The following is a 72089-nucleotide window of genomic DNA, read 5'->3' as shown; positions in this document are numbered from 1 at the left end:
TATAATATATAAAGAAAAGTGCAGGAGACATAACTCTTCAAAATATGCTAGCTGAAGCAAGCAAACAGTGTGCTTTGAGATATAGCAAAATTTTTGTCAATCTCTGTAAAGTAAAAACATAACAAAAATTGTAGAGTAAAATGTAAATGTAAATAAGTGCATTTAACTTGGAAATATTTAAAAAATAATTTTATTCTTAATATTAATCTTTGAATGGATAATTTTTCAAATAATATTTCTTGTAATGAAACATCTATATGACTCTCATCTATTCCTTCAATTACAGTATTTTTCTAATATGATATATAGGTAGAATTAAAGATTTTAAATCAGATATCTTATATTTTGTAATATTATTTACATGTAACTATATATACCACCTCTGTTTTTTCTTTAGATATGCAGAGGCAATAATACTTAAGGTGGTAAATAATACTTAAGATGGATTATTTTTCCTTTTACTCAAAATAATTATAGCTCTTGAAATTTTATTTTTACTTACAACTTTTATTTCAGGATTGAGAGGAGGTACATGTGCAGGTTTGTTACATGAGTAAGTTGCATGTTACTGGGGTTTGGTATACAAATTTCATCCCCCAGCTAGTGAGCAGAGTACCCAATAGGTAGTTTTTCAATCCTCACCCCCTCCCAAGCTCCACTGTCAAGTAGGCCCCAGTGTCTATTGTTTCCTTCTTTATGTTCATGTGTACTCATTGTTTAGCTCCCATTTATGAGTGATAACACGTGGTATTTGTTTTTCTATTTCTTCATTAATTATTTAGGATAATGACCTCTAGCACTGTCTGCATTCCGGTAAAGAACATGATCTCGTTCTTCTTTACAGCTGCATACTATTCCATCATTTACATGTACCACATTTTCATTATCCATTATCCAGTCCACTGTTTATGGGCTTCTAGGTGGATTCCATGTTTCTGCTACTGTGAATATTGTTGCAATGAACATATGAGAGTATGTCAATTTATATTTAATTTGGTGTTTACCCAGTAAAGAGATTGTTAGTCAACTGATAGTTCTAAGTTCTTTGGGAGTCTCCAAACTGCTTTTCACAGAGGCTGAACTACTTAGATTCCCACCAGCATTGTATAAGCATTCTCTTTTCTCTACAGCCTTGCTAACATCTGTTATTTTCTGACTTTAATAATACCTATTCTGACTGATATAAGATGGTATCTCATTGTGGTTTTCACTGGAATCTCTCTAATGATTAGCGTTGTGGTGCATCTTATCATAAGCTTGTTGATCATGTGTATGTCTTTGCAGAAGTGTCTATTCATGTACTTTGCCCATTTAATGGGGTTGTTTCTTTTTGCTGTTTAATTTGTTTAAATTCTGTATAGATTCCAGATTAGTTTTGTCAGATGCATAGTTTCCAAATATTTTCTCCCATTCTGTATGTTGTCTGTTTGCTCTGTTGATAGTTTACTTTGTTGTGCAGAAGTTTTTCAGTTTAACTAGGTCCTATTTGTCAATTTTGCTTTTGTTGCAATTGCTTTTGGAGTTTTCATCATGAAATGTTGGCCTAGGTCTGTGTCAAGAATGGTATTTCCAAGGTTTTCTTCTAGAGTTTTTGTAGTTTCAGGTTTTGCATTTAAGTCTTTAATCCATCTTGAGTTGACTTTTGTGTATGATGAAAGAAAGGGGTTCAATCTTCTGCATATGGTTTCAATCTTCTGCATATGGTTAGCCAGTTATCTCAGCACTACTTATTAAACATGAAGTCCTTTCTTCATTATTTGTTTTTTCAGTTTTTTGAAGATCAGATGGTTGTAGGTGTGCACCTTTATTTCTCGTTTCTCTAACCTGTTCCATTGGTCTATGTGTCTGTTTTTGTACCAGTTTCATGCTGTTTTGATTACTGTAACCTTTTATTATAGTTTGAAGTTGGGTAGTGTGCTATGCCCAGCTTTGTTATTTTTGCTTAGAATTGCTTTATATATTCAGGCACTTTCTTGGTTCCATATGTATTTTAGAATAGTTTTTTTTCTAATTTTGTGAAAAAATATTGTTGGTAGTTTGTGGGAATATAATTAAGTACGTAAATTCCTCTGGGCGATATAGCCATTTAACAATATTGATTCATCCTATCCATGAGCATGGAATGTTTTTCCATTTGTTAATGTTATCTCTGATTTCTTTCAGCAGTGTCTTGTAATTCTCATAGTAGATATATTCTATATCACACATAAAACAATTAGAAAGAATTCAAATGATCAACCTAATATCACACCTAGAGGAACTAGAAAATCAAGAGAAAACCGACACCAAAACTAGCAGGAAAAAAAATAGAGCTGCACTGAATGAAATGGAGATGTGAAAACCCATACAAAAGATCAACAAAACTCAAAGTTGGATATTTGAAATAATAAATATGATGGATAGACTGCTAGCTAGACTAATAAAAAAGGGAGAAGATTCAAACAACACAATCAAAAATGGCAGAGGGTACATTATCACTGATCAAATAGAAATACAAAAAACAAAAAAAAAAAACAAAACACTCAGAGACAATTATAATCACCACTACGCACACAAACTAGAAAATTCAGAATAAATGGATAAATTCCTGGAAACAAAGAACTTCCCCGGATGGAACCAAGAAGAAATTAAAACTCTGCGCAGCCCAACAACAAATTCTGAAATTGAAGCAGTAATTAAAAAAAAAAAAAACAAAAAAGTCCTCGACAAGATGGATTCACTGCCAAATTCCACAAGATTTATAAAGAAGAGCTGGTATAAATCCTACTGAAACTATTCCAAAAAACCAAGGAGGATGAACTCCTTCCTAACTCATTCTATGAGGTGAGCATCATTCTGATGACAAAACTTGCAGAGACACAACAACGACAAAAGAAAACTTCAGGCCAATATTGATGACCAACATAGATGCAAAAATCCTCAGCAACCTACTAGCAAACTGAATGTAGCAGCTAAAGTCTAATCCATCACAATCAAGAAGGCCTTATCCATGGGATGCAAGGTTGTTTCAACATATGTAAGTCAATAAATGTGATTCATCACATAAAACTAAAAAACAAAAACCACATGATCATTCCAATAGATGCAGAAAAGGCTTTTAATAAAATTCAACATCTCTTCATGTTAAAAATGCTTAACAAACTAGGCATTAAAGGAACATATCTCAAAGTAATAAGAGCCATCTATGAAAAAACCCACAGCCAGCATCACACTGAACAGGCAAAAGCTGGATACATTCCCCTTAAGAACTGGAACTACACAAGAATGCCCACTTTCCCCAGTCCATTCAACATAGTTCTGGAAGTCCTAACCAGAGCAATCAGACAGGAGAAAGAAATACAAGGAAAGGCATCCAAATAGAAAGAGAGGACATTAAACTCTCTTTTCAGGTGATATAGTTCTATACCTAGAAAACCGCATAGTCTCTGCACTCTTCCCAAAGGCTCCTAGATCGGATAAAAAGCTTCAGCAAAGTTTCAGGATATAAAATCAATACATAAAAATCAGTGGCACTTCTATACACCAACAACATCCAAGCTGAGCGCCAAATCAAAAATGGAATCCTCTTCAAAATAGCCATAAAGAGAATAACATATCTAGTTATTATTCTTTTTATAATGATAAAAGATGTGATGCATACCAAAACGATAAGCTTTTTTTAAAAAATGCAATATAAAAAAGGCAAGTAAAAGAGAAGAATCTGAAGTCCAAATTATAATGATAAAACGAGTATTCATAGTGGTTGACTGTAACTATGATTTTAATTATTACTGATATAGTATGTGTATTGTGAAAAGTGATATGATATAGTGTACCACAAGCTATTCATGAAGCAGAGATTTAATAATATTACTATAACATATTGTTTATCAATTGAACTATGAGTATCTTGCATTCAATTCATTTGGAATGCAGATAAGACTGAGAAATGCAGCACAAGAGGCTTTTGCTTAGCCAAAACAGGTGTCAGAAAGGCCATGTGCTTAGGTTCAAAGACTACTGCTACTCATGATCCATTTGCTATTCTTTTACTAGTCCCTGCTGAGAACCACTCCACCCTTTTTTTAGTTCTCTGAAAACTATGGGATGAAAGCATTTGTCCTAAGGTCTAAGTCAGTTCATGTATTTACTTGACAAATACTTGCTGAATGCCTGCTATGTATTATAGGCTGGGAATACAGCAGTAGACAAAACTGATAAACTGTTTTTTCATGGAGATAACATTATGGTGGAGGATATAAATAAACTAATAATTTATGTAATAATGTCATGTAGTTTTAAGTGTTATAATGAAGTTGGATCTATTTGAAATGAAGTGGTGAGGGAAGAAGCAACTAAAGAAGTAACATCTGACATTTGAGTAAAGCTTTGAATGACATTAGGATTCAGCAAATTAGGACTCTTAATTCCCCCAACTCCCCCCCGCTTTTTTTTTTTTTTTTTTTTTTAGTGATGAGTATGTAGTTTGATCAGAATCGAGTACACAAAGAAAACATTTTAGAGGGCTTTCTAGAATAAATAATTTCTCAATTCTGAATTTCAACCTGAAAAAATTGTAAGATACAGAGCAGCTGTAGCCATATCTTCCATTTGGAAACTCATCTGAGAATGGTGCTTCCCAAAGGAAGCTCTCTGGAAAAAGAGAAACTTGTACTTTTCTGTTACTTGGGCAAATCAATTATCTTTTCCTAAGCCAGTTTGATTTTTGGTTTTCTTAACTTTTAGCCAGAAAGAGTCTTAAGTGGTACAGAAACTCTTCCAGATTCTCATCAAAAGTCCATGCCATGTATCTTTATAGGTGACATAAGAAAGTCTTAGCAGCAAATAAAAGTAAAACCTCACTTCAAGAGGCCCATGGATAGCAGCTTGAAAAGTGTCACTGAACAGTTTGGTAGTTTGCCTAGAAAGAACAGAAAAAAAGTAATTAAAAAAAAAAAAAAACAGGAAAAGGAATTAATTTAACATGTTGGCCAAGAACCTGTTATCATTATCATAAATACAAGCAACCTCCTATATATTAGAATAGCTCAAGCAAGTCATAATGGCTATTCATTGATTATTTATTAATTCACAATTTCATTAATTGATTAATTCATTCAAAAATACCGAGCATAAACTTTGAGCCAAGGACTATTTTAGACACTGAGAATACAACTGTAAATCTGACCAGTAAAGTATGTTTATTCATAGAGTTTTTATTCACCTTGGACAGACATATATAAGAATAGAAAAACGTAACAGAATATGGCAAGGGTTATGAAGAAACAAATGTGGAGGGCAGGTAGACTGTAATGGGAAGGAAGAGGGTCTACCCTGATGTGGAGGGGGTCAGAGAAAGCCTCTTTTGAGGGGATATTTATTCAGAAGTTTAAAAAGTGAGGCAGCCATTCTAAAGTGTGGAAACAAATATTAAATGCAGTATTTTGAGGATGCACTGATTTGGCTTCATTCCAGAATAGAAAGGTCATCCATATAACTGAAGTAGAGTGACTGAAGAACAGGTGCTTGACCTAAGCTTGGAAAAGTAGGGAGGATCTAGCTGACAGGGAGCTTTGCAGGCCATGGCTTAAGAGTTTTGATTTTACTCAAAGAGAAATGTGAAGCTATTCAAGTTTGCAAAGAAAAAAAAAATGTGGGCGAAGGATATGAACGACACTTCTCAAAAGAAGACATCTATGCCGCCAATAAACCTGTGAAAAAAAGCTCATCATCACTGGTCATTAGAGAAATGCAAATAGAAACCACAATGTGATACCATCTCACGCCAGTTAGAATTGCGATCATTGAAAAGTCAGGAAACAACAGATGCTGGAGAGGATGTGAAGAAATAAGAATGCTTTCACACTGTTGGTGGGAGTGTAAATTAGTTCAACCACTGTGGAAGACAGTGTGGAGATTCCTCAAGGATCTAGAACCAGAAATACCATTCAACCCAGCAATCCCATTACTGGGTATAAACCCAAAGAATTATAAATTATACTATTATAAAGACACATGCACATGTATGTTTATTGCAGCACTGTTTACGATAACAAAGACTTGGAACCCACCCAAATGCCTATCAATGATAGACTGGATAAAGAAAATGTGTCACATATACACTATGGAATATTATGCAGCCATAAAATATTCATGTCCTTTGTAGAGACATGAATGAGGCTGGAAACCATCATTCTCAGCAAACTAACACAGGAACAGAAGACCAAACACCGCATGTTCTCACTCATAAGTGGGAATTGAACAATAAGAACACATGGACACAGGGAGAGGAACATCATAGACCAGGGCCTGTCAGTGGGTTGGGGGCTAGGGGAGGGATAGCATTAGGAGAAATACCTAATGTAGATGGCAGGCTGATGGATGCAGCAAACCACCATGGCACGTGAGTGAATACCTATGTAACAAACCTGCACATTCTGCACATGTAACCCAGAATTTAAAGTATAATGAAAAAAAAATCAAACAATATAATTTAAAAATAAAATAAAGTAGATAAAACACATAGACAAAAATGTGGAGTTTCATGTATTTTTTTCATTATCTCGCTGTCTCGTGTTTGATGAGTGAATGATAGAAACAGAAAAAAAAGGAAGCAGGAAGACTTGGTAATATGCTTTTCTGGTAGTACAGGAGAGAGATGATTGTGAAATGAGATACTTCTGTAGTAGAATTAATTTCTTTTGGTAGATTGGATGGAGGGGAAACATTAGGAAATATAAGAAATCAATAGCAATTTTACGGCTTTGGGCTGGAGCCAACTAGGGTGATGTGACACCACCTGATCACTGTGAAGAGGAGACGATCAAAGCTTAGAGTGGGTCTAAAAGCCTTCATATCAGGCATATTGTGATCTTCTAATTAGACATCCAAGTGAAGATGTCAAGTTCTAAGTAGTCAATGGCATATATGAATCTTTGGCTCAGAATAAAACATGGAGGCTGAGGATGTAAACCTGGACGATTTGCACATAAAATGTTAGTTCAGTATTGTGGTTAAGAACTTGGGCTTTGCTGCCAGAGTGCTTCAGCTTTGATTTTGGCTCTGCTTCTTATTTGTTGAAGTCACTTAACCTCCCTGGACCTTAGTTTCCTCTTCCATAAATGAGGATAATAAGCAATGTCAGGCTCATAGTATGTATTCAAAACTAGTTACTGTTAACATATTATTGTTTTTGTTGTAATTATAGCATGGAAGCAGATGAGGTAACCCACAGAGAGAAGATCACTAGAGGAAAGATGAATCATATGACTAAAACCTGAGGCACTCTGAAAGTTAGAGGCTGGGTTGAGAAAAAGAAGGCAAACAAAGAAACTGAAAAAGCATAGCTAATGTGGTTAGAGAAAAACCACATCAAGGCCAAGGTAGGCTGCTGGGACACTAACTAAGACAAAGCCAGAAAACTATTCATACAGAACCCACCTGCAGTGGAACGAGGAGTGAATGGGAACAGAGCAAGCAGACACAGTCAATGCATACTGTTTATTTGAGAATTTACTTTTCTGAAAAGGGGCACATAAAAAAGGACTGTAGCAGACGAAAATGTAGACTTCAAGGGCCATTATTTTGTTTAAAAAAAAGGCATAATTGCAGAAACCAAATTTGAAGGATTTATAGACTGAATTAAATCTGCAGACACATTTTTGGATTCTATAGTAATTTTAAATCATTTGATTTTGAATTCCTTTAGACTTAGCATGTTCTCTCTAATTTTCTGTTGTATGTACCACTTTTGATTGACTTTAATTCAGTTCATTTGGTTTATATCAAATACCTGCCTGACCCTGTGCTCAGAGAATTTGTGCATCTACATAGAATGGATCAGCAGAAGTGTGGGATACTTTACTCAGAAGGAGGAGACAACTGAATAAACACAAACCTTGAGAAGAGAAAATGGAATAGGAGCCTAGGCATGGGAATGCATTTTGAACTTCTTGCACTGTTGTAACAGGGAAGTCAAAGAAGATACGTGGACGTGCAGGTGAATTTGATAGTGGAAAGTTAACTATTTCTCTGATGACCTATCTTTTCAGTGCAGAGAAATGGAATATAGGATCTTTGAGGACAGAAGTTATGTTATAAAATATTCATCCTAATGTTGGAAAGGGAATCAATATCAGAAACACACTAGATCTACCAACCAAGGTTGAAGCTTATCTTAAAGAACTTGAAGTGAAACCAATTATCATTGTGTGTGATCTTCACTAGTAATATACAGCTTCTCAGATGCAGAATGGGAGACACTTGGAAGTTGTCCAAACCAAACCAAAGACACTTGGAAGTTGTCCAAACCAAAGTTGAGGTTTTCCCAGGTGAGTATAATAGAAGGGAAAAGAGAAACAGCAAAAGTGTTTGAAAGGGAGTAATTATGATAATGGCCTACGGAATCCAAGGGTAAGGAGAAAGTGAAGATAGAAGTTTTAGTAGATAGTAAAAAAGTGATGAGGTCTATGGAATGAAAGTCTTCTGAGGCAAAAAGACAAATGATGACAATACTCTACTGGTAGGTTATATAATGCCTGGTGATAACAAACTGATGGGTTCAGCAATGATGGTGAGAGGCTAGGTAGGAATGCGGTAATTTCTATACGTGAGAAGACAAAGCAACCACCAGACCCCCATGATAGATGGATCACACACGGAAGTTCATGGAATTGTGAATGATGATGATCATGTGTGGAGGGAATGAATGAACCAGTCGCAAAAGTCATCAACCATAAAAGAGCTTGACAAGGATGTCTAGCAGCTGATGACAGGGAGGATGCTGTGGGTAACTAAGCCACATGTTATGAATTTCAGAATGAATAATGTTTTTGAAAAGTAAAGAGATCATTTAGGAGAGAAAATGTGGAGCAAAAAAAAAAAAAAAAAAAAATTCTCCATTCTTGAATTATGCGAGGGAGGAAGAACAGCCAACCAACTACCACTTTGAAAAGACTGCAGAGGAAAAGCTTTGTCAGGAGACAGTCAGATTCTTTTAAGATAATGGAAATAAAGGAATTTTTTCTGAAAGAAACTGAGACAAAGGTTGCAGAGAAGGCTTGAAAGATACTGGGAGGAGAAGATTGGATAAAATGAGCATGGTACATATGGGTTTATGGTGATACGAAGGCCTGGGGCTTTGGATTTCTGCTGAGTAGGAGGCCTCTGAGACAACATGAGGCTTATCTTAATAGTTCTTTTTTGGAAGACAGGTAATCATTGCAGTGAATTTTTGCGGTTGTTGTTTTTGTTTTCCCTTATAATCGGTGAGATGGAATGTCTACACCCTCCCATAGCTCTTAATAATGTCACCTTTTGAAGCCAGGGGCAAGAGCAGGCAGCAGGCGGCTGTCCTCACAGCATCTGCTCACCTTTGCTGTAGAACAAAGAGAAAGTAACCACTGGGAAAAGACTGTGTTTGGTTTAAAATTAATTCTGTTTAAGCAAGTAGGATGGTGTTAATTAATTTTGTAAAGAGTTACAGTGGGCCGGGCGCGGTGGCTTAAGCCTGTAATCCCAGCACTTTGGGAAGCCGAAACGGGTGGATCACGACGTCAGGAGATCGAGACCATCCTGGCTAACACGGTGAAATCCCGTCTCTACTAAAAAATACAAAAAACTAGCCGGGTGAGGTGGCGGGCGCCTGTAGTCCCAGCTACTCGGGAGGCTGAGGCAGGAGAATGGTCTGAACCCGGGAGGCGGAGCTTGCAGTGAGCTGAGATCTGGCCACTACACTCCAGCCTGGGCGACAGAGCGAGACTCCGTCTCAAAAAAAAAAAAAAAAAAAAAAGAGTTAAAGTGAAAAGGTTTTGTAAAGTGTTTTAGGGCTTAAAGGGATAAAGCCGCAAAGCCTCAGTTTCTAGATAACTCCAGGAGTCATAACTGATCACCTGAGGGTTTCTAATAACCAAGTTTGGACACTATTAAGAAAATTGTCATGAGACCAGAAGATATTCACCAAGGATAAGAAAAGCCGGAGCAGGTAACTTATCCTTCCTCACTGCTCAGTGTTGATTAGGTCCTTGAGTAATTGTAACCATTTGAGTGCTCACCCTTCAAAACAGATTTTGAAATATTGGAGAGGGTCCCAATAAGATGAAGAGAAATGATTTAAGAAATTAATTATTATAAGAAAATGTAAAAATCATATTTATTTGGAGGAAGAAAAGGTTCAAGAATGATCATTTCGGCTTTCAATGCTATCAAAGACATGTAGTTTGGCCTTTAAATTGTCGTGAAAATCAGACTTCAACTGCACAGTGTTCTGAAGCCTAAGGAAGACACAATTCAAACACCAACAGTTCAACAAAGGATAGCGTCGAAACAGTATTTCTGGAAATAGTCTGTAAGTTTAACCAGAGCCCTCCAGAAAGCAAGGGGCTAGGCAGCTCTCACCTCTCTGTCACCTAACAAGGTGCACAGAGTACTAGATCAAATATTGAGGGAAAAGGAAGAAAGTTAGGTATTTTCACAGATACTCAAGGAATCTGTTGTTTCTTCTCAAACATTTAGCAGAGCCTGAAGCTAGTGACAGGTAAATAGGCTATGAATCAGAAATCTGTGGAACTGAGCGCTAACACTGCCTTTTTATGTATACGCATATCCCTCAGAGAGGCTCAATCATGTCTAGGGACCCGACACAGAGAAAAGCCGATTTGATTTCCTCTTTCTTTGTGTCACACATGGTGCTGTATCATTTAACATCTGAGTCTCAGTAGTCCCATCTGTGAATATGAATTGTGGTAAGCACTCTGCTTAAGAATGTGTTGAGGTGATTAACAATCATATATGAAATCACCTGGCACCCCACATAGATCTTGCTGCTAAAGAGGACCAGCCTAGAAACTCGGATTCAGGCATCTTTCCAGCACTGCTTCTAAAAGTGGCCTTTATAAGACGGGGTGAGACTTTACAGATGCGAGAAAGAAGTCCCTGTCTCCAAGATGGCCTCTTCATTTTTTGAGAGGTCTTGGTAGACTTCATACATTATCCATTATCACTGATTCTGTTCCAAATAAAATTGTTTTTGAGAAAAACAATGTATACAAAGAACAAATCGTTTGGAAGCAGGGTTGGATGATGGGGATGACAAATGAGAATGCCCTGAATAGATGGGCAAAGACATTTTGAGGGCAGGGAAGGTGGGAGCAGAGGCAGGAAGGGGAGTGAGAGAATCCTAAAGACAAACCTTCTTCTCTCCCATCACTTGGCCCAGGAGTAATCCCACTTTCAAAATTCAATACATCTATTCGCTTGCAGACATGAAGGAAAATATTCCTGAAGCGTAAGTGAGAACCAAATTCCTAGATTTATCTAAAGCACACCAAAATACAAGAAGCAATTTTCATCTTTCTCTAGGACTTATGCAATGTAAAATTGAAGCATGGAAATATAAAGCATATTTTTTCTCTTCATATTTGTATTAAAGTTCAATTTTACAAACCATGGAAGTTAACAATAGCTTAAAATAAAACTTCTATTCTAAGGAAAAAATGTGAAATTTGATTTGTTTGTCTATGATAGATAAAATAACTTTTTTTAAAAAAAGAGTCCCTTTTCTCCCCAAAACACTCAGATCATGTTTATGCGTTACTTCTGGACGTAACTTTTTTAAGTTATGCAACAGTTTCATTGTTCCCTGCTTTGCTATCAAAGCATTCCACACAATCAAAATAATTGGAATATCTTTTTTTACTTACCCAATATTAAACAGGTAAGGTTTCTGCAATATTTACCAAATTTCACTTAACACTAATGAAAAGTGTAGAAAGCAATGCAAGACTTCAAGTTTTGGGAAAATTATTTCTTATTAGAGCCAAAATATCCATCTATAGCATCACTGTATACATGAACTTCATTTCTTAATTGGTAAATTTGTTATAGATGAGGTATGTTAAATCCAACTTTTTCCATTTAAAAATTTTAAGGTGTTACTTTGGCAATTATAACTCTATTAACATAATTTCAAGAACTTTATATAATATGTGATTTGGATCCTACTGCTTAGTTTGGGTGACTATAAAATAATTTGGGGTTTTTTAAAGACTGAGAAGTATTTCCCAATGTTAAGTTTTGCAAACAGAAAGTTGAGTGTTATAAATTCCACCTCCCACAGACCAGAATTCACATCCATTGGTCAGGGGCAAATACCACTAGCTCTGCATCCTCAGTCACTTTGTGCCATTTCATCACGTCAGAGCCAAAGGTAAGTTTTTATACTTGCTTTCTTCTTGGATCAGACTTTCTTTCCCTACTATAACAACCTTTAAAAAATAATTCAACTTGCCTTAATATCTTCTGGTGAACTTTGATTCAATGGATTTGGTTTATTTTTGTTATTGACTTTGTATTTATATTATTCTTGGAAAATCCAAAATTTTGAATTAGCTTAAGAATTAACAACATACAGCAAATAGTTAATCTCAATAGTCATGACAGATGCCAATAAAATTATAGTGATTTCCAATATATGTCTTAAGTAAAATGTCCTGACACAGACCACATTCTTTGCCAGTATAGACAGGCACTATTGATTGATATTAATTGAAATTTTATGCAAAGGGAGGAGATGGTGAAATTTCAGGAGATTAAAAGTATTGTAATGATGACATGACATTATGCATTTAGAATGTTTTTTGAGCTATATATTGAAAGTTTTAAAACACATAAATTTTAAAATATTAAGAAATGGTATAAAGTGAACACAAAGTTTCAATTAAGAATCTACATTAAATGCTATTATAATCACTTGAAGAAAGGAATATAGATTTTTAAACTAAACATAGATAGATGCTGTTTATATTTTTACAATTCACACAGACTACCTTATAGCTGATAGCACTAGGAGAGATGCAAAATGCAAGTAAATTCTGAGATGTAGCCATATGTAATCAAATATAGTATGAAGTGAGAAAAAAAGGGCAGCAAGTGTATAATTTCTTTGAACAATGGAAGTTCCCAGAAACATATAAGGAAAATATTTTTTTAAGTTGGTAGTGGCTTCTGTTAATGTTTCCAACTTGATTATGGGGGAATGGTTCCTGGAAGACTTGCAAACCCACTGCTTTATTAAGTAGGACTTTGTTGGTAATTGCCTAGAACAGTTCCAAATCTGCAATCCTGCAAAGATTTCTGCAAAGGAAACTGAAATAGAGGCTTAGTTTATCCAGTGTGAAGAAAAAATTTATTTGAAGAAAGCATAGGGGAGCTAAGAAGGAGCTCCTTGTACTGCTTCTTATTCTCAGAGGAATTTCATATCCTTCTGCCTAAACCTGGTTCATAAAGACTTTCTTTCAAGTAACTGAAGGTCATTTTGTCTGCCAGTGCATTCAAGTTTAAAAGTAATATTTATCATGAATTCCCTTTTATATGTATGCATAGGTACCAACACCACAGGTACTGTTCTTAAAGTAAACCCAAGAAGTGTGTTCAAAATATAAAAGCTTCTAAAATTAGATATGCTTGATAGAGAATTTTACAATACTTTGCCTCCTCAATAAAGAATCACTAGGTAACATTTTGATAACACTAACTTAAATGTTTAAGATTAAACATGAAGATTTTTTTCTAAACTAAAATGTATTCAAATGAGTATATATGGAACTAAACAAAATAATTAAAATTATAGGATCTTGATTGAATCCTCAAAAAGTATAATAAAAGTTTTAATGGAAAATAAGAATTGTGCTTATTAAGGAATTAAAAAAAAAAAAAGATGGCTATAATCCCATAGGCATACAAGGGAATCATGCTAAGTAGTGCCTTTTAAACACATATTCCTATTGGTTCTGAGTTCAAATCTTAGATAGCTATTTAAGAATTAAATAAAATACTGAGGACTAAAGGAAATTTTTTTCTATTCTATTTTATTAGGAACATTTTGGACAATATTGCATGGAATACTGACATACATATTAAATAATGTATGTATTTCTATATCCAGAGGCTACAAAGAAGTAACAGAAAAAACAAACAAAACTTTGTTACTTTGTTCTGAAAAAGGCCTTAGGCTTCAGTGTACAAGAAACAGTTATGAGTCCTATTTTCTTTAAATTATTTTTAAAACCCCAATGCCTAAGCCACACCATGGATCATTGAAACTGGAATTATTTGTGGATGTCCTGGTTGTATTACCAGTCAACTGTCTCAGTTTCTTCACCTATAAAATGGTATGACAGTTGCAGTCATCATCACCATCATCATCATTATCCTCATCATCTTCTACTTCATATCCCAGAGTCGATGAAGAATCTTTTTTTTTTTTTTTTTTTTTTTTTTTTTTTTTGAGACGGAGTCTCGCTCTGTGGCCCAGGCTGGAGTGCAGTGGCGGGATCTCAGCTCACTGCAAGCTCCGCCTCCTGGGTTCACGCCATTCTCCTGCCTCAGCCTCCCGAGTAGCTGGGACTACAGGCGCCCGCCAACACGCCCGGCTAATTTTTTTTTGTATTTTAGTAGAGACGGGGTTTCACCGTGTTAGCCAGGATGGTCTCGATCTCCTGACCTCGTGATCCGCCCGTCTCGGCCTCCCAAAGTGCTGGGATTACAGGCTTGAGCCACCGCGCCCGGCCGAAGAATCTTAATGTTTAATAAATGGTAAAACTATTAGATGATGAAAAAGCTTTTGTGAATAAGCTCTGTTTTTCTCTATAAAATAAAAGTTTACTGTAATTAAAATATCCACTGTAAAATCAGAGACAGGTTTGTGAATTAATTTGAACATCTGGCGGCAATGGTCCTAGGAAATCAGATGATTTCATGTGTTATATTTATAAATGATCTATGGAAGGAAAGCTACCAGCTTGAGTTCTTTGATAATGACACTAATTTATCATTTCTATTTAGTGTAAACTATTCATAAACTATCAATTAAATATTTATGCATTTTAATATTTTATAATTAGGAAAGCTTGAATAATGAAGACATTGGCAATACTTGTTCTGGGACTTGTCATCTTTGATGCTGCTGTGACTGCCCCAACTCTAGAGTCCATCAACTATGACTCAGAAACCTATGATGGCACCTTAGGAGACCTGGATAATTTGTACAACTATGAAAACATACCTGTTGATCAAGTTGAGGTAATCGATCCTCCTACTGTTGAACCTTTTAAATGCATGAGATGAGGAATGACTGGGGTCTGTTCTCTTCAAATAGATGTTTGGTTTTTTTAATAAGTAGAAAGAATTTTTGTTAATAATTTCATATTAACCTTTTCTCCAAAACATGTTCAATTTTTTGGAGGTTAATACCGGAACAGTCTTTTGCTATCAGGCTGGAGTGCAGTGGTGCAATCTCGGCTCATTGTAACCTCCGCCTCCCGGGTTCAAGCAATTCTCCTGCCTCAGCTTCCCAAGTAGCTGGGACTACAGGCACGTGCCACCACATGGAGCTAATTTTTGTATTTTTAGTAGAGACGGGGTTTCACCATGTTGGCCAGGATGGTCTTGATCTCTTGACCTCATGATCCACCCCCCTCAGCCTCCCGAAGTGCTGGAATTACAGGCGTGAGCCACTGTGCCTGGCCAATCTTTTGCTTTTTTAAAGTTCATGTTATTTCCTTCCAATTTTATTGCCAAATTGAACATAAAAATGCATTTCTGTGAAGTTAGAACAGAGAAAATTAGAAAAAGTTAATAAGCAAAGAAGAGAGTTAAAATGGTATGCATGCAATGATGAGGAAAATTTGGGGTAAAGGAGAAAGATGTGAGATTGAAATAAACCAGAAGAAAATAAAAATACAGAGAAAGAACAATAGTTTGGAACTCTACTGTAGCTCAAGAATGAATGTGCTTCCCTAAATAACTGATTGTCTCTCCAGCAGTAATGCAGAAATTGGTAAGGTTGGCCGGGCGCAGTGGCTCAAGTCTGTAATCCCAATACTTTGGGAGGCCGAGACGGGTGGATCACAAGGTCAGGAGATCGAGATCATCCTGGCGAAAATGGTGAAACCCCGTCTCTACTAAAAAAAATACAAAAAGCTAGCCGGACGAGGTGGCGGGCGCCTGTAGTCCCAGCTACTCGGGAGGCTGAGGTAGGAGAATGGCATAAACCCGAGAGGCGGAGCTTGCAGTGAGCTGAGATCTGGCCGCTGCACTCCAGCCTTTTTTTTTTCAAAAAAAAAAAGGGGGGCAAGGTTGTAGCCCATTCCATAAATTTGACATGACATGACATGTTCCTAATTAAATACAAGGCTTTTAATATAACTAAAGGATACAGGTTAATTTTTATGAATCAGAAAGCAAACAGACCTTGAAATGCTGGAGTGTAACTAATGTGCAACACTGACAAAGACTAATTAGCTATAAATAAACAAAAAGAGAAATTACTTCACCTTTAAAGGATCATAACATATTTTGGGCCGTCTTTAAAGTGTAAATCTTCTTAGAATAACTATTTTTGATAACCAAATTTAGGAAATATTTACATGAATTCATATATTTAACTTGTCTTGAACTAGATATATCTTTACTAAGATACTAAAATTTTTCAATATTGTTTATGTTACCTTATGAATACAACAGTCAGATTTGCACAATGTGATAGTTTTTAAAAATCTACTCCCCTCTCCCCCTTCTCTCTGTTTCTCTCTCTTACTTTCACTCTCACCCTCTTTTCACCCTCATTTCATCTTTCCCTCCCATTTTTTCTCTCTTTAATAAAGTTTAGGCTTAATAGCGGATCATTTTTCTTCTGCAAGTTTGATTATGACTTCATTTCCTAAGTCTTCATTAATATTCACTGTTTGATTTATTTCACTGTATGGATTCTGTTTGTTAACAGGATTTTCTATTGAGAATTTATGGTTGTTAACACCAATTTTGCCCTATGTGACTTCTACATCTCCAATGTGATGCATCAACGTAGAATATAAGATGAAAGTTTTTCAGTGGTTAACTTGTCTGCCTTGCTTGTTTTTTCATCTTGCATAAAAACACATTTGTTAAAAAAAACTTTTAGTGCATTTCTGAATTTATCTATCAAGTTAAACATTTTAGTTCAAACTTATTTGTCATTTCCCCTCAAACTATTACAGAGGATCAAAGAGATTTGATGATTACCATAAGTGAATCTTCTATTTTGAGTAGGTTTTGGGAATGGTTTCAAGGGTGCTGTCTATTCCTTTCACAAGACCAAATACACAGTAGGAAAACAATGCTGTTTGGGATCATGGCTTCTCTAGGCAAAAATGAAAAAAAATGACTATATCTGCAGAATTCTTTTAACCCATTCCTTACCATCAGGATCATTTTCACTGCCCATAAAGCTCTAGGCATTCTCATGAGGTTCAGACATTTTTCAGGACATCAAGAAATTTAAGCTAACAAACATATCTATATAAAGATGATTTAATATACAATATCTCCTAAGTATCTGTGTTTTCTGGAATAACAACTTCCTATGAAATGCCATATAATGTGAAATACCAAATATAAAGCATTGCATCTTTACATACTTCAGCCTTTAACACCTACAAACAACTCTAACTTCACACAGCCCTTTCTGAGCAATTTTACTTCTAACCAAACTTAGAATCCTCCATGACTGAGGGATCCAGAGAGCCATTAATAATCCCTTGTGGTTGATTGAAATATATTAGTTATCCCTTACTTAGCATTCCTTGGTGATGAGCTAATCATCAGAAAAACCAGTTTGTAGGTAGATGGTATAGATATAGATATAAATAGGCATATACATATGCTATAATAACTATAAGGCACTTAAAACCTGTAAATAGTTTTTAAAAATATTTATAGGGTAGATCTAGCAACAAGAAATCAACCAACTCAGTCATCCATTACCTAAGAAACAAAGAAATACAAAAACAAAAATATATGATAAAGTAAATAGATGACATGAGGAACAACATTTAGAAGAACTTTAGCTCAGATATTAACAAATTAAAATGAACTGCTTTTCAAACAAGTGAAAAAACAGTGCATAAGTTCTTATGGGGTGATGTGAAGTAAAGATGACAGATCCAGCCATCTGACTAGATTAACTAATAGAATTACTCATGACATGAATTTCTTCATGCAGTTCTGGAAGTCCAGATTTCAGTGACTTGTGGTAAGCTTATTTATCTCATTTTTGTGTATTAAGGTGAGTTGTTCCAAATGTTCTTGATTTCCTATGAAACATTCTGACTAAATACTACTAACATAACCCATATAGGGTACAGTTAAGGAAAAAAAATCCAGGGTAAATACAGCACATGGAAAATGGTAGGATGAAATTTTTGGTATTTTTTAAATCTCCAATGGCAAGGGTATGTTTCTGCCTGTTTTAGCCTATAATTTATCTCATCTGTAGAACAGAAAACCTTTATCCTAAAATTATAAATGTATAGGATAACGGAACAATGCCTTTAACATATATGCCAGTTTCTTATAAATTATAAGACTTGGCATTTTGTACCAGCATAATGGACCCTTGGTATAGGCTTTGGTAGATTAATTCTTAAGGCTTTTGATGTATATTGTAGGCAGAATTCTAAGATGTTCCCTAAAAGGCCCATTCCTAGTATGCCCATGCCCTCTACAATCCTTAATATCATGGGCATTTGGGGATATCACTTCTATAATTTGCCTATGCTACATGGCACACTTGAATTTAAGAAAGGGAGATTATCTAAAAGGGCCTGACCTAAACTGATGAGCTCTTTAAATCAGCATCTTGGTGTCAGAGTCAAAATATGAAGCATGAGAGAGATTCAAAGCAAAGTGAACTATCTCTCGATGACTTAAAAGACAGAAAGACCAATTTGGCAAGGAATGTAGAAGGCCTGTAAATGGTGAGAGAAACTGATGGCCAGTAAGTATATGTGGACCTCAGGCTTATAGACACAAGGAACTCTGAGCTCTGCATGAGACCAGAGCCCTGGTTATCACCTTGACTTTGACCTTGTGAGACCCTTCGAAGAGAAGCCAGTCAGATCAGGCCTGAACTTCTGACCTACAGAAACTGTGGGCTAAAAAACTGGGTATAGGTTTACCAAGTTTATGATAATTTGTTATGCAGCAGTAAAAAAAAATAAATAAATAAAACAAGATGGAACAACTTAAAAGTTTTTTATCTGAAAATCAAATTTGAATTATTCCACTGTAAATGTTGCATTTGTGAGTCTGGTGATTTAGGTGGTCAATACGTCAAACTGCCCCCAAAACCCAGAGGAAGAATCTCAGTTGAACTTTCTTGGTTTCTACTGATGGTGGTAGATTTGTTGGCTCCTGAGTTGTTGAGAAAGGGTCATTAAATTATTTGTGTTTGAAAATTATATTCAGTAATGTAATTCCAAACTGATGATTTGTGTGATTTCTTATGATCTAGACTATCTATGATCCACTGTTTTCTATATTAGAAGCAAGTTTTAGGCCCAACAATGCCATCAGACTGCTATGTATTACCCAGTACGTAAATATATTGGTGTGACATAAAATGGTTGCAGCTTTTACTGCACTTTCATTTTACTCTAATGCTGTGAATAGGATGGTTATAGGTTATATGATCAAAATGTAGACTTTTTGTTTTCTGATAAACTACAGCTAACCTTAAGTGAGCATTTATTATGTGCTAGTTACTGTTGTAGTCATATTACACTTACTACCTCATTTATTTCTCACAACAAAACTATAAATTGCTATTGTTATTCCTGTTGAATAGATGAGGATTTTCAGACAAAGAGCAGTTATGTAAATAACTTGACTAAGATTAAACAGTTAGTAATTATATATCATAATAGTGATGCTGTCTTCTCATATCACAAAATAATTTCCAAAAGGGTAATAAAAGACTATTATTCTGCCGCCATTTTCTGTCAAGCTCTACGTTGTTCTTTTAACTTGGTATTTATTTTAGTTGAACTGAATGCCAAGTACTCCGCAACTCCTAAAAGGAAAAGAAAAGCCTTTTCTTATGGGTAATGTGAACTAGAGGTACCCTTTATAGATAACTGACTCTGTTATCTAATTCTTGTAAGAAAGAATGGCATGAGACTACTTCTAATTGTAACTATGCATTCTTCAACATATATCTAAGTTCTGGACTATAATTTTGTATTTGTCACATATTTACTAGTCTAGGAAAACATTTTTCAATTTGCCTTAAAGGGTTCATCAGAAAACTGCATTGTTCAAAAGTTGGTATTATTTGAGTGGTTTAAATTGAGATAGACTTTTTGATGAAGGTGGTTATTTGATGTCTCCATTTTCATGTTATAAAGTTATTGATATTTCATTTTGCTTAGGTTGGAGGGGGCTTCAACTTGTTTTCTAAGAACAACATGAGCCCTACCTATGAGTAAAGCATTTTTCCAGCAAAGTGCTTGGTAGCAATGTTAAGATTTATGAGGCTCTATAGAAGGATGTCAACATCCATTCCTCCAGTAAAATTTTCTTAGCTTCATCCAGATTAATAAACTCCTCCTCACCTGTACTACATTAATTAATGTAGCCTTATATAATTACTTTTACTTTTCCTGTACTATCCCTGTGTATTCAGTAAACACCAAGAAATGTTATACTACAAAGTACTATAGAGCTGTTAATTGTATTTCCTGTACGATGACATGGAGGGCATTTACAATGGCACTATGCAATGGGTTTTGTGGGGATGTGTAAGAAAAATTTCTCTCAGGTCTCAGTGTCAGAATGGGTTACAACTTCTAAAAACAGTTGCTTACTTTCGGGGTTCTGTATTGGTAACTGAGTGTGCTTGTCATTATGGCTTGCCTCCTCAGCAACCTGGGGCCCAATTTTTGTCTCAGTCTTCCCTGGTTTCATACAACTTTGTCTACCTTTATTTTCTTGTCACCTCAACTATGTATGTAGATTTTTTAAATGTATTACCACGTGTTGTTTTAGAACTGTCTCATATCCTTTCTGGAATGATATGGTATATGCATTCATCAGTAAATAACAGTAGCAATGAATAAAGGAATACCAGTAAAAACTGGTCATAGAAAATTTCTTGCTTGAGAGATGCTTTCCTCGGTATTACCCTCCAATGATCTTAAAATTGAGGCAAATTCTCCTCCATGAACAGATAAAGTGGCTGGATGGTTTAAAATCATTCTTGTAAAGAAAGGCGCCATAAAGTATAGTAGTTACAGATGATAAATTCTTTAAAATTCTAGAAGATTTTTCAAAGGGATGAAATTATATTTAGCAAAGTTGTAGGAATGGTAGAGAACTCAATAAAGGCAGTTGTATCAATTAAAACTTGAGGAGAGGTTTCTGTTTATTTGTCTTTATTATAGTACGGTGCAATGCAAACTAACCAAGCCTCAGCACCAAGCAATATACCCCTGTGATAAACCTGCACATGTATCCCCTGAACTTGATAAAAATAAAATTAAAGAAAAAAGATAATAACTTTAGAATATATGTTGATGCTCTGTAACACTAGAAATTGCTTAAGGAGAATCAAGCTAATTCTGGACAACGTCCAGAAATCAAAGTACATTTTAGATAATGATATATAAAAAGTATCTTAATATTAGTTTTTCTAAATATAATAAATTGGTATAGGACTGAATTAATGTTAAAGGGTAATTAGTCTAGGAAATTGTCTCTGTATTTAGTGAACACAAAGTACTTATATTAGCAATATTTATACTATTCTGGTGGCAAAAGATATGGAATACTTGTCTTTATATTTAAAAATATATCCTACTGTGGCCAATTTATACAGTATATTTTGAAGTTTCATACATACAAAACTTTATGTTGTAAGAAGAAACTTTAACACAATCCGCCTGAATTAAATATCTTTTTCCAGAGTATGTGAAAAATAAAAGCTAATCTCTCTCTTTACTGAAGATGATTTGCAGGAAGGGAGGAAAGAATTTTGCTGATGGGATTTTAATATGGTTGTCTCACTGACTTTCCATAAGATTATTTTAAAAACAATGTTAAACTATTTAATTCTCATCCTACGCTATAGTATTTAAGAACCTTAAAAACTTAAGCAACAAAAAAATATACAATCACGTAGACTCATTGGGAAAACAAATACTGATAGTCTTTGCCAGTGACTTCTTTATATTTGTATTATATATTATTTATGAGACCACAAACATAAGATAACTCAAATAACTAACCCTAGAAATAAGGTATTATTGTAACCATTTAATAAGGATAACTGTGGAACAGTATTTTGTCCAGAGTTTTCATCTAGTAAGTTTCTGAGTAAAATTTAATCCAGTCTTTTAACGCCAAAGGAGAGAGACTGTGGCCCTAAAAGCCCCTATTCTTTTTCTGCTTCTTCTGTTTAATCTTTACTTCTTTGAGCTGTGCCCAATATTGAGGTTTCTTTTCTCTGAAATTAAGTGATTTGGTTATTAAGAATCAGAAAAACAACCATTTTCAAGTGATTACAATTAACACAATATTCAAATATCTCTGTTAAGCTGTCAAAGTGTTTAAAGGGGCAAGAGGTAATATGATTCTTCTGAACTGAAAGATGCTTTGTCAGGAATATGAGGATTGAGCAAGCTTTGCCAAATACATTTCTTCCTCATCTATTTTCAAGATAAAGTAGAAACTAAGATACAGCTTCATTGCCAGGTATTCATGGTTACGGTCTTTTAGATAATTAATGTAGATCACGGAAACAAATGTGAGCACCAGGCTCATGTTTAAAGCAGAATTCCACTGTGCTTAACGTGTCTACATGTCAGTATGTTAAACCCATAAAAATACATTTTTAGTAACTCAGGCCAAACAGTGCAGAGCCTTTTAAAGCTTTTAGAAGTTAATGGTTGCCATAGTGGTAATACAGAGGAGTTGCTTCAAGATTAATTTATTCAACCGTGTAGAACAAATTGAGAGATAGATAAATTCAAAATTTAATTTCGTTTAATGAAAACCTTAATTCTGTGCTTGAGTAAAAGTCCAAATATTCTGGATTTCAAATGCATTTTTTTTTTAAACAAAACAAGGAAGACCAGTCATTTAAATATTATCAGCTGAATATTATCTGCTCTAGGTCTGGGCTTTCTCATTAGGAATTGACTGGTGCAATGGGTATTCTCAATTAAGTGAATAAATAGGCACAAATATTTTCTTTCCAATTTGGCTCTGCTTGAGCACATAACCATTAACACACACACTATAAAGAATAATGGGAGAAACCATTGGCGTTGGGTGTTGCTCATTTCTACACCCATTTCCTCACCGGGAGGCAGCCTTGTCATAATGCTGAATAACACAGGGCTTAAAGTCAGACTTCTAGATGTAAGTGCCAGGTCTGTCACACAAACTGTATAAGCTTGGGCAAGTCATGCAACCTCTCTGGGCCTCAGTTTTCTATTTAGAAGATACCTTTTGAGGATTAAGTAAGATAAACATGTTAGCTGTTTAATATAGAGCCTGGTACATAGCAAATATTTAATAAATGCAACTAACTTTACCATTGGATCACTCACTCAATTAAAAGCCACTGAAACTTATGTGCTGATGATCACAGATGCCTTAAAGGAAGGGATGGGATTTGGGCTATGATGAAGGCTAACTCCCATTGTGCTTGGGTTCACATTAAATTCACTTACCAATCTTTTGCTGAGAGTCAAGAATTGGGGAAGGCAAATTAGACCAAATCTCTTCCTGTGCCTTGACAGTCTCAGGCTAGCAGTCTTACAGTTTCAGTACAATAGAGGAAGTTTAAAAAGATACATATAAGATATATGTATACAAGATCTATAGCTATGTATTGGAATGTAAGTTTTTATGAGTTCACTCACAAAATGCATATGCTGAGAAATTATGTTATTGAATCTGTCATTAGTTTTAAACCTGGCAGCTAATCTGAGATATAAAGTATTTACTTGTTTATCCATCACCTTTTCTTAACAGTATTTAAGTTTACTTACATGAATAAATGCTATAATGTACACACAAATTAACATACAAAGATGAAAATATAAATCTTAGTACAATAACTTTATCTCAAAATATTATATATGTATTATAAGAATACAATTTTCTATTATATTACCTGCTATATCATATCTTATATTATATATATTACTGATAATGTGTTATGAGGTGACAAATACAAACTAAGAAAGTGAGACAAAAAATAATAGTTGGGAACATAATACAAAGCCAGGAGTTGGGTAGATATATCAAAATTCACACCACTTTGTATTATAACTCGTAGAGATACATCCAAAGAGTAAAGTTTTTCCGGGCAGTAATGCTAAGTTTTAGGGGACCTCTATACTTGCTCCCATTATGTCCTATCTAAATTCAGGATCAGGTGAGAAGGAGAAATGGGATTCACACAAAAATAGAGCTCAAAATGTTCTCTTTTATACTGATAAAGGTGAGGTGTGCCCCCTGAATTTAATGCATGACTTCAGCGTGAAGCAAGTAAGAGCTTCCTAATACAAAACTCCAGAAATAAACTGTGCCATCAATCACAGGCAATGCTGACCAGCCACAAGCCTCAATACAGAATCTACCCCTGTAAATCTTTTTTCATGGAGGGGCAAAATGAAATGTATGCAATTGATAGTCAGTTCTCCCCAAAAGGGAAGGGGAACCACCTGGGGGCAGTTCCTTCTCTCAATCATCAATCAACTTAGGAGTGAGAAAAGGGATCAACAGAAGATCTAAGAAAACTTTTGATTGTTCCTGGAGAAAGTCATAAGATGGAAAACATCTTGGTTTAGCCTCATCCAGATGTTGGTCAGTTTATGTCCGTTGACTCTGATCTGTAATCTGTGTAATCTGTGTACTCAAACACAATTTGGAGAAATGCCCCACCAAGAGTTAAATTATGACACCACATTTGACTAATATTAGAGCTCTTCTTCTCTAAGTGTGGTCCCTGAACTGGCAGCATCAGCATCACCTGGGAGCTAGTCACAAATGCAAATACTCGGGTCCCACTCCAGACCTAGGGAATCAGAAGCTATATGGAAGGCGTTCAGTGAACAAGCCAGGTCATTCTGATGAGCCTATGATTTAAGAAGAATTGAACTCGGAAAATTCTCCCTAATATAATGTTCCCTCTCTCAGAGTAACATTTGAGATCTTTCTGTTTTCTGGCACAGTCTGTAAATATGCAACGGTGGCAGAATCAGTCGTCCAGTCTTACCTGAAGTTTCTCTTTCTTTCTGAAAACTTGAAGGCTTTGAGTTCCCCTTTTTGTGCTAAGACCTGTCTTTCTGGCACTTAATGCTGCATTGCATAGGTGTTCTGTCATATGACAGACTCTCTAGTGAGCAAGTATTTTCAGCCAGAGGGTTCTCCAGCCTGGATGTTATATGCCCAGTGGCTTCACCCTTTCCTCCTGCTATGGATTTCAAGAAGTCTACCTCTCCTCAGAGAGTTTTCTCCGTTCCCCATGATTTTGTCACCTGAAGCAGGAATTTCTAATCCCCTGGCTGTGCAGTTCTTAATAAGCTATGAGGTCTGTCAGAAACCAGGCCACACAGCAGGAGGTGAGCAGCAGGCCAGCCAGCATTACTGCCTGAGCTCCACCTCCTGTCAGATCAGCAGTGGCATTCGGTTCTCATAGGAATGCAAATACTATTGTGAACTGCGCATTCAGGGGATCTGAGTTGCCTGTTCTTATGAAAATCTAATGTCTGATGATCTGAAGTGGAACAGTTTCCTCTTGGAACCATCCCCAGTGGATAAACTGTCTTCCACAAAACCAGTCCCTGGTGCCAGAAAGGTTGGGGACAGCTGATCTGAAGAATCAACCTCAGCATATTTTTGAACTGAAGTTGCTATTGATATTTTTGAAGTCTATGCCCCCGGGAACCTAGTAAAAAACAATCCCTTTACTACATTCTCCTCAAGACTTTGTTCAATAGTTCAATGTTCCAGAACTTAATTAGTGTTTCTGTCTCCTACATCCTAGTCTGCATGATAAGTCACTTCTCTGGTGCAGTGATTCTCAACCTTGGTCACATATTTGAATCAGCTCTAGAGCTTTTTAAAATCCCGATGCCTAAGCCATACCTAGGACTACTGAAATCGGAATGATTTGTGGATGAGACCCAGGTTTGGTGTTTGACTTTCCTCATATATACTTTCAGTGACTTTCCTCATACATACTTTCATGCAGTTGTTCTAAGAAAAATTAATACACTTCTTAATTTTATCTCTTTACTTCTCTAGTACTGTGTTCTTTGGAAAAAGAGCCTTCTTTTTTAGTTAATTTTTATTTTCTTTCTGTTCCACACCTTCGTTTTCTGGCATAGTCCTCTACATTCTGTAAATCCGTAACTTATGAATCTGCTAAAAGTAACACTGTCCAAAGCATTTTGGAAATCCTCAAATTTCTGAGTTGGATATTTTTAATTGGATATGTTGTCCCATCGGACTAATTTCTAAGCCAGAATTGGGACTTCACTTGTTATTGTCCTCCCAGCCCTCCATTAATGCACCTAAGCTTCACTGGATTTTCCCTAATTCCACATTTCTCACTCTCCCTCTTAGGGCAAATTCTGGTAAACCCTGTCTTGAGTTTTCCAGGGACAGAGAAACTTAACCTTTGTTGGTTAATGTGTACACATATAGGCATGAAAATCTCCTTGCTAATATTCAATGTGGGCTTTAAAGAGTTAAATAACACGTATGCAAATATATATTATATGCTCCATTCCTTGACACATTTGAGAAGAACAAAGAAATACATCTAAAAAATATTGAGACAGGATAAAATCTTTTTGTCAGTGTGTTCTCTCTAGAGTTATAATATCAAAACTCTGATTAAAGACATAAAATTGAAAGAAATTAAATCTAGGCCATTTAAGATAAAACAATTTATTCTACTATAACTACACTAATTCTGTAATGTATAAAATGAACATTTTATTTTCAATGAACATAGAATGAACATTGAAGAGAATCAGTAAATTTTGGAAGTAGAGAGAAAAAAAGAAGATCCCAGAGACTAATGTTGTCAAGGCCAATAAATCGCTATTCGGCAGTCGTCTTTTGGCAGGGTGTTTTTTTATCATGCTAACGACTGCAAAAACTTATGAGAGTTAACACATTTAAAGAGTTTGATCCCTTGGAAAAGAGTTCTTCTTTTGCCTTATGTTATTATGGAGCTGATTTATCGAGAGTCTTTTGTACTTGTTCTATGGTCATCAACAATCTTTTGACTATAATTAGCTTCCCAAGTGGGACTACCTATGTGGTGGCACTAAGAGGATGAAGGTTAGCCTTCAGGTTTAATGTGGTCTTTGAACTTGTTTAAGATAATTTTGCCCCAAGAGATAAAGTCAGGTTTCTAAGTTTGTAAAATTTGCAAGAATTTGCTGGTGATACTGGACAGTAATAAAAAATTAACATGTAATGATTATCCCTTTCAAAGGCAGTTGGCGGTTAGCTGGTCCTCTCTGGGATATCCTCTGAAATACACATTTTTTTTTCTTATACAAAATGTCTGTAGTTACCCTGTGATAATATATGCATCATTATTATCATCATTGTTATTATGTATAAATAGAAGTTTTATTCAAAAAAGTTCTACAAATTAAAAGGCATGGATTTATGCCTCAATAAAGGCTGTGTGAGAAGAAACAATTTGCTTTGTGTTACACTGAGAAAGATTGAAACTGAATAAAAAATACTAAATTACTCCATCAGAAATAAAGAGCTAGAGTTTTGAAGGTTCCAAATATCTTGGTTTTCAGTCCAACTTCTTTGTTTTCAATTACTGTGACTGACTCGCTCCCCTCCTCCCATCCTCATGAGATTACTGATTTCAGCCTACATTAAATTGTCTAAATTGTCTTTCTGGCATCCTTACATGGAGAACAAGGGCAATAAGGGGGAAGGGAATATGAACTGACTTTGCTGTTAGATCATGTGTCTGAAGTGTTTGCCAAAGTTCCCTACCAATATTATTTGGAGACATTTAATTAGAACTAGATGACACATTTTAAAAACTTACTAAGTTTCTGGAGCCTAAGGAGACGATGGTGAATGGAGTCTTGAATAAACTGGGATGAAGCTGAAGTAGAAACTCTTTCTGGTGACTAAAAATGGAATATTGCCATTTTCTACAATAAGAAAAGGAAATAAGAAGAGAAGTATGTGAGCAAAGAAAAACATACTAAAGTCCCCAAAGAGACAAAGACTAGAGGGTATGACTAAATGAAACTTTAAAATCAGCTCTTGTTTCTTTGGCATGGAATTTTTCACTTAAACATTGCAATGTGTATGAATAAGCATTATCTTTTAGAAATATGAATCTGTGAAAAGTAACTATACATTGGGATAGATTTTAAAAAAAAGCATATGCATGTTCTAAACTTGATATCCTAGCAAGTCAATACCAAATATAATGATTTTATGATATTTGGTGTAATAAAAAGGCCATTAACTATTTCGCTATTTGACTTGCAAATATTCATTCATTACATAACTTTATTAATTTTGACTTCAGTTAGTAAAATACTGAGATTTAACAATAAATAAATGGAAATAATGGTGAATTTACACAAATTTGGTGATATTATATTTCAGTAAGTGCTACAACAAATAAGATCTAAGAATAGTTGTTTATAAAAAAGAAATCAGAGGATAAAGAGACAAAAATATGCTTTTATTTCTTCTAATGTCAATGATATGTACTAGATAAATAAACCTATAATTAGTTATCCCTTAAAATTGACAAGTATGAAAACTTCTATTTAACATCGATATAGGAGGTTTGTAAACTACAATCAGTGTTTGTTATAATTTTTCTTACTTTCATGAGAAGTAAGTAGTGTGTCAGACTGAAACTTTAACCTATGCCTACATGATGAGTGAGATAATTCCATGTATTCACCTGTTTCATTTTCCTTCTGGGCATTCAGATAAAACATATTGTTTACTTTTTCTGATTCTATGTTGGCTCATGTGGCCAGTTCTCTTCCCTTAATCTGTCAATGGACAGACAATACCAGTGGACCTTGAAGTCTCAAGCTGAAAATGGTGAAGTCCTAGCAAGAAAGAAATTTGGATCTCTGAGTAATTACATAGAGGAATGTCATAAACTTGTTTACCTGCATTAGAGAGTCATGTCAGCAAGATAGAATATTTTATTGTGTTAAACCACTGGGATTTTGGACTGCTTTGTTACAGCTACTAATGTAACTTGCCATAATATAGACATTTTCAACTTTTGCTTTATTATCCATTTCCCAGCTATATAAAGGGAGCAATGTTTAGCACTTTTATAGATTATTTAAGCAGAAATATACTTGGCTGAGTATACAATTTATGCTAGTTATTTTCATAATTGTAGAATATTTCATCTGGCCCATGATGAGGTCCAATTAAACCTTTCTTCTCCATGTCAGATATAATCTCTTTAGTGGACTGAATTGTTTGTTTTCAACAAATTTAATATTTCCCTCCTCCAAACAGTGCTGACCATAATAACAAACCATTCTTCTCTGTACCCAGTTTTTCTAGGCTGCCTCCTTAGCTTGCTTTCTTTTCTTTAGCTATATCATCATCACTGATCAGCTAGAGTTGAGATTAAAGAAGCTGCTCCTAATGGCTTCAGAAGAATCATTTCCTCTTGTTGGGCATTTTTAATATCACTTTTCTATGATGAGAAAAACTGAAAGTAACTTTAATTGCTTGGCATGGGGACCTTAATATGACTATCTCTGGCCTTAGGTGTATCTACACTAAAATATGCCTTGTTTTTCCTATTCTAATAGGAACAATAGTATCCTCATAAATATCAATGAATCAATAAGGATCTCAGTGTATACATGTTTTTACTTTCTTCAGGGATTTCCTGGACTCTCTTTATTTACCATTTGCACATACAGGCAAAGGAAAGATTAATAAAACATTATCCTTCCCTGACTAAATTGGGGTTTTAAGTCAAAATTATAAGGAGTGTGATTGAGATAAAAAGGTTATAGAGAAAGAAAAGAGAAACCTAGGTGTGAAGACTGGTTAACTGATCACTTAAGAGTTAATATGTACTCAGGTAAGGCTATTACACTGTACACATCTAGGAAGCACCATTCACATAGAATACCACATAGATAATGCTTCTCAGAGTTGTGCCATGGAGTGAGTGGTTCTACCACTAGATGTATAATTTTTCCATCTTTCCCTCAAATATAGAGCATATATAGCTAAAATTCTTGGCTCAGCAATAGATTCAAAGCTAGTTTCATCTAAAGAAGTTGAAGCACATCTTCTTTAGTTTCTTTTCATAATATGTTAGCACATATAATGAATGTCTGTAGTCAGACATGGAGATATCTGAGCCATAACTAATTATTTTCATACTTGCTCTTGCTATGAGATAAATAAGAAAGACACATGAAATGTGTCTTAACAATCAAAGGCAGGTTTATTTTAGAGAAATAAACCTGAGAGGGGCTTCTGACCAATTTTGGTCAGGAGTATTCTTGCTCACAGACTAAGAGTATTTTTGGTTTTAGGGTGACGGGGCCCATCACAATCTTGGAATGTTTCTGAGTAGGGGAAAAGTTTATGATGTGGTTGGAATGTCTCTGGGTGGAGGGGAGGTTATCTTGGGGCTGACATCTTTCTGGCTGGAGGGGAGGTTATCTCCGGGCTAGCATGTCTGTGGTTGGGGAGGGGTTTGGAATGTTCCTGGCTAGAGATGTTATTTGTGGTTTATGGTTATGCTGACCTTAGCCATTAGGTTGATGCCCTTTGAATTTAGGCAGTTTTTGATCAAGGTAAATTTTAAAATGACAGTGCTTGTCCAAGATGGTGATACTCCTGCTCTGTCACTCTTATGCAACTTTAACCATGTTATAATATTTTCTTACTCTTATACACAAAACAATCATTTCATGTATCAAAAATTGCCATAATTTACCTGTACTGATTCAACTGTATTTTTCAGGAGGCCTAATAATTGCTAGGCATACTGGAGTAGCAGCTAGGAGTATAATGGGGAAAAAAAAGAAACATGTAGTATTTATCGTCATGGGGAGAGAGAGATTAATCAAATACCCACAGATACAATATTTTTTATATTTAAAAATCTGTATCAGCTAGTTTTTGCTGTGTAACAATCAATTCCACATTTTGGTTACTTAAAGCAACCATTTATTTAGCTCACAATTCTGTAGTTCAGATATATGGGTTCCCATGTGCTACTGGTTCACACTGGGTTGACTCTGGTATATGCTAGGTTGGTACACTGCTGGCTGGACTAGCTTGGCCTCAGCTGAAGTGGCTTTCCTCTCCACCACGTGCTCTCTCATCTTCCAACAGGCTGGCCCAAGTTTGTTTATATGGCTATTAAACAGGGTTCATAGAGGACAAATGAAAGTTTGCAATGTTTCTGGACAACTATCCTCAAAATTAACATGAAATCAGCATATTCTGTTGACTAAACCAAATTAGGGGGCCATTATAAATTCAGAAATCAAAGATAAGGAATTAGGCTCTAAATTGTGATTACAGGAACTGGAAAGTCATATTGCAAAGGGGCATGGATCCAAGGAAGGGAGTAACTGCAACAATTTAAAGAATTGGACACAAATGCAATGGTTGATGTGCCAACAAGAAGTACACAATGCTCTAGGAACAACCAAACATATTTGTCTAAGTCAAGTAGATCACAAAAAATTTTCCTGAGGAAGTGACCCTTGATCTGAATATGAAGAATACATAAACAGTTGATTAGAAAAGCTAGAGAGAGAAGGGATTTCCAGGCAGAAGACCTAGTGCACACAAATGTTCTACAGGAGAAAGAACATTGAGAGCATAAGAAATTAAAGGTGGCCAGTGTAGCTTAATCAGACAGCAGAAGAGCTCAACTGGTGAGATGGAAGATGGTAACACTTAGAAGGGTGAAACTGTCCTATAAGTCAAAAGATTTTGAATTTATTCTAATAATGATAACAACCACTTCTGGGTCACTTACTATATACCTGTCATTATTCTAAATGTTTTATATATATTAGATTTTAACCCTAAAATCATCTGTACTATTTATACCAGGGTTTTACAAATAAAAAAAACTGAGGGACAAGGTATTGGGAACAGTCCCCCAAATCTGACCATAAACTGGCCCCAAAACTGGCCATAAACAAAATCTCTGCAGCACTGTGACATGTTTGTGATGGCCATGATGCCTACGCTGAAGTTTGTGTGTTTACTGGAATGAGGGCAAGGAACACGTGGCCCACCGAGGGTGAAAAACCATTTAAAGGCGTTCCTAAACCACAAACAATGGCATGAACGATCTGTGCCTTAAGGACATGTTCCTGCTACAGATAACTAACCAGAGTCCATCCCTTTGTTTTGGCCCATCCTTGTGTTTCCTGTAAGGAATATGGAATGTGGAGTTAGTCTATAATCTATAGAAATAATGCTTGTCACTGGCTTGCTGTCAATAAATATGTGGGTAAATCTCTGTTTGAGGCTGTCAGCTCTGAAGGTTGTGAGTCCCCTGATTTCCCACTCCACATTCCATATTTCTGTGCGTGTGTCTTTAATTCCTTTAGCTCTGTTGGGTTAGGGTCTCCATGACTGAGCTGGTCTCAGCACAAGGAGGTAAAGTAACTTGTCCAAGTCTTACAATGAGGCTAGATTCAAACTCACCTAGTCCGAATCCTTCCTTTTAACCAATATGTAATAGTATTTCTGCAAGCCCATTATTCTTGTGATTATTATGAACAAAGGTTAAAAAAATTGAAGAATTTTAAACAACTTTCATCTTTTTAAAAGAGTTCATTTTCCACTAATCATCAAAACATGCAAATCAAAACCACAATGAGATATCACCTCATACCTCTTAGTGTGTCTGGAGTTAGTTCATTCCAGTGGGTTCTTGGTCTCGCTGACTTCAAAAATGAAGCCGCAGACCTTTGCAGCGAGTGTTACAGCTCTCAAAGGTGGCATGGGTCCAAAGAGTGAGCAGCAGCAAGGTTTATTGTGAAGAGCAAAAAAACAAAGCTTCCACAGGTGGAAGGGGACCCCAGTGGGCTGCTGTTCCTGGCTGGGGGTGGCCAGCTTTTATTCCTTCATTTGTCCCCACTCACGTCCTGCTGATTGGCCCATTTTACAGAGTGTTAATTGGACCATTTTACTGAGCGCTGATTGGTCCACTTTACAGAGCACTGGTTGGTCCATTTTACAAGCCTCTAGCTAGCCACAGAGCACTGATTGGTGCATTTTTGCAGAGAATTGATTGGTGCATTTTACAATCCTTTTATAAGACAAAAAAGTTCTCCAAGTCCCCACTCAACCCAGGAAGTCCAGCTGGTTTTGCCTCTCAATCCCCACTCTAAACAGGACACCCCAACTGCTGTTGGGAATTGGGCAATGACCACTGTAGCTACTTCCTGTTGGAAAGGGACAAAGAAGGGGCCCTGCAGTGGCAGTGTGCTCAAGAGGGGAATTCTCTAGACCAGTCAAAGGGTTGGTCCAGGGGTCCTCGGTAGAAACTGTTAGTTGAGCTCATTTGGGGTTCCATTTGTAAGACTATCTGTAGCATGATGGCATCCATCCTGGAGGAAACAAATTTGACAAAGACGTTAAAAACACAGGGCCTGAAGGCAAGTAATAGCAACATGGCTGTTACGGGACCTAGAAAAGGGAGAAGCAATGTTGCTCAACTCCAGAGGTTGGTATAAGAGTTTGAAAGGCATTGTCTGATTTCAGAAGTATTTTCCTGTAAACAGTGGGCGACATCTCATACTATCCCTGACTGGTTAGTGGAAAAGCAACAGTCTTCTCAGGAAGGTGCAACGTCCTCCTTTATCAGCAGTGAGGAGGTCTAGGCCTCAGCAGTTCTGGAGAGTCACTGCTGCCAAACAGTCTATTTGGGACTGTAGAGTAAGGATAGATTTTGTTATTTCTTGCAAACTGTATGAGAAATCCGTTGAGAGTGTGTGATAGTAGAATAATATATGTTTCACTGTTAACTTCTAGCAAACTTTACTTCTGTTGAAAACCTTGTAAGTTTGGGATTTCAATTATTATTTGCTATTAATAAGACCTCATTCAGTCCATATTAACTGAGAATTGGTATAGATGGCTCCTTCCTGATTCTGTAAGTACATTAAGGTTTGGCTGAGTGCAAACAGCTCACATGTTTGAGAAGACCAGTTATTAGGCAATTTTCCTAACTCTGTTTCTGCAAGAGTTTCCTTATCACTTACTGAATACCCATTGTGTCTTTTCCCCTTAATCCCCTGGGAGGAACCATTTATTGTCCTATCCTGAAGGGAGTTCCTCCTAGATCTGGTTGGACTTTTGTATGGTAATTAATTAAGATTTAGATCCCCTGTTAGGAAACCTGCTGGGTTAAGGACTTTTGATAGGAAAACTACAGGTTGTCAGTGGCCTCAGTGCTTTCGGGCTATGCCCTTGTTTATACTGACAACAAGGTAGTATTGGAGTGTTATAGGATTATGGAGAAGACCTATAATTATCAATTATAGATTCTAAATTTACCCTGACTTTTAAAGGAATAGGGTACACTGTTTTTTCTTTACTATTTCTCTCTCTTTCTTTCTCTTTGACTTTCTGTTTCTTTCTCTCTCTTTGACTCCTTCTTTGTCTCTGTCTCTTCCTCTTACTGTCTCTCTCTTTGACTCCTTCTTTGTCTGTCTCTTCCTCTCTCTCTCTTTCCTTCTCTTTGGCTTTCTGTCTCTGTCTCTTTCCCTCTCTCTTTGACTTTCTGTCTTTCACCACCACCACCCCCCGCCCCCCGCTTTGACTTTCTGTCTCACTTTCTCTCTTTTTTCTCTACTGGTCTTCCCTGCCTCTGCCAGCCACTTACGCTGCTGTTCTTCCCTATCCTTCCTCTTTTTGATGGCTTCAGCATCCTCTTTGGGTTTTTGCACTGTGTGAAACAATTCCATGATTTCCTTGTGGTATTTAATGTGGGTTCCCCCAGAGGTTAGGAATTCCTTTTGTTTCCATATTGCAGTATGGGCATATAGGATTAGATAAGCATACTTGCTATCTGTATACATATTTATTCTTTTTCCCTTTCCCAGTTCTAAGGTTTGGGTACGTGCCACTAGTTCTGCTAAGTGGGCGCTAGTCCCTGGGGAAAGAGGCTTACTTTCAACTGTTACATCACTAACTATGGCATAACCTGCCCTTTGTATCCCATTCTCCACAAATGAACTTCTATCGGTATATAGGTTAAGGTCAGGATTAGCTGAGGGGACTTCTAAGAGATCCTCTAGGGCAGTGTAAGTCTGGACTATAATTTGGTTGACAATGGCAGTCATGATGGATTGGTTCCCCATCCTCTGGGAGAAAAGTGGCAGGGTTGAGGGCTGCACACATGCATATCTGAAGCACTGGTCCCTCAAGGAGTAGCACCTCATATCTAAGCAGGCAGTTGTCTGATAGCCATAAACTTCCTTTGGCACCTAGTATGCCATTTGCATCATGAGTAGTACAGACACTGAGATCCTTTCCTTGTATTATTTTGATAGCCTCTGATACTAAGGCAGCCACCACCACAAACACCCATAAACAGTGAGGCCAGCCTTTGGCTACTACATCCATTTCCTTACTTAGGTATGCCACTGGTTGTGGGATTGTCCCATGAGTCTGAGTAAGGACTCCAAGAGCTATTTCTTATCTCTCTGTGAAGTATAAAGAGAAGTTTGGTCCTGTGGGAAGGCTTAAAGCTGGAGCTTGTACTAGAGCCTGCTTTAAGGTTTTGAAGGCTGTTTCTGCCTCTGGTTCCCATTCTACTAGATGAGTATTTGCCCTCTAGGTCTCCTTGATTAGAGTATAGAGGGGCCTGGCTATCTCTCTGTATTCAGGGATCCACAGTCGGCAAAAGCTGATGATTCCAAGGAACCCCCACAACCGTCTTAATGTCTTAGGGCAAGGATAAGCCAGTATAAGCTGTATTAATTCCTTGCTGAGGGTCCTGGTTCCTCTGGCTAAGTTTAGGCCAAGATATTTGCCTTGTTGTAGGCAGAGTAGGGCTTTCGATTTAGATGCCTTGTACTTTTGATTACCTAGAAAGTTTAAGAGATCTAGAATAGCCTGCTGGCATGAGACTTCCAAACTGGTAGCCAAAAGTAAATCATCCACATGCTGAAGGACCAGAGTGCCTGGACTTGAGAAGTGGCCTAGATCTTCGGCCAGTGCCTGACCAAACAGGTGAGGGCTATCCCTAAACCCTTGGGGCAAGACCATCCATGTAAGTTGGGATGTGTGGTCTGTGGGATCCTCAAAGGCAAAGAGAAACTGGGAGTCAGATGGCAGGGGAATGCAGAAGAAGGCATCCTTGAGGTCCAGAACAGTGAACCATTATGCTTCCTCTGGTATTTGAGAGCAGAGTATAGGGGTTGGGTACAACTGGATATAGAGGAATTACTGGCTCATTGATGAATCTAAGATTTTTCACTACTCTACATTGACCATTTGGTTTTTGTACTCCTAGAATTGGGGTTTTGCAGGGACTGCTGCATTTTTTTACTGAGCCTTGAGCTTTTAAATGTCTAACAATATCCTGTAATCCTTTATGAGCTTCAGGCCTTAAGGGATGTTGCCTTTGATAAGAAAAGTGGTGGGGTCTTTTAGCCTGATTTGGACTAGGCAGGCATTTTTTGCCCTTCTGAATTGTCCTTCCAAAGACCAGACTTCAGGGTTGATTCCTTCCTCAAGCAGGGGACAACAAATGGGTAACTTGTTCCCATATTCATATAGATAATAGCTCCAGCTTTGGCTAATATGTCCCTCCCTAATAAGGGTGTGGGACTTTGAGGCATAACAAGAAAGGCATGTGAAAAGAGCAAAGTCTCCCAATTACAACTGAGGAGGTGGGAGAAATACTTGATTACAGGCTGTCCCAGGATTCCTCAGATGGTAATGGACCTTGAGGACAGCTGTCCGGGACAGGAGATTAACATTGAGAAAGCCACACCAGTGTCCAGGAGGAAGTCATTTTCCTGGCATTCAATGGTTAAACTTGCCCGGGGCTTGGTGAGTGTGATGACATGAGCTAGCGCTTGCCCCAGGGACCCTCAGTCCTGTTGTTGGATCATCTGGTTAGGGTCTTCTGGCCCAGAGAACCTTTGTCCTCGGGGACAGTGCGTCTTCCAGTGATTGCCTCAGCATAATGGACATGGGCGAGGGGGCAGCTTGTTTCTCATTGGACAATGTTTTTTAAAGTGTCCTTGCAAATCACACAGATAACAAGCCCTACCTGGTGATTGGCCTGCTCCATTTTCTGTCCTCTGAACCACCAAGGTTTGTTTGTCTGAGGGCCAGGACTAAGGCTGCGACCTTTCTCTGATCTTGCTTTTCCTTTTCAGCCTGTTCCTCTTGGTCCCTATTATAGAACACCAATGTTGCCAGGTTTAATAATGCCTCCAGATCTTGTTCAGGGCCCAGGGTTCACTTTTGGAGCTTTCTCCTGATATCTGTGGCTGATTGGGTAATAAACTGATCTTTTAGGATCAATTGACCCTTGAGGGAGTCAGGTGACAGGGGAGTATATTTTCTTAAGGCCTCGCATAGTCGCTTGAGGAAGGCAGAAAGATTTTCTTACTTTCCCTGAGTTATGGTGGACATCATTGAATAATTCATGGGCTTTTTTCTAATTCTCCTTAGTCCTTCTAGAACACAGGTCAGCAGATGTTTACGACTCCAGTCCCCATGATCTGAGTCGAGGTCCCAGTGGGTATCCATACTGGGGACGGCTTGTTGACCAGTAGGGAATTTGTCCCTTTCCAGGTATCTCCAAACTCCCAGACTGCAGCCAAAGCCACATTCTTTTCAATAAAGGCCAGGGTTTGATCTAACAATAGCATGATATTTCTCCAAGTGAAGTTGAAGGTTTGCCCTAGACTCTGTAGGACATCTATATACCTATGAGAATCATCTGAAAACATATCCAGGTCTACTTTGATCTGCTTTAAATCAGAGAGGGAGAAGGGGACTTGTACCTGGGTTGGGCCAAATTCCCCTCCCTCTACAGCTTGAAGGGGACATAACTGACAGCCCGGGGTTTTTTTTTTGTGGTCTCTTGGAGTTTTCTTTGTTTGTTTCCTTCTGGGCATGGGAGATTAGAGGAGGCTTATCATTAATAGGAAGAGGAGCTGTAGGAAGGCTAGAATATGGAGGTAAGCTGAGAGGTCCTCCTGTGAGATGTAAATTGCAAGCTTTGCATAGTTGCATATTCTCCTTCAATGAAAAGAAAGCTTGAACATAGGGTATTTCACTCCATTTACCTTCCCTCTTACAGAAAAGGTCAAGCTGCAGGATAGTATTAAAATTTATTCTTCCCTCAGGTGGCCATTTTTCCCCATCAGAGAGAGAATATTGGGGCCAGGCCATAGTGCAGAAAATAATGAGCCGCCTCCTTTTCAGAGTTTGTGGGTCAAATTGGTCTCAATAGCTTAGGATGCATTTTAAGGGTGAGCCTGTTGATGCCTGAGTGTTTTCCATTTGAACGACAAAATCGCCCACAGTTTTGCTTTGTTTGTCCCCCCGACCCTGGCTGCCCAAGAACCTACAACAGTCCCTGGACTCTGCTGATCAGAATAGTTGTGCTCACCGACACAGCAGCAGAAACACTACTTTTCCTCTTAGACCACAAAGAAGATCAAAGAAGGTCGGATTTAGTGGTCCTTACCAATGCATTCTCAAAAACCTGTTAGAGTCCTAAGCGTTTTTCTGTTAGTATTGGGATCTTACCCCTGTCCTATAAAGATGCTATGCCCCAAAAATGAAGTGGAGGGCCATAACCTGAGGGAGGGAAGGGATCTCCAGGGTTGGAAGAGTGATGCCTTTTGTCCTCACTTCTCATCATATGAATAGGAAGGATATCATTTCTGGGGCTCTCCATATCCTAGCTTCAGGAACAGCTTTTGTTAGGTCTGCTTGTCTGAAGAGGGATCCTAAAATTCCAGATAGTAACACCCCAATGCGGCTTTGGGCAAAATTTTGTCTTTCTGATTAGTGAGTCTGGGTGCCTAAAGAAAGGAACAGAGTCCCGAAATTTATACTAGAAATCATTCTTATAGGAAAAACTAGAAAAGTACTAGAGACAGGGAGTGGTTTTTAGAAGCAGGACTAGCCTCAGAGAAGAGAGGTGGGAGGAAGTTTGTCTGACAGGCATTAGGACCCAGGAGCCAAGGGTCAGGACAGATGGGTGCGTCTTGCTTGGGCGACATGACTTTGAGAGTTCCACTCATGGCTGCAGGGTCAACCAACGTTCTTATTTTATGTTTTTAATTATACTTTATGTTCTAGGGTACATGTGCACAACGTGCAGGTTTGTTACATATGTATACACGTGCCATGTTGGTGTGCTGCACCCATTAACTCATTTACATTAGGTTTTTCTCCTAATGCTATCTCACCCCTTCCCCACACCTCCCAACAGGCCCTGGTGTATGATGTTCCCCTTCCTGTGTCCAAGTGCTCCGTTCCCACCTATGAGTGAGAGCATGCAGTGTTTGGTTTTCTGTTCTTGCAATAGTTTGCTGAGAATGATGGATTCCAGCTGCATCCATGTCCCTACAAAGGACACGAACTCATCCTTTTTTATGGCTGCATAGTATTCCATGGTGTATATGTGCCACATTTTCTTAATCCAGTCTGTCATTGATGAAGATCTGGGTTGGTTCCAAGTCTTTGCTATTGTGAATAGTGCCACAATAAACATATGTGTGCACGTGTGTTTATAGCAGCATGATTTATAATCCTTTGGGTATATCCCCAGTAATGGGATGGCTGGGTCAAATGGTATTTCTAGTTCTAGATCCTTGAGGAATCGCCGCACTGTCTTCCACAATGGTTGAACTAATTTACAGTCCCATCAACAGTGTAAAAGTGTTCCTCTTTCTCCACATCCTCTCCAGCACTTGTTGTTTACTGACTTTTTAATGGTCACCATTCTAACTGGTGTGAGATGGTATCTCATTGTGGTTTTGATTTGCATTTCTCTGATGACTAATGATGATGAGCATTTTTTCATGTGTCTATTGGCTGCATAAATGTCTTCTTTAGAGAAGTGTCTGTTCATATCCTTTGCCCACTTTTTGATGGGGTTGTTTGTTTTTTTCTTGTAAATTTGTTTGAGTTATTTGTATGTTCTGGATATTAGCCCTTTGTCAGATGAATAGATTGCAAAAAATTTTTTCCCATTCTGTGGGCTGCCTGTTCACTCTGATGGTAGTTTCTTTTGCTGTGCAGAAGCTCTTTACTTTAATTAGATCCCATTTGTCTACTTTGGCTTTTGTTGCCATTGCTTTTGGTGTTTTAGACATGAAGTCCTTTCCCATGCCTATGTCCTGAATGGTATTACCTAGGTTTTCTTCTAGGGTTTTTATGGTTTTAGGTCTAACATTTAAGTCTCTAATCCATCTTGAATTAATTTTTGTATAAGGTGTAAGGAAGGGATCCAGTTTCAGCTTTCTACTTATGGCTAGCCAGTTTTCTTAGCAGCATTTATTAAATAGGGAATCCTTTCCCCGTTTCTTGTTTTTGTCAGGTGTATCAAAGATCAGATGGTTGTAGATGTGTGGTATTATTTATGAGGGCTCTGTTCTGTTCCTTTGGTCTATATATCTGTTTTGGTACCAATACCATGCTCTTTTGGTTACTGTAGCCTTGTAGTATAGTTTGAAGTCAGGTAGCATGATGCCTCCAGCTTTGTTCTTTTGGTTTAGGACTGTCTTGGCAATGCGGGCTCTTTTTTGGTTCCATATAAACTTTAAAGTATTTTTTTTCCAATTCTGTGAAGAAAGTCATTGGTAGCTTAATGGGGATGGCATTGAATCTATAAATTACCTTGGGCAATATGACCATTTTCATGATATTGATTCTTCCTATCCATAAGAATGGAATGTTCTTCCATTTGTTTGTATCCTCTTTTTCTTCATTGAGCAGTGGTTTGTAGTTCTCCTTGAAAAGGTCCTTCACATCCCTTGTAAGCTGGATTCCTAGTTATTTTATTCTCTTTGAAGCAATTGTGAATGGTAGTTCATGCATGATTTGGCTCTCTGTTTGTCTGTTATTGGTATATAACAATGCTAGTGATTTTTGCACATTGATTTTGTAACCTGAGACTTTGCTGAAGTTGCTTATCAGCTTAAGGAGATTTTGGGCTGACACAATGGGGTTTTCTAAATATACAATCATGTCACCTGCAAACAGGGACAATTTGACTTCCTCTTTTCCTAATTGAATACCATTTATTTCTTTCTCTTGCCTGATTGCTCTGGCCAGAACTTCCAACACTATGTTGAATAGGAGTGGTGAGAGAGGGCATCCCTGTCTTGTGCCAGTTTTCAAGGGGAATGTTTCCAGTTTTTGCACATTCAGTATGATATTGGCTGTGGGTTTGTCATAAATAGCTCTTATTATTTTGAGATACGTTCTATCAATACTGAATTTATTGAGAGTTTTTAGCATGAAGGGCTATTGAATTTTGTGAAAGGTCTTTTCTGCAGCTATTGAGATAATCATGTGGTTTTTGTCTTTAGTTCTGTTTATATGCTGGATTATGTTTGTTGATTTGCATATGTTGAACCAGCCTTGCATCCCAGGGATGAAGCCCACTTGATCATGGTGGATAAGCTTTTTGATGTGCTGCTGGATTCGGTTTGCCAGTATTTTATTGAGGATTTTTGCATTGATGTTCATCAGGGATATTGGTCTAAAATTCTATTTTTTTGTTGTTGTTGCTGTGTCTCTGCCAGACTTTGGTATCAGAATGATGTTTTTGTCAGGACCCCAGAGTTGAATGGCTTTCCTCTCTGTCAACCATCAGCTCAGTCTGGAAGTACAGGAAAAGCGGAAGTTGGTTCCAGGCAAACCAATGCTTCCAACTCTGAAGAGTTGGGGGTTGTTAGAGAGCCCTTTCACAGAAAGCCTGACCCCCATGTCTTTAGTCTGGCAGTCATGTTAGTTGCTTTTAACTGGCTGACAGGTGCCCAGTGTTTAGCCCCCAAATTCTAAGGAAAAATAGGACAGAATAGCAAGTGAAAGGGTCCAGTGGTACTCACTGCTTGACAATATTAGAACTGTTAGCAGTAAGAACTGTAGATAACTTATCTCATGGTAACCTTTGCTTAGGGAATATATTGTGTGTCCATGAAACAGTACATCTATTTCAGAAATGAAAAATGCATACCTCCCATTGACTACATGGCTACTAAAAGATAAAATGTGTGGGTGAGTTTGTGGAGAAAAGGGAACTCTTGCATACTGTTGTTGGAAATGTAAATCAGTACAACCACTATGAAAAACAGTGTGAAGATTCCTTAAAAAATTACAAATAGAACTACCATAAGATCCAGCAAGCCCACTACTGGGTATATATTCAAAAGAAATGTATCAGTATGTTAAAGATATATCTGTATTCCCATGTTTATTGCAGCACTATTCACAAAGACCAAGACAAGGAATAAACCTCAGTGTTCATCAATGGATGGATGGATAAATACAATGTGGTTTATATACACAATGGAATACTATTCAGACATGAAAAGAATGAACTCCTGTCACTTGAGATAGCATGGATGAACTTGGAGAATACTATGTTAGATGAAATAAGCAAGGCATAGAAAGATAAATACCATATGATCTCAGTGTATGTGGAATCTAAAATAGTTAATTCCCTAGGATAGAGTGGAATGGTGGTTACCAGAGGCTTAGGTAGTTAGGGAAAAGAGCGAAATGGGGAAATGTTGGTTGAAAGATACATAATTACAGTTAAAGAGGAGGGAAAAGAAAAGTCCAGAATAGGCAAATATGGAAACAGATTAGGCAAAAGTACAACCATAGAAAGTTGGTAAGTGATTGCCTGGGGCCAGGAGGTTGGAGGGGGGAAGGAGAGAGGATGAGAAGAGAGAAGTTGGAAATGGTTGTTAATGGTTGCAGAGTTTTTTTTTCTGGGTGATGAAAATGCTATAAAATTGATTGGGTGATAGTTGCATAACTGTTACTAAAAAAAATTGGACTATATACTTTAAACGGATGAACTGTATATGAATTGTATCTCCAAAAAGTTGTTTTTAAAAGAGTCCATTCTTAGTACATCTACACTAGAGGACAACCTAACTTTATATAAGTAGTCTATTGCTGTATTCCAGCTAAGAGAGGATAGTAATTTAGATAATGGTGATGATGGCAGATAGGGAACAAAAGTAATGATATTGATAGATGTTTAGAAAACAGTATTGACAAATCAAATGAACAATTGATCATAACTTAAGCATAATGTTTGACATAGACATTTTAGATAATTATAAAGATTGGCAAACCTTCCATCATTTACAAATTCACACATTCACCTGGTGATTCTTTTATTCATTCATAAAGGTAGGAATCAAATCTGGTTTATCTGAATTCCTTAACAGCACTTTTTCCATAACATATATATTACATTATCATTGGTTTCCTTATTAGAAACATAGCTGTAGATTAAAATTTAAAAAATTAAAATACAAAAAATGAGTTTTATTAACTCAAACACAATGTTGAATGGCAGCAAATGGTTTATGATCCCCATAAACAGGTATAATTTACATGTTCAACAAGAAATCTACACTAAAAGGACTCAGTGGATAATGAAGCAATCAGGAAGATGTATGATTACTGTTTCTGAACACACCAGTTTTTCATATTTTTACCCTGAAATTAAGACAAAAAAGTAGGCTTAGTGGCAGCAATATAATTATATAGATCATTTAGATGCACTTTTTGCTAAGGGGCAAATGAATTTCATCAAAATTATTGTTAACCAAATCTTATTGTCACTTAAAATGGTTCTGAATGTTTGTATAGAGATAATCTTCTGTGGGCAACAATGGTGATTATTGGAAAATGAAAGCTTTTAATCTTTTGTCATATTTTTAATAGTAACACAGACATTGCTAGTAAAAGTCTCAGTTCAATCTGAAACAATAAATGTAATTGGATTATTTTCTATGGAGAGTCTTTATTTCTCCAGGGAGCAGAAACTTAGTCTGAGACACTTCAGGGTCACTTCAACCGCTTTTACCCTGAGATTGGGTTGAGGTGATACATTGCTTACATGGAGTCACGGCTGTGCAGGGTGCAGAGACTGGGACAGGCTTAAAGACTTCTCTCTTGGTAGTTATCTCTTCATACTGACATCTGCTGATATCTCACTCAGCCTAGGTCACTGTGAACTATCCATTTGTCATCTCTGGAATAGACGTACTGTTTTGTGGATGCAGAATTTACTCCCTAAGCAAAAGCTACCATAATATAAGTTATCTACAGTTCTAAGACCAGGTACACAAGAAAATAAAAATAAATAACTTACTGCAAACTGTCAACTCAAAGATGTACCCTGCTGGTACTATGTTAAGAAGACATAGAAGTGCAGTGACTTTGACTGAAATCAAAGTCATATGTAGTAATGACCATTTGTATTATATTTTTAAACTTTAGGGAAATATAATGAACAAATTAAAAAGTTAAAACAGGAAGAAGCAATTCAGAGTAAAACAAGCAGCCAAAGAAAAAAGAATAGAGGAAAACACTGAAAGAATATATGAATATTTGTAGAAGAGGCTCAATTATGTTTGCATTCAAGTGTTACCAAGTGTAGCTTGAGAAAAAGGGCAGGGATTTTTTTCTGGTCATTTGTGTTTATGTTCAAATTTAGTTTTCTGCAACATAAGCATACAAGTCTACCACACGGAAGGCCAGGCCAGGTGGTCTTGTTTTCCTGGACTCTTTTTTTTTTTTTTTTGTATGCATTGCCTCACAACTTCATATCACAGTATGAAGATTGTTGAAGAGGGAGAAAAGATGCCTAAATCACTTCTATTTAATAGTGAAAATAAATGTGTCTACAAAACAAAAGTCTCTCCAGGCACAGTGCTTTGAGGTTCTGCAATTTTGCTGACGTGAAAAGGCATTCCTTTTTCTTGGTTTTCAAAGTTGTATTGCATTTACGTTTTCTTAGCAAGGAAGCATGAACAAAACAATTTTTGATAAACACAAAAAGCTGTTTTGCCTCATTATATTGGATGACAAGTGAGATCTTACAGCTTCACATCAAATCAGTGGAAAAACAATTATCTGTAAAAAGTATGTGCAAACATTTTTCTTACAAAGCTAAGATTCAAGGCAACGTGTCTGGAATTTGTTTCTCCCTTTAGACTGCCTCCATTCCATGAAACATCTGTCTCAATTTCCGCTCTTCCTGGAGCCTCCTTTTGGTCTCTCTACAAATCCATTCCTTCTGAATCTGTCTCATTCTGACCTACAGATGGAAACCTTATGTCTTTCTGTTTAAGAAAATGTGCCCAATCTTCTCAGCTGGAGTTTTCTGGCCAAGCTTTATTATATCTTCATGTATTGCTCCTAATGTCTCAAAGACAGTATAATCTGTTTTTGTTTTGATTTCATGCTTTAAATAATTTAAAGTAAGTATTAGCACATTCACTGATTTGTCTCAGAAAATCTCTAAACGTAGAGCTGTGAATTAGATATATTTTGGATAAGCAAAGTTTGAAAAATTATACTTCAATAAGTACTTGCTGATTGCCTATTATGCTTACAGCCTATAGGTACACAGATAAAAAAGATGACATACTTTACCATCCAGCAGGCTTGGATATGCAGAAAACAAATGGAACCAATGTAATACAGCACAGAAAAAGCTGAAATAGACTCTAAGGAAGCACAGAAGGATGCACAATTCAGAAATATAAACTGATAAAATAAAGTTTAGTGTTTCTTAAAAAGAATAATTTTCATTTGTGATTTGCAATGCATCTAAATATATTAAAAGTGATATCAAATCATAAGTGTATCTTTAAAATTTTTTGGTTATTCAAACATCTAGAAAATATTTGGTCTGAAAATACACCTGTGTTATAGATGAAAGGAATAATTTGCACATCATTTGTTATTAAGTAATACAGAAATAATTTATGTGTTTCCTTACTAATTTAATGAAATCAAATAAAGGGTGGAAAAAACCAAAAGGCCATATTGGTGTGGTTAAGGGAAAATCTGGGATTTCTGGGGATGCCACAAGGACACTGGGCCACAAAGGGTGGGTCCTGGATGTCGCCATCCCAATTGCCTGGGGCAAATTTTCAACCCAAGATTACAAGGCCATCAGAGAAGTAGATATTTACTAAGTACCACAAAGAAATACACATTCAGACAAGGGAAGAAATCTGAAAGGAAGGTTTCTCCTAAATACAAACAGTATTCTTAAAAGCAATGACTCCATTACTTACAATGTACAAGTTAGATAAGAGCAAAATAGGTATAATCTAAAATACAATATATAAAAAAGAATCTTTGAATAATTTTGTGATTTTATAATTGCCTCCTCATGTCAAAGCTCTCAAAAAGTCAATTTTAACATATCTAGATATCATTGGAATATTTGCCATTTTAATAATATTGAAAACACATGAGAAATGGCATATCATAATCAAATCATAGTTTTTATGTCACTATATATTTTATTTTAGTATAAAGGATACTTTTCAGTAAAATGCCATTAGAGAAAGTATAAATCATTGGTAAGGAACAGAATATTTGAACCTAGGAAATCAAGGATTGAAAGGACAGGAAAATATGTATCAATTTCTGCTCAGTTATTACCTTCAAGGGGAGTAGAATGAGGGCTGAATGGTGATGGGGACTTTTCAATTTTACTCTGTACACTTCTGAATTAATGTGAAGCTTTCACAACATTGATGCACTCTTGTAATGCTACTTATTATTAGAAAACAATAAATGAGCTTTTTAAAAAAACTATGAAATGAACAAACATAAAATGTTAAAGAACAAGAAGACCAAAAAAAAAAAGGAGGCATTGGAAACAACTTCTAAGATTTGAGAAACAAAACTAATTAAAAACAACAACAGTTACTAGAACCATGTGTGTTCCTCCAAGCAAGCAGGATGGTCACATTGTTGAACTTTAGCACATGAGTGTCCTCTTGTGGCAAAGATGGGTACATTTTAAATTTGTGTCACTGCCACACAGAGTGACTGAGAAGTTTGCCTGAAGAAATTCTCTCTCTCTCTCTCTTTTTTTTTTTCCAGATTGAAATAGCCACAGTGATGCCTTCAGGGAACCGAGAGCTCTTCACTCCACCCCCACAGCCTGAGGAGGCCCAGGAAGAGGAAGAGGAGGAAGAATCCACTCCCAGGCTGATTGATGGCTCTTCCCCGCAGGAGCCTGAATTCACGGGGGTTCTGGGGCCACACACAAATGAAGGTCAGATACATCAAAGCAGAATTACAACTGAGTCCCCATTAACTGCAAAGCTTCAACTCTACAGAGAAACCACATGACATGACCCAAGAAAAAAGTTTTGGAATAGGCCAGGTTTGAAGTAGATTTATACATAGATTTTACATTCAAATATAAAGCAGTTTTAATAATTCAGCTTTGGTCTCGTTAAAATGATCAAATAACCAAAGATGTAGGATGAAAATGTTGTACAGCATTACTGGAAACCTGTGTGGTGGAATGTATTTGTAGAACAGAGAGTATTAGATAAGCAGGAAAAAATCTTTGCCTCTGAGATCAGGCCACAGCATTTTGAGGGGATAAGAGATGATGAGGATGAAGATGATAGCAATAGTAATATTTTGCACTAATTGAGCATATACTATCTGTGGCCCATATGCTCAGCACTTCACATTATCTCATTGGATTATTAAAACCTCCCTGTGAGAGTGTTAATATTACTTTTCATTATCATGGAGAAAACTATAATTCAAAGGGATAGTAACTTGCCAGATTTCACAAAGCTGTTACATAGTGGGTTTGAAGCCAGCCTGTTCAGATTCTTGGCTGTTTATTTATTTAAAAACAGACTTCTTCTCACTCACTCCTAAGAAGCAACAGAGAGAGGAAAGTATTGAACAATATCAGACACTATGTTGCATGGCCTGCAGCTGAAACCAGGGTCTTTTAGTTAATGAGAAGGAATTCTTGGTGCTACATGTGATTCTATTATATGTCTATATTTCCTGCTTGAACGTGTCACTGTCAACCTTGGGGGTACTCAAGAGGACTCACACTGGAATACTTTTATATATACAGAGAATGGCATAGTTAGGGAGTATAGAAAAAAAGTAAGGAGAGTTCCCATTGCAAGAGTTGAGTGAGTATAGTGTCTCTGTATTCCAAGTTCTGTAGACACAAAGCTTTAAGTAACCACTGTTTTCATGAATATTTCTGCCTAGCACAGGAAGATAGACATACAAACAAATTTAGAGGCAATACTGTATGTATTAATCCATGTTCACACTGCTGATAAAGACATATCCAAGATTGGGTAATTTACAGAGAAAAAAAGGTTTGATGGATTCCCAATTCCACGTGGCTGGGGAGGCCCCAAAATCATGGTGAAAGGCAAAAGGCATATTTTACATGGCAGCAGGAAAGAGAGAAAGACAACCAAGTGAAAGGCGAAACGCCTTATAAAACCATCAGATCTTGTGAGACTTACTCACTACCAGGAGAACAGTGTGAAGGAAGCTGCCCCCATGATTCAGTTATCTCCCACCAGGTCCCTCCCACAACATGTGGGAATTATGGGAGCTACAATTCAAGATGAGATTTGGGTGGGGACACAGCCAAACTGTATCACTGTATTACAAGTCTTATGAGAAAAGTCTGTCCAGAACACACTCGGAGACAAAAAGAGTATGAGGAGCAATGTTACCTAAAGCAAGACTAAAAGCAAAGAACAGGAATCAAAAGTGAGAGTTTCTTGGAGAGACAGAGGAGGCAAAACGTATGTATTCAAATCCCAGCACTGTGACTTGTTGGGTTTTTATAGTCTTGAGCAAGGCATTCAATATTTTTGTGCCTTAGTTTTCTCATCTAAAAAAACATGGGATGATAAATAATAGAACTTGCCTTATAGAGATGCTGTCAGGATTAAATGAATACATGTAGTTACTGGCCCATAGTAAACATAGTGTTAGTTACGAAAATTCTAATATTGATAAAGGAGTTCATGCACTGTTTTCTCTCTTAACATTTTTAGTGTACCATACACTATTATTAACTAGGAATACTGTGGTATAGCAGACCTCTAGTACTTATTCATCCTATATAACTGAAATTTTATACCCCTTGAACAACTCCCCATTTCCTGAGGCTCTGGTAACGACCATTTTACTCTTTGCTTCTTTGAGGTTTAGCTATTCTTCAATAAGTAATATGAAAAGTTGCCCTTTCATCCAATGCCTTCTATATGCCAGACACTTGAATTGTTTTATCTACATTAACTTTTGGAAGAGTCATAACACTATATATTGGACACTGATTACCCGTTTTTAAAAATAAGAAAACTAAAACTCCAACATCCTATAAAATGTGTCCAGTATCGCAGAGGTGATATGTGGAATGCAACATAGACCAATAAATCTTGTCAGTGTCATTAATGAATATATTATATTCTTTCTGTGTAGTTAAATTTCTGTGTAGTAGAACACTGTGCAAGTAGAAAAAGGAAAAGACATAATGAGAAGGAAATGTAAATATCCAGCATAAAGCACCCAAAATAGGAAAATTAAATATCCCTGGAACATTACTTATGTTTAAGTGATTTCAGATCCTTCAAAAGTTGACCAACCCAGTATCGATACCTGTACTCTAAATCTCTCAGCTGAGCCAGAAACAACAGAGAAGCAGAATGCCCAATCCTTTCAAAAGCTTGAGTCAAGTAATGCTTCACTAATGTCAATTTAGAAACATAAAAAAAACTAAGACTTTTAAAGAAAATTTTTGCGTCTAAAGTACTCTGAGGATAAATAATAAAGTTAAAAACTCAAACTCACATTTTAATTTCAAAGAAGAAGCACACATTCATCAAAATTAAATAGTTTAGAAATATTTAGAATAGTAAAAATACAAATACCATATTTCTACTACTAAAACAAATTTCTAAAAATAACATTCTAAAACCATATAATGTAGCCTTGAGTTAGGTGTAGAAAACTTAGAATTAAATTATAACTACTGTGAATGTGTAAAAATTACCCTAAGCAATCGTTGCTTAATTATCAAGGTGATAAATATATAGAAGAATCAAATGCCTTAACTCTTAAAATTTTTATGATGAGTATAAAATATTAATTTATAATGATTGGAGAAATTAGCACATATTAAATATTTTACAGCTCCCACTTAAACATTTTTTCCTGGCTTTCCATTCTTAAAATGGAAATGACTTTTGTATTTAATGATAGTAATAAGACCTTAATAGGTACATTATCAGTTCATGATTACAAACCACAAATGGACCTTTTAACTAGGGTGATGAAATCTCCTGGTGCATCTGGGTGTGAGGAGTTCCCAAAGCAAGTGTCTTTGAATGTTGTAAACTGGGAAGTCTCAGGTAAACTAAGATAAACTGATCACTGAGCAATTTCAGGACATTTCTTCCACCACTTTTCTCTTCTACTTTATGTCATAGAGATTTCACTTTCTCCATTCATTTCACATCTTACAACCCTTATTTACCTCATCCCTAGACTCCTCAAGCCTGTCAGATAACTTAACTTCCTACTTCACAAAGAAAATGCAATTTCTTAGTCAGCAGATCCTTGGTGTTTCTGTTTCCAGACAAATAATCTACCTACATCTATATCAATGTGCTCTTCTATCTCCCTCTCCTTCTAGTACAACAAAGACCTCTGTCCTTCCACACATGGGATGAAAATCCTTCCATGTTCTTTGAGTTCTATTTTCTATTGTCCCCTCATGATCCTTTTTATATTCAACTTCACCTCCTCTGGATCTTTTTCTCCAAATATCTTCCACGTTAATCACCCCCTTCATCATACAAACCGCAAGCATATTTTATTATAGTTATCACTATGTCTCATCCCTTGCTCTTCACAAACCTCTCTGCATTTTCTACATTTGTGGCAACTTTTCCCTTACTTCCAACTTCTCCCTTAATGGACTGTAATCTGGCTTTCAGCTCCCTCACTTTGCATATCTTGTAACTCTCTGATAACCATTGCAATAACTAATCCAAGAACATTTTTCAGTCCTTAACTTACCTGACATCTCAGGAGGCTTAGGTTGTTGATTATTTCCTTTCCCTTAAAACTCTTTTGTCTAAAACCATCTTTTGTCTACACTATGATTCACTTCCACTTTTTCCAGTTGCCCTGCTTCAGTCTTCCATTACACCTTCCAGCAGACTTAACTCTTACCATGCAAACTGCATCGTATGATACCTCTGTCCATCCTTATGGGAATAAACAAAAGCTGTAGCACAGCCTGCAAGGCCCCTGCATGTTATGCCCCATACATTTCAATGCTCTCTGAGTTTCCACCATATGGACTATCTTTCAGTCCCTCCAAAGTGAAGGCACATGCTGCTTCCTTTGCCTGGCCTACTATTCCCTTCCTACCTGCATAGTCAATTATTCCTCTTCTGCTGATCTCAGCTCAGCTTTCACTTCACAATTGCCTTCCATGACTTCCAGACTAGGTCAAATCCCCCTATGTTATGTTCAGATGACACTTCATGACACTTATCACATTCATAATTTTATTTGTGTGATTAACATTCATTTCACATAGCAGATCATAAAACACAACTGTGTCTCTTTGTGCTCACCGTTTCACCAGCTAGCATGGTGCCATTTACATAGAAAGGATTCAATAATATGTATTGAGCAACTGAATATTAATAATTATTATCTTTTATTTTTCTTGAAGCAGGTGTTTTTTCAGTGAGATGTTTCACTATTAAACTAAAGACTGAATGAAAATATTACATGTGATATTTTAACTTTATGAAAAGCACAATAATAATGTTTAAATTTTGAATATAGAATTTCTAATAAATAGAAAAGTACTCAGTAATTTTAAATTATTTTTAAAATGTTACATTGAATATACTAATTGTTGAGACTTTTTTTTTTTTTTTTTTTGAGACGGAGTCTTGCTCTGTGGCCCAGGCTGGAGTGTAGTGGCCAGATCTCAGCTCACTGCAAGCTCCGCCTCCCGGGTTCATGCCATTCTCCTGCCTCAGCCTCCGGAGTAGCTGGGACTACAGGCACCTGCCACCTCGCCTGGCTAGTTTTTTGTATTTTTTAGTAGAGACGGGGTTCCACCGTGTTAGCCAGGATGGTCTCGATCTCCTGACCTCGTGATCCGCCCGTCTCGGCCTCCCAAAGTGCTGGGATTACAGGCTTGAGCCACCGTGCCTGGCCTGTTGAGACAATTTTAGTTGGTATGTTTGACTTGAATATTCTATTTACAGAAAACATTATGAGAAAATATAAAATCTACTTGGTTAGTGGGAGAGTCTAATCTTGTTTATCAAACATTCCACATTATTTCTTAGAAATTGATTTGGTATTTACAAATAATTTCATTTTCCTTTATCTTTTAGACTTTCCAACCTGTCTTCTGTGTACTTGTATAAGTACCACCGTGTACTGTGATGACCATGAACTTGATGCTATTCCTCCGCTGCCCAAGAACACCGCTTATTTCTATTCCCGCTTTAACAGAATTAAAAAGATCAACAAAAATGACTTTGCAAGCCTAAGTATGGATGACAGCAGTAAAAGCCTTCACTGCTTTACAGAATTCCCTAAAATTTTTACATTGTCAAATGTTAGCACTGTGAATGCAGCTTGAATGCCAAAGCCTGGTTCATGAATCAATAGTGTTTTGTTATTTAAAAATTTGACAATTTGCTGTAATAATTATAAGAAAAAACAACAAACAAGCAATGGTCATTTCAAAACCACATAGGTGATGTTTTCAAATGAACAATTTAAACTAAATATGCATGATAAACAATTATATTTTACATGCTGGAATGTTTTATCATGTTCTTATGAGTAAAATATCATGGTCATATTTATGAGGAGTTGGCTTTTTAAAAATAAACTTCCACTAAAGCATAGTTGCTTTATGATGGATGAATGCAAGCCTAAATTCTGGCTTTATATTTGTTGCCAACTCAAAGAATTTTGGTATGTGTCATAAAATGTTTTAATCATTTGAAGATTTCTTTCTAATGCCTGTATCTTTGACTGTTAGAAAACACAACACTCTTTATCACTGAGGGAAACATTTTAAGTGACAAAATCCAGACAAACTTTATGAAGATTATGGAGAAAGACCAGTTATTTTAAATGTGGTATACCAATTTCTTTGCTAAAGTTATACTCCTAAGTACATAAATATGAATAGTATTTGGGGAAATAATTTTTATAAAAAGAAAGAATCATTTCATTAACTGTGCATTGCTAAATTCATATTTATATTTGCAAAATAAAGGAAAATTACATTTATATTTTCGTGCGAGCAAAACAAGAATATTTAACTACTTCCTTTTTTTCTTCTAGGTGATTTAAGAAGGATTGATCTGACATCAAATTTAATATCTGAGATTGATGAAGATGCATTCCGAAAACTGCCTCAACTTCGAGAGCTTGTCCTGCGTGACAACAAAATAAGGCAGCTCCCAGAATTGCCAACCACTTTGACATTTATTGATATTAGCAACAATAGACTTGGAAGGAAAGGGATAAAGCAAGAAGCATTTAAAGTAAGTTTTAAGTTTAATGTGCAGACTTTTATCTTCTAATTTTATTTGCTGTCATTGACTAGCCTTTTTATTCGTATGGGGAAATTTATTTATTGATTGATTGATTGATTGATTGAGATATGGTCTCACTCTGTCACTCAGGCTTGAGCGAGTGGTACGATCACGGCCCACTGTAGCTTCAACCTCCCTGGCCTCAGATGATCTTCCTACCTCAGCCTCCCCAGTAGCTGGGACTATACAAGACACGTGTCACCATGCCTGGCTAAATTTTGTATATTTTTGTAGAGACATGGTTTCGCCATATTTCCCAGGCTGGTCTCAAACTCCTGGGCTCCAGTGATCCTCCCGCTTCGACCTCCCAAAGTACTGGGATTATAGGTGTGAGCCACTATGCTCAACTTCTATAAGGGAATTTAATTTAGTGAGACTTTTAACTTTCAAAATAAACTTATCAACTGCATCTATCATGCTTTTGAGAAATACTATGTTCTGGTACATTGTGAGGGTGATCAAGTACCAAGAACAGAAAGCAGGGCTAGAATAAGGAGTTGGTGGCTACCTGAAGCACTGTCTACATGAGCACCTGGAAGTGGTGCAAGCCAGAGAATCTGTATTGATCAGACCCTCCACTCAGAAAGACTATCTGGCTAAAAGGATAGCTACTTGGCAGGAAATGGGCAATGTCTTGAAGACAGCAGGCTACTAAATGACCTTATAAAGAGGATGGATTCAGTTAACCTTAGAGATTTTATTTTCTAAGTGAAGCAAGCAGGTTTGGGGCTAGAGGACTTGCTTGGAAAAACAGCATAGGGTCTGAGAACAGGAAAGAACTGGCTTTCTTGCCTCCTCTTAGGGCATTCAAGCAGCCCCTCTCAGTGCACATTGAACACATAATTTTAAAATACTCTTTAGAGAGACACCACATTATTCTCAGGGATGGCACAGGGGATAGTGTGGCCTCATTACCACTGGGTGGTGGTGAATGCCCTCTCTACTAGGCCTCCTGTGATACCATCAATGGTAGCTACAGGAGTTAGGGCATCTCACTATAGCCAGGCAAGGGTCATAGTTTGGTCTGCCCACTCTACCTCTGTTGGCACAGGTGGCGATCAGTCACAGTTTATTCTAGGGTGTTTGGCTACAGTAGAACAGCTATTGTCTAAATGTTTTCTGTCTTGCTAGGCTGCCCCTTTCCTGCTACTTGGGCTACCAGGCCATTGCTGGGGAGGAACTATTTGTTTCCATGCCTATAAAATAAAGGAAATGCTTGCTATGTCTCATCAAAATCCTCAAAATCCCACTGCACAATGTCTTTCATAAGAGGAAGCAGCCTTGCTTAAATTGAGAAAGTTAGACTGAACAAAACGTGGTTCTTCCTAGAGACTGAGAAACACATTGTATTTTCATGAAGAAATATTTGCTTGCAGCCAATTTTTCCAAAACTCATTTGAATTGTCTAATAACTCAGAAAACTAAGCTGCCTCAACTTTACAAAACAAGACCTGAACTGTAACATGTTATTTTACAAATATTTGCATGGAGAGGGAATGGGAAACACAACTGTGGCACCTTGAGTTTTTATTGAGTTCCCACATTTGGAATGTTTACAGGACATGTATGATCTCCATCATCTGTACCTCACTGATAACAACTTGGACCACATCCCTCTGCCACTGCCAGAAAATCTACGAGCCCTTCACCTCCAGGTAGGAGTCTACCAGTAAGGTGTGTCCAAGAGCTTCAGAGAAAGCAAAGCGAAGAAGGACATCAGGACACAACAGTTTGTCTGTAATGGCATGTTGACACACTGTGACAACTTCTCTTCTTTTTCTCTTTTCTCATTTATTCTCTCTTTATCTGAATATAAAGCTATCTTTATACATTCATAACTCTATCTATTCTAATTGAATTCTGATAACTTTACTCTTTTCCTTATTTTCCGAGGCAAAATACACCCTTTTGGTACACAAATCTCTTTAGATAAAAAAAAAAAAAAAAAAAAAAAAAAAAAAACACTGAAAGTTTCACCTGTTGAAGAAAATGTAAAGATTAGAAGTGGAAAAGTAAAGGGAGAAATAAAAATCTAAGTTGATGTTTAGTTGTCAGAGAAAAAAAATCAATTTTAGCCTGTGATTTTAGGTTTTATGTATTGAATTAAATTCAATCCTAAGGCATTCCTATGTGCTCAGAGATGGCAAGCTCCATCTCTCTGGATAAAGAAAGTGCAGCATTTTTTGTTTGTTTGTTTTGTTTTGTTTAAATAAAAAACATATTTGAAAGTTTTGGTGATTTTAAATCCCATTAAGCTACATGTTATCTTTGAAGTATTCAATTTGATTAGTTTGATTAGTTTAATGAATGAATAATATTTTATTTTCACCTATGTGATTAAAAAACTTTTCAATCATAATGAATAATTTTGGTTGTTAAACAAATATAAATTATTTCTTATTTCAGTTGTAAATTTTAGCCTGTAGTTATAATCAACATTCTCTAATAAATTGATCTGTTCTGTGGAATAAATAGAGAAAACACCCATTTCATGCTCAAAGCAACAAGGAAACAAAGAAACAACGTCACAGTTTAGCATTATCTTCTATGGCAGAAATGTACAAAAAGTGATTTTGCTATGTAAGAGCAGGACATGAATTCCTGTAATTCCCCTTGTGGATTTTGTGAATATTTACCTTTGTGCCTTTTCTTTTTTCTTATTAATATAAACATTTTCATATTTTCAGTGTCTATATATATAAATATATATCTCTATATATACATATATGTATATACACACTATGTATATATGTAAAGATTAGAAGTGGAAAAGTAAAGGGAGAAATAAAAATCTAAGTTGATGTTTAGTGGTCAGAGAAAAAAATCCATTTTAGCCTATGATTTTAGGTTTTATGTATTGAATTAAATTCAATCCTAAGGCATATACACACGCTATGTATATATGTGTGTATATACATGTATGTATGTGTCTTAGATATCTGTCTCTTTTGTGGGTTTGTCTGATTTGTTTACTTGACTATTGTACATGTATTTTCTAGCCATTTGACTTGATTTCTGGATGGCTCTCTCTTTTTTCTGGTGGCGAATTTCTATACATATAAAGATTTCTTTCCTTGTTTATGACTGAAGGAAAGATTTCCAAGGGAGTACTTATAGAGATTTTGGAATGTGTTTTCCAATTATGAATTAAATTTTATTACTATTATCTGGGATGATACTGACCCTACCAAGAAAAAAGTATTTGATGTTATATTTAAACATAATTTGTTTGTATATATAATATGAGGGAATTTTTTAAAGTAACTGCTTTTACATTCCCATTCTAAGCTTTTAAAGTCAGTAAGTGCAACTTAAAAATATTTTCTCCATCACTGTCACCTCACAACATCCAATATACATATGTCTGCTTTTAGCTTACATTGTCTTCAATTTCTATATTTTTAATACATAAATAAATCCCCTTTTTTATTCATTTGAAAAATATTTGCCAACATATAGTATAGCAATTAAACTGAAGGCTCTGGCAAAAGCATATGACCTGGGCTGAAATTCTAGACCCCAAACTATCTGAAACTCCCTGAATTTCTGTTTTCTCATGTTGATTAAAAGGTGATCTACTATACAGGATGGCTGGGAGGATGACTAAAACAATGTTTATAAAGCATTTAATATAGCTACTGATATATGATAAATACCTAAATATAAGTCACAGTTATTAACAACACATATTTATCACATATCAAAGAGAATAGCAGAGATAATAGGCACAAAATATGCATTATTCCTCACTGACACTTTATAATGATAAGAGGGTTAATATATCAGGGTCAATACATACATGATTATAAACATATATGCATCTAACAACAGAGGCCCAATATATGAGGCAAAAACTGTCAGAAATGAAAGGAGAAATAGGCAGTTCAATAGTAATGAAGTATTTCAACTTGTTTTTATTTTTAAATTTAAATTTTTTTTTTTTTTTTTTTTTTACAGAAAGGGTCTTGCTCTGTCACCCAGGCTAGAATGCAATAGTATGATCATAGCTTACCACAGCCTCAAACACCTGGGCTCAAGCAATTGTCCTACCTCAGTCTCCTGAGTAGCTAGAACTTTAGGGTGTGAACCATCATGCCTGGCTACTTTTTAAATTTTTTATAGAGACCAGGTCTCACTATATTGCCCAGGCTGGTCTTGAACTCCTGGTCTCAAGTGATCCTCCTGAATCGGCCTCCCAAAGTGCTGGGATTACTGGCATGAGCCACTGCACCTGGCCCCACTTCAATAATGGATAGAACAACTATCTATAAGATCACTAAGTAAATAGAAAACTTGGACAATACTGAAAACCGATTTGGTGTAACAGTCATCAATAGAACATTCCACCCAACGACTTCAAAATACACATTTTTCTCAAGTGCACAAGGAACATTTCCCAGGTAGACCACATACTAGACCACAAATCAAGTATTAGTAAATTGAAAATAATTAAAATTATACAAAGTATGTTTTCTGATTCCAATGAAATTGCATTAGAAATCAACAAAAAATAAAATTTAAGAAATTCACAAATATGTGGATATGAAACAAAATTTTTCTTAATTACTAATGGGCCAAAATAGAGATCTCAAGAAAGTTAAAAAAAAAATCAGAGATACATAAAAACAAAAATAAAACATATTGAAATGTATGGATGGAGCTAAAGCAGCATTTAAAGGGAAATTTCAGCTGTAAATACATATATTCAAAAAGAAGATCTCAAATCTATAACCTAGCCTTTCACCTTAAGATAATAGAAAAAGTAGAGGAAACTAACCCAAAGTGAGCAGGATAGAAATAATAAAATTTAAAGCAGAATAAGTAAAATATATAATAGAAAAATAATAGAGAAACAAAACTAAAATTTGGTTCTCTAAAAGATCAACAAATTGACGTATTTTTAGCTGAAGAGACCTAGGAAAAAAGTCAAAAATTACTAAAATCAGGAATAAGAAAGGGGACATTACTACCAACCTTACAGGAATAAGAAGGATCATAAGGGATTACTATGAACAAATGTAAACCAACAAATTAGATTAAATGAACAAATTTCTAGAAAAATGCAAGCTATTGAAATTGGCTAAAGAATGGATAATGTGAATAGAGCTATAATAAGCAAATATATTAACTTAGCAATTTAATATCTTCCAAAAAAGACAACCCACTCCCACATGGATTTACTGGTTGACTTTATCAAAAATTTTAAAGAAGAATTAATAACAATCTTTCACAAACTGTTTCAAATAACAACAACAAAAAAAAGAGAACATTTCCTTCCTAACCCATTCTGTGAAGCCAAGGTTACCCAATAACAATACTTGACAAATAGATCACCAGAAAAGGAAACTACAGGCCAATATCCTTTATAAATATTGATGCAAATAGCCTCAACAAAACACAACAAACTGAATTCAACAACATATAGAAAAGATTACACATCACGACCAAGTGAGATTGCAGAAATATAAGAATAGTTTAACATTTAAAAAGCAACCAATATAATATATTAATAGAATAAAGGGTTAAAAAACATATGATTCTTTCAATAGATGTCAGAAAAGCATTTGTCAAAATCCAACACCATTTTATTATAATATTACTAGAAATATAAAACTAGGAATAGAAGGAACTTCTTCAATCCAATAAAGAACATCTATATCTATAAATAACTCAGGCTAACATCATCTTCAATGTAGAAAGACTGAACGCTTTCTTCCTAAGAACGGAAACAAGACTAAAATTGTTTGTCTCACCACTTATATTCAGTATTGAGCCTGGCAGTTACAGCTAGGACCATTAGGAAAAATAAATACATAAAATATAATAAATAAATAAATAAATGGTTTTCAAATTGGAAATGAAGTCATTTTTCTATTTTCAGATGACATGATCTTGCATATGAAAAATCTTAAGGAATCCACTAAAAACTAATTGAACTAATAAATGAGTTCAGCAATGTGGCAGGTTACAAAATCAATATACAAATATCAATTGTATACAGGATATCTACACACTAGCAATGAACAATCTGAAAAAAAGTTAAGAAAACAATCCTGTTTATAATAGTCGGCCGGGTGCGGTGGCTCAAGCCTGTAATCTCAGCACTTTGGGAGGCCGAGACGGGCGGATCATGAGGTCAGGAGATCGAGACCATCCTGGCTAATACGGTGAAACCCTGCCTCTACTAAAAATACAAAAAATTAGCCGGGCATGGTGGCGGGCGCCTGTAGTCCCAGCTACTCTGGAGGCTGAGGCAGGAGAATGGCGTGAACCCGGGAGGTGGAGCTTGCAGTGAGCTGAGATCCGGCCACTGCACTCCAGCCTGGGCGACAGAGCGAGACTCCGTCTCAAAAAAAAAAAAAAAAAAAAAAAAAAAATAAATATATATATATATATATATATATATATATATATGTATAAAATAGTCATAAAATTTTTAAAGTACCTAAAATAAATTCAACAAAGGCAGTATAAGCTTTGTATACTTAAAGCTACAATACATTGTTGAAATTAAGATCTAAATAAAGAAAAGATAATTCCATATTCATGCATCAGAAGACTTACAACTAAGGTGGAAATGGTCCCCAAATTAATCTATAAATCTTAGGTATAGAAAATCCTAAGGAATCCACTAAAGTATTTGAACTAATAAAAAAGTTCAGCAATGTTATAGGTTATAAAATCAATATGAAATATCAATTATGTTTCAATACACTAACAATGAACAAAAACACACTGAGATACCAACTCATACTCACTTATTTGGCTAAAATAAAAGATACAATTAGAAGCGTTGCTTAAGATGCAGACAAAATCGTAACCCTCATACATTATTGGTGGAAGTGTAAAATGGTGCACTTACTTTGGAAAACAGTCTGACAGTTCCTCAAAATGTTAGAACATGAAGTTACTATATGACTCAGCAATTCAATGTCTAAGTATATACCCAAGAGAACTGAAAGCATATATACATACAAAACTTGTACACAAATGTTAACAGAGGCATATTCATAAGAGGCATAATTTGCATTTGGAAATAATTCAAATTTCCATTAATTGATGAATAAACAAAAATGTGGTATATCAATACAATGAAATACTATTGGACAACAAAAAAGAATGAAGTACCAATACATCCTACAACATGTATGAACTTTGAAAACACAATACTAAGTGAAAGAACTCAGTACCAATATATATATAATTCCACTTATGTGAAATATCCAGATAGGAAAATCTATAGGAAAAAAAAACAGATTAGCAGTTGCTGGGGTGGGAGGAGGGGAATGTGTGGTTTTCTTTTGGGAGTGTTGAAAATACTTTAAAATTAGACAGATGGTTGCAAAGTTCTGTTAATACACTACAAACACTGCACTGTACCATTTAAGTGGGTGAATTTTATGGTATGTGAGATACAGTAAATAAACCTAGGTTTAAAAATCCAGTCCAGGGCCCTGCTTACCTTCTGGATATTTGCTCCCTCCTTCCTTCCCCTCACTTCAGTCACATTGACTTGAATGTTGAATGCTGAGGGAGGAGCATTCCATGCTAATTCCTCAGGACTCTAAACCTGATGTTATCTTTGCCTAGAATGTTCTTCCCTTGTTTTTTTTCACGCCTTTTTCTTCTTGTCAATCCATTCTCAGTTCAATTGTTACCTCTAAAGATAACTTTTCAGTCATCCTATTTTCTTCACAATACTCATCATTTTTGGAAATAACTTGTTTTTCTTTCAGTAGTTTTCTCACCTCAAATTGTATTTCTCTTACTGAAGTATAAACTCCTTAAAGATAGGAGCATGTCTATTTCCTAATTTATCCCCATTGCTTAGAAAGTGCTTGGCATATACATTAAGTAATTTTGATTGAGGAAAAGAACAAAAGAATAAAAACAAGGGTGAAGCACAATGGACTGCGCTATCAATCAATCAGGATGTGTTGTATCTTGTCACAATTTATTTTCATCTTTTTTAGAATAACAACATTCTGGAGATGCACGAAGATACGTTCTGCAATGTTAAAAATTTGACTTATATTCGTAAGGCACTAGAGGACATTCGATTGGATGGAAACCCTATTAATCTCAGCAAAACTCCTCAAGCATACATGTGTCTGCCTCGTCTGCCTGTTGGGAGCCTTGTCTAATTTCAGATAATGGTTGGCATTAAGTTGCCTACTATAAATAAACCATACTACTCTCTTCCAAAACAAAACTCAGCATGATACTTTGAGATTGTGTTCTGAGAGATGATATGAGTACATAAAATACAATTTAAAATGCTATAATATAATGAAAATGTAGTAATTTAAGAAAACACCAGAGGAGTTAGGAATAAACCTATAAGATTTACAAAAAGAGCAAAACTAAGTGATAGAAAATATTTCACACATGTTCTTATAGATCGTGTATCACTTGCAAGTTTTAGGAGTTCATATCCTATATAATGTCAAGTTAAGTACATAATAAAGTAAAACTTTGAAATGAACGCTTTAGGTATTTTTGCCAACATGTAGATGTTTTTAATTAAACTTTTCTCTTCCTTTTTTTTCCACTAAGGCATGTTTATTCCCCTAATCCACTAAAGAGCACGAAGAATAAAAGTTTTAGAAAATTATAATGGCCTTGTGAAATAATCATTATAATCACACCATGCAAATAATCACATTCAACAATGATACACATAACCTCCAGTTGTTGAATGATAACCTTTCATCATCTTAAAAGAGCTGACAACTCATTTTAGATCTTTGATAAACTGGTTAGTTATGTAGTGTATTTCTGTGCCTATAAGAAAAATAAAATATAGAAAATGGAAAATATAGAAGATGATATGATAATCATACTAGGGAAGAAGTTAAGTAATACTTTCTAAGGAGAGTTCATCTTTCTAAAATGTATAATCATAATACAAGCACATACATGGTTCAAAACCGGAAGACAATGAAAGAGTATCCAATGAAAGGTAAGTTTCCTTCCAGCTGCAACACCTCCAGGTCTACTCCCCGGAAATAACGTTTTCTTGCATAATTTTATAAAGATTTCCACAAGAAACAAAAACTTGCATATAAATAACTTTTTCTTTTTTACACAAATACATATGTGCACATGCTACATGTGCATTTCACCAGAATGTGTGTATTATACATAAAATACACATTTTTAAGTACAGAAAATAAACACTATTCTGAACTTTGCTTGTTTAATTTAAAATTATTGCTGGATGATCATTCCATATCAGCACATATAGCTGTACTGATTCTGAAAACCACATATCAGTCCATCACATGGATGCACATTTTTTTCATTTAAACCAGACTGCAAAGAATACCCTTGCTTGAACATGATTAAGTTTGTATACATATGAGAGTACATATATTGATAAAATCATGAAAGTACAATTCTGGGTCAAAGATTATTATTTTAAATGTTAATAAATATTACTAAATTGCCCTTCAAAGACAGTGTAACCACTTACACTTTCACCAACAGTGTGGGAAAGTACATAATTCTCTAGAACTTTGCTAAGATGGTTTAGTATCAAATCTTTTCATCACTTCATAGTCTATTTCTGAATTAACATATTAAAAAATGAGACAATTAATTGGCAATATATTTCCTCTAGCATTGAAAAACACTAAATATATTTTTCAACTGTATCTTTCAATCAAATACACTTCTGTCTAAATTATTTGAATTTTTCCCCATTGCTCTACACCATTCCTTGTATGTTGCTAAATATAGATACTACAGTTAAATAAAAAATTTTCAAAATGTAATGACTAGAGAGCATTGCTCTAATATCTTCCACTTTAGGTGCATTAACATTGCTCTGGTTCAGTTAAAAAGTATAAATACCTCCATGTCTTTAATAACAAAAAGGATCCGTTAATTTGCTTGAGATCTATGGAGAAAAAATAATCATTAATCAAATTTGTATACCCCAAAACTTGAAAACTTTCTAATAGAATGACCATCTAACCATCAAATGCCACAAACCAGGGACTACTTAAAAACTTATTTAGAAGCTTTTCTTTTGGCTTTTTAGATATACTTTGTAATAACTATATGACCATGCACCAGACTAAAAGTAGAATTGTATCCTAATGTTGTAATATATATTAGATTTCTACTGTGGTCTGACAAAAATTTCCATAAAATTAGCAGCTCAAACAACACCTATTTATTATGTCATATTTGTTCTAAATTAGAAGTTCCACAAGACTCACCTAGGTTTTCTACCTAAGATTTCAAAAGACCAAAATCCAGTTGTTCTTCCCCAGGTTCTTGCATGAAAGACATAAAAAATAATTCACTTCTGGGTTTATCTGGCTTTTTGGAAGAATTTTTTTCCTTGCAGTTGTAGGTCCCCAATACTTAGCTGTCAGCCAGAGGCTCCCCACATCTTCTGGATGACACCCACACTCCTCATTACAAGGCCTCCTCCATTTTCAAAGACATGTCAAATGTCTTTGAAATGGCATGTCAAATCTTACTTCTACTTTCAGTCTCTCTGATTTCCTCATCTTCTGCTATCCAGAGAAAATTCTCCTCTTCTAAAGTACTCTTTTGGTAGGGGCAGGCCCACGCATGTAACCTCCATATGAACTTAAAAAAAGGCCAATTGGTTTGGGGCTTTAATTTTATCTGCATTTTTTTTTTTTTTTTTTTTTTTTTTTTTTGAGACGGACTCTCGCTCTGTTGACAGGCTGGAGTGCAGTTCGGCTCACTGCAACCTCTGCCTCCCAGGTTCAAGCAATTCTCCTGCCTCAGCCTCTCCAGTAGCTGGGACTACAAGTGTGTGCCACCACATCCAGCTATTTTTTTTTTCTTGTATTTTTAGTAGAGACGGGGTTTCAGTATGTTGGCCAGGATAGTCTAGATCTCCTGAAGTGATCTGCATGCCTCCGCCTCCCAAAGTGTTGGGATTAAAGGTGTGACCCACCACACCGGGTCCTGTAATTGTTTTTTAACAATGCCTAGAAGAATGTTTGAATAACCAGAAGGCAGGAACCTCAGAGACCTATCTTTAAAATTCTACCTAACACAATCTGCAAATCCTAGTAGTATAAGCAAGTGTTGATTCACCACAGATAATGACCTTCTTTCTCTACTCTTAAATCCCCCTAGAAACACATAAAAAATAGTGATGATAGCAGTGGGAATAATAAGGAAATATTAGTAACATTTAATGAAAGCTTTTTATTATTGTATCTCTGGGATGGAACAGTTATCCTTTGATGATGTATCTATGTGGACAGAGAAATATACAATGTCACTGTCTTTTCAATTTCTGCTATGCCAATGAGGTAGCCAAGTGGATGATTTGGTTTTGATTCATTTGTTATAGTTTAAGAAAAATAATTGCAATGATTCTTTGAAAAATTCAGTTATTTTAAACATGTAGACGTATTTTTAGACAAAACTACCTTCTAATGTTATTTTTGCTTGCATTTGTGGGAAATATAAATGAAAGTAAATAAGGGAGAAAGAAAAATCATTTGCTATATCTTATTGTGTATGCATTTTAATGAGGTTAAATGATTAACATTGTCAGTGGACAAACTTGTAGCTCCCAGAGTTTCCATACAGCTGCAGGACAACTTTGTTCAACTCTTATTAAAAAAGGAATAAGAGCTACACAACATCACTGCTATAAAATAGAAGAAGTCATTTAAGAGTACACTTTAGAGGATAGTGTCAGAACATCATTTTTAGGCCTGGTGTTTAACTTTGAAGCATATTAAATGTAGTTTTAAAGTTAATTCATGTATACACATGTTGTTATAATAGCAACCAACTATAGGATACAAACTATATGCCAGGCATCTACTAAGGTGTTCAGCATGTATTAATTCAAAATATCCTAGGAGCTGGAGATAATCACTATTCCAAGTCACAAATCAGAGAAGAGAGATTAAATAACTTGGCCTGGATCAACAGCCGACTCCTAAATCCTGTGCTATTTGACTCCATTGTTGCACCTCAAGGACCACAGACATGCCTTTTTCCAGTTTTACAAAATAAAGAAAATGGTGTACAGGCTGGACAAAGATGCAAAGATCAGCACCGGTTTTTTGTATGCAACAGTGACTTCCCACTGGTCTAGTGCCTTATTTCAAGCACCATGGAGGGACCATTTCCTGAGGCCAGAGTAGTCCTCCAATTACTTCAGACTCTGGAAAATCAGCAAAAAGACGGACTGAGATACTTAGTGCCATCAGGGTAAGAGGAGACTCCCAGCAGACAGTACTGACTTATTCATTAGGTACAGTAGGCACAGTGCCCACAGCTTGCAAGAGTCTTTGGAACATATGAAAACATTTAGTTTCTTTTAAAATAAAGAGAACATGGTAATAATAATGTATGTGCAATAATCAGTGAAACCTGGATTATATTCTTTTCTGTAGCAACAAGCCATAAAATAGAGTTTAGCTAATTTTTTATGAAGAAAGGGGTCCATGGAAGTCTTAATGAGGTCCTGCCTACAAGAACATTATTGATGATAACAGATTTCCCCCACAAATGGCATAGAATAACTTTCTGTCCTCACAGACTACTCAGCATACAATTATTACAGAATCTGGGGGAAGAAGAGTCTTTAGCAAGAAATAAAATGAAATAGATAAAATACTGGGATAAAAAGGGCAATATTATACAAATGTTATGGTGCTAGCCGACATTCTCACAGGCATTATGACTGCCTCCCAACAAGGTTGCTTTGCAGATATAGTTTTACATGAACCCTAGGACAAAGTGCTTACTATAACTCTCAAAATGTGATGATAATATTTTAGTGATGCTGCTAAATGTATCATATTTAAGTGGCCATTTCAAATACCTCACATTCTTATTTGAAAACTCTAAATTTAAAACTGACTTCTGATTAAAACACAACATATATTTTTAAGCATCAAATTGCTTTTTTTTCCTATTCAGTTGTTATATATGTTTATTTTTCTCTAAACATTACAGGTTAATTTGCCAAGAAAAAAATGAACACTGCATCCTACTGCCCCAGAATACATTATACTTTAAAACTACTTATAAGCAAACATGACCAGGCTAACAATTCCCATCTAAGTATTTCTGAGTGTTCAGGTTTTTCAGATGTGATAACTACAATATGCTGTGTTAATCCTCTGCAAATCTTGAATTGTTATAGGATCAATAATAACTTCAAAAGGTGGTAGCAAATAATACCTACGCATAGTACTATGATTTGTAAAACTGGCATTTCTTACTTCTCTGAATCTGTAGAAACATTGTCTTTGTCATCACAAAGTTAACTCCCTCTTCAAAATTTGCTTAAAATGACTCGAGGATTTATAAATGGAAAAAAACCACAATGGTGTTCCCTGATGCACAACACACCTCAAAAATCTGCAAACTAACCCCAAAATTTCCCAAATTGTTAAGAGAAAGCATTATGTCCCTTTGAATCTCTTTATCCCACCTTTGAAAAGCTAGAAAGGCTTAATACTTTGTACTCAGACTTTGTGACCACAAGATGGCGTTGACCCTTTGGTTTTAAAATCCTGTTGCGTGGATGTCTGCAATAGGAAAAGGCAAGCCTGACAGAACATATATTTTTAAGCATCAAATTGTTTTTTCTTCTATTCAGTGGCTATATATGTTTATTTTTCTCTAAATATTACAGGTTATTTGCCAAGAAAAAAAAAGGACACTGCATACTACTGCCCCAGAATACATTATACTTTAAAACTTCTTTAAGCAAACATGCATTCTATTTATTTTTGTATCACATAGCACTGTATTAGTGACATAGACGGATCTAAAAAAATATTTGTTGAATTTAATTTATCTGACTGAATCGGGCATATCCAACTTCTCTCTGAAGAATTTTATTTACAAGTTTAATTGGCAGAGGTTTGCTTTTACAAAGTCAATTGAAAAATGCTAAAGTATAATAAATAAAAGCACCCAATTATACGCACAAGAATAAAAGGTAATTAATATTGCAACCTGGAATTGTTTAAAAATGGAATTTATGATAAAACACAAAAATGAGGTGTTTACTTCTCAGTTTGTTTTGTATAGGAACTGTTGCTGACTATATTTTGAATAAGCTACTACTGCCATCAAGTGTTAGAACTCTTCATTTCAAGTCACATAACTGCACAAAAACCAACACCAAAATTGCAATATGCTTTCAACTTAAAAACGTTAATGCTCTGCCCAACATAAAATGTAGCAGAGCCTACACCCCAACCCCTCCTCACTGCATGTCCACGGGGACCTGGGCCTTTCTTCTAACCCACAGACGATGGCAGAGGTGATAGAAAGCCAAGGATTATGTCAAGGCAAGAATGTCAAGGCCAGGATTATGATAAACAGCCACACATTTTCACACACTCACGTGTATATGTCTGTATTTACATCTGCAACTTTCCATCTTGCTAGGAGAAACTACGGAGATTATCTTTGCCAGTTTGATGATGTGAGCAGCCCTGTTGAGGAAGCCCACAGTTCTTGCTGTGGGCAGTGTCTAAACTGCCCTTAGCTTCTAAGACTAGCAGGTGGCCTCAAGTCCTAAAGGTGGCCTCCAGCCAACAGACAGCTAAAAGGCAGGGCCATCAGTCTTAGAGCCACAGGGAACAAATTCTGCCAATGCCATAAATGATCTTAGGTGTGAATTTTTCTGAGTTGAGCACATCAACAAGAATTCAAACCATTCAAAACCTTAGTTACAGCCTGTAGCAGTCTGTTCTCATGCTGCGAGTAAAGACACACCTGTAACTGCATAATTTATAAAGAAAAAGAGGTTTAATGGACTCACAGTTCTACTCAGCTGGGGAGGTCTCACACTTATGGCAGAAGGTAAAGGAGGAACAAAATCACGTCTCACATGGCAGCAGGCAAGAGAGAATGTGAATCAAGCGAAAGGTGTTTCCCTTAGAATACCATCAGATCTCTTGAGACTTATTCACTACCATGAGAACATTATGGGGAAACCACCCTCATGATTCATTATCTCCCACAGGATCCTTCCCACAACATGTGGGAATTATGGGAGTTACAATTCAAGATGAGATTTGGGTAGGGACACAGCACAGCCAAACCATATCACAGCCTGTTGAACCCCTGGACAGAGGACCCACTAAGCTATTCCTGGACTCCTGAAAACTTTGAGATAATAAATGTGTATGGTTTTAAGTAACCAAGGTTGTGGTCATTTGTTATGCAGCAACAGAAAACTAATACAATATTCAACAACAGGATGAATGTGTTATATTCAATATTGAATCAGAATATTTCATTTCATGGTACTGAAAGAATATGGGTCAATTAAAAATGTGTCCTTACATTGGTCAACAGGTACAAAGTTACAGGTAAGGAGAAGGAGTACGTTTGGTGTTCTAATGCACATCAAGGTGACTACAATGAACACTAACATCTTGTGTATTTCAAAATAGCCATGAGAGGATTTTAAATTCCCACCACAATTAAATGACAAATACTTGAAGTAATATACTAATTAGCCTAATTTGATCATTCCATAAAGTATATTTGTATGGAAACATCACATGGTGCCATATATATATATATATATATACACACACACACACACACACACACATATACACACATTTGTCATTAAAAAAAACTATAAAAGTGTGTCTTTAAAAATTAAATAAATGACTTTTTGTTTAACATGCTTTAGTGGTAAATTTTCTTGGACGATTTACCAGTACATTCAAAACTTGTATTATAAGTCCAATCTTTGTAAAACTAAAATCATAATCAAAATAATAAATTGCTGCTTCTCTTAAGAAAATTTGGGCAAGGAAATAACGTGTCAATGTTTCTTAGTAGGGAGAATAAATGTTCTCACCATGCAAAAAGTATATAATGCCAAGGTTAGCTGTATAAAGGTCACATCAACTGATCAAAAAATGATGTCCTATATTACCTGTAAAATGAGTTAACCATCTGTTTTAAAACAAAAAGAAACTGATTGGAATTCCAGTACAGCAACATGGTCTATCTGTAATGCTCTCAATTAAAACCCATTTTTGCATGACACATAGGTCCTTAGAAAAAATCAATCTGGGCTCTCACCATTCCATTTTGAGTAAGCAGAGCAGGGTCAGAATAACTGCCAAAGGTGAGTCCATATCTAGAAAGGGATACTGCAGGCTAAACATGTCAGCATTCTGTACTTTTGAGTCAAACAGGCTTGTCCTCAGCAAACCCCAGAGCAAATGAAATTAAATGAAGCCTGTGGATTCTACAGGTCTCAGGACAAATGTTGGAGTCCTGATCCAAAACCCCCTACACTGTTCTCTATTTTCAGCTAGGAATGCATAAATGACCTTTGCTAGCTTCAGGGCTTTCATACATTCCGCTTTTCTAGCATTTAATGGAGCCTTTTATAGACCGAAGTTCCCAGCGGACAGTGTTCCATTTTGTGCAATTCCACTCAGCACAGAAAAGTAATAAAGGGATATACACTGAGACGGTTTTCTCTAGGATCAAGTATGGTAGCACTTTCCTTGACGTTTTACAAAGAAGGACAAGAAAAGGACACAAGCCAGGGTGGGGATGCCTATTTTTGCATCAAGCACAAGTGTCTTTACATGTACTATATCACCTCTTTTGTAAGTCATTAAGTATTTAAATACAAGGATGACAGTTAACAGTTACTGAGTACTTACAGGGTACCTGCACTAAGTGCTTTAAGGAATTACAGTAAATCCCTCATTTTGCATCATAGGTTCTTGGAAACTGCTACTTTTAAATGAAAAGACATATAATGAAAAGTGGTTTTGTTATTGTTGTTGTTTTGCCTCAGCAATGTTATAAGGAAATGATATTGAGCAAAACATTATTAGAGGACCTGCTATATGCATTTAATTCTTTACACAACTGTATGGAAAAGGTAGTATAATCGTGGTATGGGTAAGGAAACTGAGGATTACAGAGATTAATAATTGGTGAGTTGAAGTTGAACCCCATTTATTTAAATTAAAACCCATATGCTTAACCACAATGCTTTAAAGGCTTCCCGTGTATAGGCTGTATGGTCAGTGAAGGGACAAAAGGAAAAACAATCTGAATATTCCTCTTCCCAAGGACAAACCTGTGGTATTCATCCTGGTAATAACAGTATTTGTTTAATTGAGGTACATATGTATGGTATATTACCAATAACAAAGTACCTTCCCAAATGCATGTCATTTAGTTATCACAAGGGTCCTAATGGTGGTTTGGTAGAACATACAGCAATGCCATTAAGAACCTAATTTTAGGGTCAAACAGGCTTAGGCTTAAATAGTAGCCCGAAAATGTATTAGCCCCACAACCATGGGGAAATTAACCCCTCAGTTCCCTCATCTGTGACAGGTGGTAAGATATACCTACCTCTCAGGGTAGATGACAGGATTATTTGTCAGGGAGCACATGCAATAGTAAATGTTTGTGGTCTTGTTTTATGTATTATGAATTCCGTTTCCCCGGAGTAAGAAGAGTTGGCACTAGCCAGAAGGTAAGAGGTTGGGCCAAGTTTTCTTTCTCCAGTAATTTTCCATTATCCCTTAGGCCCTCCAAAGGTGTAGAATGTGGGGTTTTCAAAACTCAAGTTCTCCCGCCCCCACCGGGTTCAGATGAAGGCCCATCTTCTAAACCACTGCCTCAAGGTGACACAAAGCTTTCTGATAAACTGCCTCCAGACTTGCTTGAATTGAGCAACACAAACCCAGCCTGATCCCCTCTTCACCTCCCCCAAACGCTACGTCACAAGCCCCCTGCGAATGTTCACCTGGAGCCTGGTTCCAGCCAGAACCCGGTCTTGCACACGGGGAGGACGATTTCGACCCCAATTGGCTGTTGCCCTGGGCGACCACGAACGCGGTGGGCGCGAGGGAGACCACAGCCAGTATTTAAAGGCTGCCGCTGCCCTCGCAACCCCAGTCCTGCCAGGACGGTGACAGTGAAGCACCTGGGTTGAGAGGTAGCAGCAGGTAACTGCGCAACCCCTGCCTCCCCCGGCCCCAACCCGTGACTCAGCAGAGCCGGGTGTGGGGGGGAAACCCGGGAGTGGGTCTCACTGCGTGTCGCCTGCCAACACCTTCCTCCCCAACCATCCTTACCCAGCCCCAGTCCCACCCAGCACACCTGGGCGAGACAACTCAGGTGCGAAGGACAAGCGATTACTACCGAAGAGCTCGCAAACCAGGAAGAGAGCGGCCTCCTGGAGAGGAAAACGTGATCCCAGGGGGTAGACACGTGGCACTGCGTGGAGAGACAGGGTGACGAGACGAGGCTCTTCTGACCGTCCTATCTGGCAAAACTTGACAACAGCTTCTGGGTCGCTACCATCTAGACCTCTCAGAGCTCCCTGAACGATGACTCAGACCCTCTACACAAGGGAAGACCCTCTGAACCTGGGCGGCGGTGGCTGGGCACACTCGGCCTCCTTGAGCTCCTGGTCGTCCTGCCATCGAAGGCGCCAGGGTGCTCCAGTGTACAATAGGCCGCACCGCTATAGCCCCAAGACCGAGTATGGGCCTCCAAGGAAGCAGCCGAAGCAAC

At 36.4% G+C, this 72089-nt stretch overlaps 2 protein-coding genes across 3 annotated transcripts in view; both read left to right on the top strand.

The window, feature by feature from the left end:
- The first annotated feature begins 12104 nt into the window (after positions 1 to 12104).
- Positions 12105 to 62151, top strand: EPYC (epiphycan). Its single transcript, XM_023205816.2, has 7 exons — positions 12105 to 12184; positions 14880 to 15057; positions 46984 to 47158; positions 52317 to 52475; positions 53284 to 53486; positions 55097 to 55192; positions 61511 to 62151. The coding sequence occupies exons 2-7, from the start codon at positions 14893 to 14895 to the stop codon at positions 61679 to 61681; spliced, it is 969 nt and encodes a 322-aa protein (XP_023061584.1). The 5' UTR covers positions 12105 to 12184; positions 14880 to 14892; the 3' UTR covers positions 61682 to 62151.
- Positions 62152 to 71428: 9277 nt separating this feature from the next.
- CCER1 (coiled-coil glutamate rich protein 1) overlaps positions 71429 to 72089 on the top strand; it is a 3050-nt gene continuing 2389 nt past the window's right edge. For both annotated transcript variants that reach the window (XM_026454599.1, XM_026454598.1), the window contains exon 1: positions 71429 to 72089. This exon is cut by the window's right edge. In XM_026454599.1, the coding sequence (XP_026310384.1) occupies positions 71903 to 72089 (187 nt within the window). In that variant the 5' untranslated portion in view covers positions 71429 to 71902.

Source organism: Piliocolobus tephrosceles, chromosome 10 (genome assembly GCF_002776525.5).
Source record: "Piliocolobus tephrosceles isolate RC106 chromosome 10, ASM277652v3, whole genome shotgun sequence".
NCBI lineage: Eukaryota > Metazoa > Chordata > Mammalia > Primates > Cercopithecidae > Piliocolobus > Piliocolobus tephrosceles.
This window is presented reverse-complemented; position numbering and strand designations above follow the sequence as displayed.

Excerpts from the sequence above, each read along its gene's own strand:
- EPYC (XM_023205816.2), top strand. The coding sequence starts at position 14,893 with ATGAAGACATTGGCAATACTTGTTCTGGGACTTGTCATCTTTGATGCT. Across the intron at positions 15,058-46,983 it reads TACCTGTTGATCAAGTTGAG|ATTGAAATAGCCACAGTGAT; the intron begins GTAATCGATCCT and ends TTTTTTTTCCAG. Across the intron at positions 52,476-53,283 it reads AAATGACTTTGCAAGCCTAA|GTGATTTAAGAAGGATTGAT; the intron begins GTATGGATGACA and ends TTTTTCTTCTAG.